At 37.3% G+C, this 72,089-nt stretch overlaps 2 protein-coding genes across 6 annotated transcripts; one reads left to right on the top strand and one right to left on the bottom strand.

The window, feature by feature from the left end:
• The first annotated feature begins 15,951 nt into the window (after positions 1–15,951).
• Positions 15,952–18,776, top strand: LOC127633348 (phenylethanolamine N-methyltransferase). The gene is made up of 3 exons (XM_052112385.1): positions 15,952–16,147; positions 16,404–16,611; positions 18,043–18,776. The coding sequence occupies exons 1-3, from the start codon at positions 15,952–15,954 to the stop codon at positions 18,479–18,481; spliced, it is 843 nt and encodes a 280-aa protein (XP_051968345.1). The 3' UTR covers positions 18,482–18,776.
• An 11,227-nt stretch (positions 18,777–30,003) lies between these two features.
• On the bottom strand, positions 30,004–47,038 carry LOC127633386 (beclin-1). 5 transcript variants are annotated; one of them, XM_052112442.1, is made up of 13 exons: positions 46,852–47,037; positions 45,741–45,900; positions 45,288–45,421; positions 45,141–45,205; positions 43,898–43,956; positions 43,700–43,790; positions 43,099–43,235; positions 39,266–39,460; positions 37,953–38,099; positions 34,236–34,385; positions 34,001–34,061; positions 33,118–33,260; positions 30,004–32,304 (listed from the first exon to the last, which is right to left on the bottom strand). In XM_052112442.1, exons 3-13 carry the CDS (start codon positions 45,412–45,414, stop codon positions 32,136–32,138), a joined length of 1,344 nt encoding a protein of 447 aa, XP_051968402.1. In that variant the 5' UTR covers positions 45,415–45,421; positions 45,741–45,900; positions 46,852–47,037; the 3' UTR covers positions 30,004–32,135. The 5 variants fall into 5 exon arrangements, with proteins under 5 accessions (XP_051968402.1, XP_051968401.1, XP_051968403.1 ...); XM_052112441.1 differs by lacking the exon at positions 45,741–45,900 and having other exon boundaries at positions 46,852–47,038; XM_052112443.1 differs by lacking the exon at positions 45,741–45,900 and having other exon boundaries at positions 45,288–45,418; positions 46,852–47,038.
• Between the last annotated feature and the right edge of the window lie 25,051 nt (positions 47,039–72,089).

The following is a 72,089-nucleotide window of genomic DNA, read 5'->3' as shown; positions in this document are numbered from 1 at the left end:
TTTGTCCTTTTATACAGGCGCACGAGGAATCACTGAAGATATGCCAATTTGCACTGCCTCATTCTGGAGGTCGGGGAAAACCGGTGATTCTTAGCCCACTACGCCACGCAGTCCCCAACCTCTCCAGACATTCTGATTGGCTGTGTTCTCTACAGCCAGATTTTCTGCTGTTAATTATATTTATTCCCACTTGTTGTCATGTGTAAGTTGAATGTCAAAATGTATATTATACCTGTTATCCTGCACATTCCTTGATACCAAAAATCTCAATTATTTCATATACAATTTGCTGCTTATTTCATTGTTACAGTGCTTATCTATTCTATTTTTAAATATAGCTTGTAAATCCTAGATTATACATCTAATACTTGATATTTGCACATTATCTGGTATCAAATATTCTACTTACCATGACTTTAGTATTGGCTTATTTCATTCCGTCAGTGCTTAACAATTCTATTATAGTTTTTAAATCCTATTTCATGCCTGATATTTGATATTGCACATTAACTAGTACCAAAAATGCTACTTTCATTCCATCACAGTGCTTAACTGTTATTCTATTGTTAAATATAGCTTGTAAATCCTTGTGCCACAGGTCAGCATTGCAGTTATAATGGTATATTCTACTCCAGAGCTTTACTCTAAATTATTACCACTTAACCTATTGTTAGAAATGACTTGTAAATATGATGTTATACCTCAATTTATTTGGTATCCTGCACTTTATTTGGTACCAAATATCCTCATTGCTTATGTTTACTGGTAATTTTTTTCATCCCAGAGCTGACCTCTTTATATTATTAACAATTATTGTAAGTGTTACAATAGTGTTTTTTTTTTTAAAAAAAAATAATTTTTTTTACCAAAATTGAATTGGAAACCTGCATGTTCTTTAGTGTGTGTGTGTATATATAATGTTTGTATTTTTCTGTTATTTATATTTCATTGATCTGACATCTTGTTTCAATGACAGTTACTGTACTTTGAAATGTGGAATTAAAACGCCAAATGGAAATGTGTCTGGTTTGATCAATCATTATTCTTGATAAACTGCATGCTATAAATATATATATAAAATATATATATATATATATATATATATATATATATATATACATATATATGCAGTAAGCGGCAGATCGCCAAAAAGCGCTTGCCTCCGACGGTCCGCCGATATAACGGCGGCGAACGGCGGATAGCCAGCGGGCCGGCCGCGGAACGAAGGCGGTAGGAAGGTGGCTGCCGCTTTTAAAAAGCGGCTGCCGCCAGCGGTGCGCCGTCAAACGTGTTTGCGATATCGCCATTCTGCCGCCGGAGCACCGCCAGCGGCCCGCCGACTTATTGCTATCTGGGTAAGCTCTGGAATTCCCTTCTGGCCGACATCAGGGAAGCAAAAACATCTTAAAACATTTTATTTTAGGATTGCTTTTACATGATCTTAATTTTATGTGCTCATTTTTATTTACATTGTGTTATTTCTCTGCTGTTATGCTTGTCTGTAAAGCGCTTTGAGAAAGCTACTTTTAAAGGCGCTATACAAAATATATATATTATTATTATTATTATTATTAAGATTGGAGATAGTTTGTTGTCTGTTGTGTCAATGGATGATGAGGCGGATTTGAAACGAGGCCTTCTGCATGGAAGACTGATCACCTCGACTCCCGTCACGTGTGTGTCATAGCACAGAGAAGAGAAGGACTTCTTCTGAGCATTACTCTGAGCCTTCCTGGACTTATCTTAGCACGAATCTTGAGGGGCAAGAGGCTACAAACCACGAGGGCCAGAGCGTGCAGCTAAAGAGGAAGTGGAGCGTGGAGCAAGAACACAGAACTCTTTATTTTTTTCAACTGGGTTTGTCCAATCTGGCCTTTTAACCCATTCTTTTTGTTCACACCCCAAACAGGCTCTAAGCCAATCAGAGGCAGATTTTCAGTCACATGGTCAATTTGTCTGTCCTACTCAAAGTTTATTTACAATCTTTGTGTAAAGGATTCTTAAAGATTCCTGCTTGAAATAGTACATTTTAACCATACATTTTATATCTTGGATACAACTGACTATATCAAAAATGTATTAACATAATTATTTATGATAATAACTTATGTACTTTATGATAATTCAAGATTATAATTATCGATTTGTCAGTTATAAAAGTGATCACAGGTCATAACATCATTTTCAGAATTATCTTGCAAGGCTAGATATTGTGTATTTAGAAGGTTAAGTCAGCGAAGTATGTGACTTTGTGTGAAATGTTCCTGGATTAAGATGAAATGTCCTGAGATACACTTGTGTACACTTGAAAAGTTCATTTGTACATTTTAAGTTATGAGCATTAGTTTGTCCTCCTAAAGAGAAGTTCAACAGTTCAGATCCAGTCTGTTCAATCTCTGTGTCTTGAACAATGATGATAGTCATGTGATACTAGAAATGTCTAATTTCTAAGTGTGTTACTAAATGAATGAAACAAAGGTACTTCTTTTTTAGCTGCTGTTTGCAGAATAATTATCAGAGAGGATGTCTTATGACTAGTTTGGAGCCTAGAAAATTGGTTATTGTCTAGAATAAAGAGACATAGAACATTGTGTTATTCATTGTAGGGAGGGTGTCGCAAGAAAACCTGCTTTAGCTCTGTGTGGAAGTTCTGAAGGTCATGCTGAGTCTGCCCCATGTCACTCTCCCATGAGTTAAGGCGCCACTCTGACCAATGGCCTTTTTGTTTTAAATCATGCTGTTTTAGCAGAATGGTTAGTCTCCTTGACCATTTTATCATCAAAAGGCAGGCCTCAACTAGACTCATTGGTGCATAGCTGAGAAGAATCTTTTAATTTATGATGTTGATGAATTCCAGGGTTAAAAGTTTGGGTTTTCTGGATTCAAGTCATATTGCATAGCAATTGTTTGTTCGTCTGCACCCGATATACTACACTCATGATCCAAAGTCAAACATCACCAGCTAACAGTTTATGGCTGATTTCTATGTTTATGTTTGTGTTTATGAAGGATTTTAAAGAAAAAAAAAGTTTTGGTTCCAAAAAGAAAGAAAAAAATCTAGTTTTAAAGAATAGATCAAAACAGATTTAAACTTTTAGTGTGTCTTTTCAATTACTTATTCCTAATTACTATAAGTGTTGAACATGTTACATTTGCCAGAATGTCTACCTCACCCAGACATTTGAACTGTTCTCAACAATAATTTATCAAAATCAGATAAATTCTTCATTTAACTTTCTTTCCGAAGAACTTAAAACACATTTTCAATTAATTTGGTATTTATTTGTACAATTTGGATTTGTTAATAATTATCAGGAATACAAAATCATGGTGAAAAATGAGAGAAAGTCATAGAAGGTTTTCCAGGGGTATTTTTAAAGTAGATTTTTGTATTGTTGTTGATTTCAAAACTTTTTTCTTAAATGATGAAGGTTTAAGTACCATTCACCTGGGGAAGGGGTAATTTTTTCCAACTTCTTCCAAAGATAGAATTTTAGAACATTACCAGGGCAATAATTCAGTTGCAATAATTGGTCCACTGGTTTGTCCAGTTATGAATGAATTATTCAGTCACACAGTTTATGCACATTTCTTCTTATCAAATAAAAAACTTATCAACCTCAAGAGAGAATATACATTTTCTATGTGCATTTTGGAGATTTTATTTGCATCTTAGTGTTTCCATCCTGCAGATTTTATGTAATGTCCTAAAAAAAGCATTGATGCATAGCTATGCATAGCTACTGATGCTCAAATGGATTGTGTCAGAATTGGAAGCAATTCCTGCTCCAGACAAATGATGAGGGCCACAGATTTCTTTGAGCACTAAGGCTAACTCATTTTAACACATTTTAATATTAACTCATTTTAGCTAACCTAGCTAATGTGATTTCTGTATTGCTCTTATTACCTTCAAATTCTCAGGTCATTAAATAATGTGAGCGTCTTCACAGCTGGAAGGCATAAATTCCACTGAACTTTAATGTTGTTTCACTTTTCTCTTTTATAGAGAGAATAATGTCTAAATTTCCAAGAAAATAATGCATGTTCTTCCATGGCCATCGCGATGAAGTAGCTGTTTGCCTTGAGAGCAGAGTACTTATGTGAGACTGGTTTTATTTGCACATGCAACAGAAGGAGGTGCTCCAGACTCAAGTGACTCATGAGAGAGAACCCGAAGAGAATGTGCATCTCTCAATCTAAATAAACAACTGTCTGTATCACTTTATGTCAGGAAAATTCACTACTTCTTTTGACAAATATTAATTTTTTTAATCCTGACAGTAATCCCAATTTTAAGAATATGTAACTGTAATCTGATTCCGATGATTTTGTGATGTAACATTAATGGCTTACAGTTCCTTAATTTTGTATCCTGATTACCTAACGCCATTACAAGTAATCTGTTACTCCCCAAGCCTGTTTACATTTGTTTGTTTCCAAGTTTTGAAGAATGTACGCCTACGTCCTGGCATCTTTAACCGAGCTGCAGCATTGTATTCTCCTTTGAATACACGGCAGTTCTTGCAGATGATCAAACACTTGCGGATCAGATCTTCGGAAAGCTTCAACCATTTTCTGAACAAGTAGATAAGAAACTTGCCTGTTTTCTCACTGTCTTTCACCATTTTCTGACACCAAGTTGAATGATGAAGTCTCTTTAGGCTGGATTTTTTTACGTTGTCCGTTTACTAGCAAACTTGAACTTGACAGAACAGCATCAAATGGAACGCATTACAACTCGCCATCTACATCCAGGAATTCCATAGCATCATAGATGGAGTGCGACAGAATGGAATAGAATTTAGGGGTCTAAAATTCATTTTTTAAAGTTGATCTATGCAGTCATAAAAAAATGCAACACTGATGGTGTGAGATAATGAAGAAACATTGAGACCTACCGAGACCATTGTATAGGAAAAGTATCCATGGGGCTCTTATACATCCATACATTCATTGCCTGTAATTGTTTATGCTGTATCGTGTGAAAGATATACCAGAAGAGGAGACAGGAGATAAATGCTATGACAACTAAAGTCTATTTGTGATGCAGCACTGTGTGATCCCTAACTTCCCTGTTTACTGGCAGCTCATTGCTTTTTGAGATAAAGTAGCCCTCATGGCAATGGAGATCTAAGGATAAGGAGCTGAGTTCCAGAAACACAGCACATGTTCTGGAAATTGTTAGCTCATAATTAAATCAAACATCACTGGCTTTATGAAAAAGAGGCAATATTGCAACATAATCCTTTTAACACATGTTTGAGTTAAAGATTTTTTTAGGAAATTCATACAGTATATGAACTTCTCATAAGTTATTTTGTAATCTTAAATATTATTAAACTTAATTTGATTACTATCAAATGTTATGGCAGATCTTTTTTTTTATTATTTATTAAGGACTGAATACTTTAGAACTTTTAAGAATTTTTGTTAATGTTACTAAGGTTTATATATATATATATATATATATATATATATATATATATATATATATATATATATATATATATATATATATATGGAAGAGGATTAGGACCAAGCAATAATAAAAAAATAAAACCATCTCGAGATTAAAGTCATTATAATGCGAGATTAAACTCGTTACATTTCGAGAAAAAAGTCGAAATACAATCTTGAGAATAAACTCATTAAATATCGAGATTAAAGTCATTATAATGCGAGATTAAACTCGTTAAATTCCGAGAAAAAAAGTCGAAATACAATCTTGAGAATAAACTCATTAAATATCGAGAATAAAGTCATTATAATGCGAGATTCAACTTAACAAGTTTTTTCTCGAAACACAACGACTTTATTCTCGAAATTTAACGAGTTTAATCTCGCATTATAATGTCTTTAATCTCGAGATGGCTATATTTTTTTAATTATTGCTTGGCACTAATCCTCTTCTGTATATATATATATATATATATATAGATAGATAGATAGATAGATAGATAGATAGATAGATAGATAGATAGATAGATAGATAGATAGATAGATAGATAGATAGTGATAATATTTAAATAATTAATAAAAGTAATTTAAATGTTTTTCTGAAAAAAACAGAAAAACATATATAAATACCTTAGTAACATTAACAAACATTACTTTATAGAATGAATATAATTAATTTACATAATTTTTTTTTTAAATATCATGAATTGTTTACATCTGAAATGTACATGAATAGAGCTATTAAGCCAATTTGTTGGTGAACCCGGAGGGCTAATTCACCATGGGTACCCTCGGGAATTTCCTTTAAGAACTTTCCTTGCAGGTTTGTTCTACAACATATATTACACACATGATCTCGAACATTAATTTTGAAGCTGCCATCTGCTTCAATTTTGCTTCAAAATTCACATTTGAGCTATGTCTGTGTAATTTATGTTGTGATATAATATGTGTAAAAATGAATGTTGTTTTTGAATAATCGAGTTCTTTAAGATCTGGCACGTTCTACAAAAAGTGTATAAGCCTAACCTTTTTGAAAGCCTTCCCAACCTTAGAGGTCCTGAATATACCAATTAAAATCAATTGTCATTGTAAAATGAATGTCATGACATAATCTGTTGATATTCCATTAATTGTAGTAAAATATTTTAAATAATGTAATTATTGCAATTAAAATTTTTATTGATTCATCTATTAGAAAAGAACAGCAAAACACATATATATACAGAATCAATATTTAATCCTAACTAGCCCAAACCTTGAGAAGCCAAAATATTGCACATAAAACTCTGAATCCTCAATCAGAACTCTTGTAACTTTACACCTCCCTAAAAGACATGGGTTGTGTCTCCATCTTCCGATTGACATCGTCAGCTGGTGGGTCTGTCTTTAAGACCAAGCCTATGCAATCACCTAAGGTGAACCCTTGCATCTCTTGATACTGATTTGATGTTATTTTAGAATCCTAGCCCACACTCCCTCCTCCAATACCAAGTTTAGATCTTTCTCCCATAATCTCTTAAGAGAAGCTGAAGTTCCGTCCCCCAGATTCTGAATTAGCAGGGAGTAATACACTGAGGCCTCATGCCCTTTTCCAAAAGCAGTAATCACCTCTCCCATAGTATCTGCCGCTTTAGGGGGGTGTAAACCACTCCCAAATCAGTAAAGAGCAGGTGGCGCAACTGTAAATACTTATAGAACTGAGTCATCATTCGCCACTGACCACATGATATTGATGAAACACCTAATGTTGTCATAAGAGCTGCGGAACGTAATAAACCTCACCTGATCTATATGTATAAAAGATGTCATAAATTTACTTAATCGGTTAGCCAAAATGTTTTAAACATTTTTTACATCAAGCTGGATCAGGGAAATTGGACAGTAACTCTTATACTCGCTTGGATCTTTGTCCTTTTTAAGAATCAGTCTGATCCGGGCTTGAGCCATGGTTGGCAGAAGCTTTCCATTCTTTAAAAATTCCATATAAACTTCTAAAAAAAGTGGAGACAATTCTGTAGCATAAGATCTAACAAATTCAGTGGCAAACCGTCTGGCGCCGGAACCTGAAGGCAAGGCCTTAATTACCTCAACAAGCTCCTCCAAGGTTATTTCAGAATCAAGAGAATTTTTTTGCTCAATCGTCAATTTAGGGATCTAATGGTTCCACAAAATTTCTAATATCTTTATCAGTAGACAAAGACGTGGAACTATAAAGATCAATATAGAATTTTTTTAAGCATTATTAATATCAATGGCTGAGGTAAATATATCACCACCAGTAGATTTCACTGAGGTAATGGTAGAAAAAGACTCTCTCTGTTTTATATATCTTGCCAGAAGCTTCCCTGCTTTGTTCCCCAACTCAAAGTATTACTGTCTTGCCTTGAACAACCAAAACTCCATCAGACAGCATTTTTAATATTCCCTTCCATCTCCACGAGTTCACGTGCTTTGGATTCTTTGGTGAATGAGGCATACTGTATCATCTGACCCCTAAGAACCACCTTAACTCACACAGAGGATACTGAGGACCAATTGGATTATATAAACATTGATTTCAGCCTTTAACATTTGTTGGAAATCAGGAATTTGCAGAAGGGATACATTAAAGCACCAACTATATGATTTCTTTTTCACTGTATGTGGCAACACCTCTGAACTAACCAGGGTGTGATCTGAGACTAAAATGTTTCCAGTTGAGTAATCAACAACAGATGAAATTAGGGATTTAGATATCAAGAAAAAAATTATTCTAGAATAAATCTTATGAACTGATGAGAAAATGTATAGTCCTACCAGATGGGTTCATAAGTAGCCAGATATCTGTAAAACCAAGATTTTTACACATCCTGTGAAGTGTCAGTGTTGCTCTAGGTGGCTCACTCACTTTTGCGTCACTATGATCAAGGATTGAGTCCATCAATAAAAAAGACTCCTCCCAAGTTTATATCATCAGGGGTACCAGCAGTTTGCAACATTCTTTCAGGATCTATAAAAAAGCCCTGATCATCAGCGTTAGGTGCATAAATATTAGCCAAAATCAACATTTGCCCCTGAATGTCTGTTAAAATAATAATGACTCTTCCTATTTTATCTGTAATCTGTTTAAGGAATTTGAATTGTAGGTGTTTATTTATCAGTATAATGACTCCCCTGGTGTTACTTGAACCAACACTAAAGAAAACAAGTCCACCCCATATCTTCCCAAATTATTCAGCTTCCTGTGGGAAAGATGTGTTTCATGAAGAAACACTATATCGTATTTCTTACGCTTAACCCTCTGGGGTCGACCGGTGCGCCGGCGCGTCCTGCTGGATATTTTCGTCATTACAGCAGAAACAACTTAAAATACTCCGTCATTTTTGGGTATACAGATAAGTGCTGCCGCGTCCTGCTGGAAATTTTCATCATTACAGCGGAAACAACTTAAAATACTCCGTCATTTTTGGGTATACAGATAAGTGTAAGACATCATTAGAAACCACAAAGGGTCTACTTGTATTTGTGTACACTCACAATAACAACAAAATCTTGTGGTTTTGTAAAATAAAGAAAATAAAAATGGTGAGTTTTCACACAAACATAAAACATATGTCTAAAAAAGCTTAAAATGTCTACTTATAAATAAAACAATTCAAATTTAAAACAAATATTCTCCTGCAATGTAATCTGTTTGAAAAATAGCGATGTACAGTTTCTTATGGCTTAACTCATTAAAGCTAATGTACCAGCAGACCAGTAGCACGCCCCCGACGGTGAGGTTTAATGTAAACACAACACAACTCAACTTTTCTGCGTGTTTGTAATGATACACAGGCGATCAAACTCCTGAATATTAAGGATGAGTTAACATTTTCCTCAGAAGAAGAGCGGGACTCTGATGAACATTTGTATTTTGAAGAGAGACTTGATCCAGCCGAGGATACAATTTCAGATGAGTAATCTGTTTAGTTTTTATTAGTTGACATGCTATTTTATATAAACATGTACATATTTTACTAGTGGGACTGTTTCCAGACTTGCCAGCCAGGATTCGGAGTATTTACATTTGAAATATGCCCTAATAAGCAAGTTTTAGTTACATTTAAATGATGTTTCGGCTAAAGCAGGTATTTAAATTGTATGCTGTATATGATATGCAATATGATATAAAAATAATATGAATGTTTAGATTATATTTTAACTAGCATTTATGCTCCCTCATTATCATCAACAAAGCTTGTGCTTGCAAATATCTGTTCAGGTGTAAATGAGTAAAATGCACTTTAAATATGCCCATATTAGAAAATCAGCATATTATAATGATTGCTGAAGGATCATGTGACACTGAAGACTGCAGTAATGATGCTGAAAATTCAGCTTTGATCACAAATTGCATTTTACAATATATTATAATAGAAAACTGTTCATTTAAATTGTAAAAAGAGTTCACACAATGTTTTTACTGTATTTTGGATCAAATAAATGCAGTCTTGGTGAGCAGAAGAGACTTCTTTTAAACGGTAGTGTAGGTCTAAAATTATGTAAAGTCTTTATGTAAAAACAATGTATAGTCAGATTACTTCTTTTAACTTAAAACTTGATTTTGATCATTAAGTCTCCTCACATTCATTCTCTTTCTGTCACATTCCTCAGTGATAGGCCCAGGGGTGGCGTCTTTTGTCTCTTCAGGTGTAAATTACCTCAATATTCATGATCGCTCATGCCTCCTTGCATATTACCTTTCAACACTAAAATTGTCTTACAAAAGTTCAATTACTATATTGTTTAGTATGAATGAGTGATCAGGATGGTTTTCACATAATTTTGTAGCAAAAACTCTAGGCTACAAGATCCAGTTCTCAAAAGTCTTGTGGACAAATGTTTATTATGTGTTATATGGCCTTATTTCAATTACTGAAAAATTTAGTTTTTTCAAAAACCATGCATAAATGTTATTTTCTCAAAAATACAAACATGTACACACATGTTGCACACATATTATTTTAGCCCAGTTTGTGCTGAATACAGTGTTATCAGAATTTATCCATTAATATGTTTTTAAGCAACTGAAAAAAAGCACATGTCAAGGCATGTCAAAACTTCTCCAGGGCTCAAAACACCCTCAGGCCCCAGAGGGTTAAGAAAAGAAATAACCTTCCTTCTTTTTATGGGGTTGCCCCAACCCATTCATATTCCATGTGGAGAGAGATAATCCACTCATATTAACATATGACATATTAATATAATAAAAAACAAATTGTGTGTCAAAAGCAAGATTATACAGACCGCATTCCCCATTATGCAACAAACAAAACCAGAACAACAAAAACAGAAAAAAAGACAAATGTGCGCATTAACCCCGCGCACAACAGCGCCAACCGGCATCAATCCCTCTAAACTCATAAGGTCCATGTACGCATACAAGAGTCCCTGCGACAACTTTGCTGTCAAGTCTGGTGCTTCTGCACAAATTTTGTGAGGCAAAATTACATAACAGAAAATACTTTGGAAAACAGACCCCAGCCAACAAGCAGAATAAACACAAAGAACATGTAGATTAATTTACTGTCTTGAAGGTGTGTTCCTCTGCAAAACAAACTCCAGCTAATATAAAGCTGTTCAGTTTCCTCGGACAGGCAGACAATTGTTCAGTGAGCCAAATGTTGAGTGCAGCAGATGACAGCATCGTTCTAATGTCCCTTAAAAATACTCCACACAAACAAACACCAGCCAACAGTAAGCACAAAGAACAATCAGATTTATCCACAGCTGACCCGAAGCAGTTTTATTAAACAAAACAAACTCCAGCTGCTATGCGGAGCCAGCACATAAAGAAACAAAACAGGCATCCCGGTTCCTTGGATGATTAAGAGTCAAATTCACTCGGAGTCCTCATAAAAAAAATACACCATGACTTACTCAGTCCGTCAACTTTATAAAAGACATCCTTTATATGAGCATGTAGATATTTTGTGGTCATCCATAGTGTCCATTGTCAATCTGCCTGGGAACTTCAGTGTAAAAGTGATCTTCCGTCAATGCAAAAGTTTCTTCGAGTGTCATGCCACAAAACATACTCCAGCCACTAGACCGGAGTCAACGCAGAAAGACACAAAAAATGGCGTCCATCTTCCTTAGACATTTGAGACACTGAACAGCGAGTCAGTCCATTCACATAAGAACCACCCAATGGTTTACTCTCCCATAGGTTGTATAAAAGGCCAGTGCCTTTTTGGGGCATAAAAATACTTTGCTGCCAGCCTTGGTGTCTGTTCTCAGTTTGGTCGGAAATATCAGTGCAAAAGCAATCTTCCGTTGATATAAGAGTTTCTTACATTGAACCGATCGCGTTTCTCTCTTGTCGAATTTGCAAAATCTGATCGAGAATATCACCTCGCGTAACACAAGATCTTTATCGGATGATATCAGAAATTTGGCCAGAATTTATCAGGGCCTGTTTCCCTCAGTAGATCCGCGAGCCGGGACTCTGTGAACTCGCTCGATTTCCAGTTTATGGCCTGTTATGTCGAGCAGACTCCTGAAGAGCTCATCCAGGAATTTCCCCATATCTCTGCACTCTTCATGCTAAGGAATTCCGACAATATTGTTATATTGTTCCTTCGGTTCCTATTGTCGAGATCTTCCAGTTTTTAAAATGTATTCCAAGTCTGTTTTGGACATGGACGGATTAGCGGATAATTCCCTTTCCGATGACTCCTGATAATCGATTGGTTTCACAACATCTGCCACTCTTGTGACCAACTCAGAGAGTTTTGTTTCCATCACCATAATCGATGGACATATTACAGCTAGATCCTCCAAGTCAACAACAACTTTCGTCAGCATCACCGAGATTTTGGACAGCTGATGCTGGATTTCTTCTCCCGATGTGCTTCCCAAATCGAGTCCTTGTCTCGCAGGGGCCTCATCTGGAGTACATAAGTGTCTTTTAATCTCTCTAGAGTTTGATGATTTTGGCATCTTTGCTTTACCTCAAAGAGCAAATATGTAACTGGGTGTATCGGATCTCAACGGTTATAACATGAAAATATATATTTTTTAAAAACCTGCAAAGTGCACAGAGCTAGCCGCACATACATCTGCTTCTTGCATGGTGTCACGTGACCAAATTATTTAATTATTAATTTAAAGGAATAGTTCACCCAAAAATGAAAATTATCTCATGATTTACTCACAATTTTTTAAAACAAGATGATACAAAAGCACTATAATTACAAACCATAAAATAGGAACAGAGTACCAGACTAAAGTTTTTAATCCCTGAAAATATTCCCCCACTATATTATATATATATAAATATATTATTTTTGTTGTTGTTGTTAGGTAACTATTAATTATAATGATAACTATAAAACCAGCAATGATAATGACAATAATATTAAATATAATGGAATCTGAGTAAATATTAATTATGAATTTGATTAAATTCAGTACAACAGCAAGGTTTGGCAAACCTCAGAAAGCAATTCACAAAACCAACAACATTACAAACTTTATTCAAAGTTTAATTACATTTTTTTTTAAATCTTTCTCTATGTCTCAAGGGGCTGGGTGCTCTGACATGGCAATTTGTGAGTGCCTTCTCCCGTGCAACGAACATTGCGTGGACTGTACAACGTTTCTGCTAAATAAAATTGTTTTTTTACACATCTCAAGGCAGTGCCGAATTGAAACGTGCACTGTGCAGCATTAAAAGAGAGTGAAATATTATGTGATATATTAAATGATAGTGTCATAAAATGCAAATGTGAGATGAAAAACACAATTTCTGAAGTAACCACATCATTTTGTGGTGCTTCTATGACACTTTTTGCTCACATTTCGACTTGTGACTTGAGTGAAAGGGGATAAAATTAATTGTTGTTTTAGCACATCTAGTGTTCATTCCACCAGGAAATTGCCATGTTACATACAATAGGCCACATAAAAATCATTTTGTTATTACTGTAGTTATTGTAACACGATTTTAAGACCAGGTTGCGAATGCCACTGGGGGAGAAATATGACAGTCATCAGAAACAGTAAAAAGGTGATTTAACAAACCAAACAAATTTAACAACATCCTCCCTCAAACAATCTCCTCTCTTGATATCATTCTAGCTAGGAAAAAAAGTTACTTTTTACTTTTTTAATACTTAAGTACAATTTAATGTGAATACTTTTTTACTTTGACTAAAGCATTTTTTTGGCTTGAACTTTTAATTGAGAAAAAGTTTCACTCTGTATCCATACTTTCACTTGAGTATAATTTCTGAGTACTTTTTACACCCCTGATTAGATAACAGTGTAATGTACAGTATATCAAATTATTGTTACTGAATTTACCTGTGTGTTTTATGTTATATTTGCTATCATTAATATTGGTAAGTGTTGGGTCAGGGGATCTAAAATAACAATATGATTATATAATGTAACTACACTTACACTGGCACTCAAAAGTTTGGAATAATTTACAGATTTTGCTTTTATGGAAAGAAATTGGTATAATTATTCACCAAAGTGAGTCACAATGTATAGTCGGGACATTAATAACATTACTATTTAAATTTGCAGCAATGACAGTATTGCAGACCCTTGGCATTCTAGCTGTCAGTTTGTTGACACTCAGGTGACATTTCACCCCACACTTCCTGTAGCACTTGCCATAGATGTGTCTGTCTTGTCGGGCACTTCTCACACACCTTACAGTCTAGCTGATCCCACAAATGCTCAATGGGGTTAAGATCCATAACACACTTTTCCAATTATCTGTTGTCCAATGTCTGTGTTTCTTTGCCCAGTCTTACCTTTTCTTTTTGTTTTTGTTTCAAAAGTGGCTTTTTCTTTGCAATTCTTCCCATAAGGCCTGCACCCCTGAGTCTTCTCTTTACTGTTGTACATGAAACTGGTGTTGAGCGGGTAGAAGTCAATGAAGCTGTCAGCTGAGGACATGTGAGACATCTATTTCTCAAACTAGAGACTCCTATGTATTTATCCTCTTGTTTAGTTGTACATCTGGTCTTCCACATCTCTTTCTGTCCTTGTTAGAGCCAGTTGTTCTTAGTCTTTGAACAACTGTTGCACGTTTGTATGAAATCTTCAGGGGTTTTTTGGGCAAATTCAAGCATTGTATAGCCTTCATTCCTCAAAACAATGATTGACTGATGCGTTTCTAGAGAAAGCTTTTTCTTTATTGGCATTTTGGACCTAATATTGACCTTAAGACATGCCAGTCTATTCATACTGTGGCAACTCAAAAACAAACACAAAGACAATGTTAAGCTTCATTTAACAAGCCAAATAGCTTTCAGTTGTGTATGATATCATGGCAAGTGATTTTCTAGTACCAAATTCGTATTTTAGCATGATTACTCAAGGACAAGGTGATGGAGTGATGCCTACTAGAAATGGGGCTTGTCTAGATTTGATCAAAAATGTCTTTTTTCAAATAGTGACTTGCTGTTTTTTTAACATCAGTTATGTCCTGACTACACTTTATGATCAGTTGAATACCACTTTGGTGAATTAAAGTACCAATTTCCTTCAGAAACCGCTAAATCTGTACATTATTCCAAACTGTTGGCTGCCAGTGTGTATGTATTTATGCGTATAATAAAACATTATACAATAATATCTGAAGATTTAGTGACGCCTGGGCTTACTTGCTGCATGCTTCGAAAAACAGACGCTAGAGGGTGTTCTCTAGATTGACGTGCTGTGCTCTTGCACAAGCTGTATTTGACAAACTGGGATTGAGAATGTTGTTACCACATAATTTCCTCCCATTTACTGCATTGTAAATGTAAGATTTACAATGTTTATTGCTAGAAACTACAAATGTTTGCAAATCAGGGTTTTAAACTCTATTTAAATATACATTTTAAATAAAAATTTAATATTTAAATATGTTCCAGATTTTGTTGCAACAGTGTTGCAAAAATAGCAGACCTCATATAAAATAAATATAAAATAAAATTTAATATTTAGCATTTAATATTTAGTTTGACCTTCTGAGGTTGACTATTAACATTTTATAAGGTTAACCAACTTTAACTGATGATTGGTTGGAGAGAAAATAAAGAAGGCTTTAGTCTTTGTTTCTGGTCCTATTTTGTGTTTTCTTTGTCTGATTCACCAGTACACCCTTTAGTGTCATGATAATAGTGAGGATGCAAAGCTAATGACCAATAAAGAGAGTTTATTTGTGTTGGACTGAGTTAGGCTTTTGTTCAGATGAACGTGATAACATTTAAGGAAAACGTGAAGCAGTGGGTTGACTGAGATGTCATCAGTGCCTGAGGTCATCACAGAAGCTCTGAGTGCTCTCAGGTGGACAGAAAGACACTATCACCATCTGTAAAGATAACAATGAGCTACCCCTGAGCACACACACAAACAGATGCACAGACACTAGATTAAGCTGAACTTGTACAAAAGAACCTATGTAACCTGCAACCCACAAGTATAAATATGGTCTTGAGCGAAAACAGGATGAGGACAGCTAGAATGGAGGCGCACAAAGAAAGACCCAAGACTGAGCTGGACGGGTTGAAGAGGATAGCTGTTATGGAGGCATGCTACCAGCACTTCGATCCTGCAGCATATCTGCAATATAACTACACTCCACCCCGAGCAGACTTTGAGCGCAGTGACAGCATTGTGCCATGGAAACTCCACTGTCTGCACAGAGCCTTTACTGAAGGTGAGCATGAATGTGTATAAGAGAGCGAGAGAGAGCACATTTGTATCTGCTGAAGGAAACAGCAGTGCTAGTAAGGTAAAAGAATAAAGATTTAGGAAAGTTTAAGCTTTGGCTCTGTGTAAATGAGAAACCACTTATTGTGAAACTCAGCATGTGTCTTGTTTTCTATGTATGAGAGTCAACACATGACAATGTCTTTGCTGTGTAAAAGGCCAGGTATTCTACAGTCCACATAAATATAGTCTCTCTTTCACAGATGATATAAGAGGAGATGTTTTAGTGGATGTGGGGTCTGGTCCCACCCTGTACCAAGTCATGAGTGGCTGTGAAAGGTTTGAGCGTGTCCTCCTGTCCGACTTCCTGGAGGTCAATCGAAGAGAGCTGCAGAACTGGCTACATGAGGGCAAGAGCAGTCTGGACTGGACAGATTACTTCAGATATGTGTGTGAACTGGAGGGACGCAGGTGAGATTCATTATTTTTTACTGATTTGTTCAGATCCATAATAAAATACTGTTGACAGGGGAATTGAGAGTACAGAGAAATGTTGACCAGCAGAAGATTTAAGCAAATGTAAACAGTGTGTGTGTGTGTTTATTTCTGTTTTTTAATCTATTGTTAGCGTTGAGGACATCTACATGCTAGTATACTCAAAAAGTGTAATAACTTTAGAAAATATATGGTTAAAATGTACAATCTCTCTCTTTCTGGAAAATGGACTCAACATTTTCATGACATCATCTCAACTGCAAATCTGCAAGTCCACATAGTACATCATCTGGAACTGGGCTGTGGTTTTTCCAGTCTGTGAAATAAAAGGCTTTTTGGCTATTTAGAGAAAAGAACAAGCCATTTGAAATGCCCTGCCCCAACTACATTAAACACAGGAAAGATGTTTTTATCCTGAAATTGCTGGATTTATAAAGAAATTAGTTTTTACTTGAAATACAAAAAATTTATATCAGAAATGTTGCTTGTCAAACCATTTCATGCAGTGTGTGTAATGTCCCTTAATCGGCACAAAATCGAATTGAAAAAATAATAGGTGTGTTAGACTTGAACTGAATCTCGATTTAACGATCGGTGAGATTTGGCGTTTGAAGTCAGGGGAGGAGTTGTCATGTCGGATCCTTGCACTTCACGTTGCGTTCAGAACCTACACCAGTCACAGAAGATCGCACGATGTTTGCTTTCTTTATTGCAGATGAAGTGGGATTCAGATAGACAGATGTTTGAATTTGACATAAAATAACCAGAAACATTGTTCATTTGAAAAGGTTATGTGCTGGTTAATACAGTGCCTGCTGGTGTGCAAGGAGAAAGTCCAATAAAAGCCTTTATTATTTTAATACTAATTAAGGAGTCAATAATTGTAAAAACAAAATTATGACATTTCTAATTTTTTCCCAATTTCTTTTCAACATGACATGTTGTTGGTGCAGGCAAAACATCGCCTGACCATCAGTCGCTTTCATGTCAATCCAAACTCAGTTTGGTCTGTTATCATGAATAAAATCTCCACAGAGGTACCTCTTCAAAAAAAGCTTTGATATCTGATTATTGCATATCTGATGTCATTTATTCTCATTTATTCATTTGGCAGACGCTTTTATCCAAAGCGACTTACAAAAGAGGAGGAACATCAGCGAAACATCTTAGGGAGACAGTGGTACAAAAAGTGCCATATTACAAAGTTTCACTATCATCATAATAGTATACAAAACAGATTTAAGTGCAACAAGAAATGTACAGTAAACAAACAGCACCTGATCTAGCAATGAATACCACTATAACAATGTTAAAAACTATGAAATAAACACACTTACACACAACTGCAGACTCCTGTAGATAGATCACTTCTCCTGATGTGTTCTAGATCTTTTATATTTTCTGCAGTTCATCAGCGTGGGCAGAGAAAGCAGCACGTCTTCGCTCCGTTGTGTCTGATGTTCTGCCCATCGATGTCCACCTGTCCTGCCCATTATCACCAGGGTCCCTGCCTCAGTGTGGAGCAGACTGCCTAGTATCGTCTTTCTGTCTGGAGAGCGTAAGTCCTGACTTGCCTTCCTTCACCCGAGCCCTGGGTCACATCTCTAGCCTGCTTAAGAAAGGGGGTCACCTGCTGCTCATCGGTGCCCTGGGAGAGAGCTTCTACATGGGTGCGCCGGGGCTGTGCATCCCTGTTGTTCCTCTGGATGAGGTTCAAGTGTGTGCCAGCCTGAAGGCCAGTGGATATGAGCTGCTGCAGCTGTGCTTTTACCACCTACCACCTGACATGAAGGTGGGAGTCGATGACGTGACTGGTGTGTTCTTTGCAAAAGCAAAGAAAGCTTAAGCATTAGGTTAAAGGGTTAGTTCACCCATGTCATTTTGTGTCATCACTGTTTCTGTGCCATGGAGGAAAGAAAGTCATTAAGATTTGGAAGAAGTAATTGATGACAGATTTTTCGTTATTGGGTGAACTATACCTTTGAGTTGAAAGGAGGCTGATTAAGATAATACACTCTTTATAATTCTCTAGTATCATGCATTAAATGGAAACAAAATTAAAGAGCAAATCAAACTATGGATAAGACATTAAGTGAATGTACAACGATTTTGTACGTTTTGATACCACTCATTAAAATAAGTTGATTCAAAAATGAAAATTGTGTCATTATTAATTGACCCCAATGTCACTCCAAACCCATTTTTCTGTGGAACACAAAAGGAAAATATTTTTTGTAATATTAAAGTCTTCACACAACTTTTTGCCATGTAATGAAACTGAATAGTGTAAAATATGTAAAAGTAGCCAATATGAATCATGCACTGTGTTCCAAGACCTGTCAGTCAAAAGTCATTACAACTATAGAACAATACAAATTAAAATGGTAAATTATGTAGAGGAAATGTTAAGCAAATCAAAACTCTTATATTTGAGCTTTAAAGCACACTCTGGGAATTCTCTCAACCAACTTTATGAAGTGCCACCTGGGATGCTTTTTAACAGCATTAAACGAGTTCCCATGCACACTTCAACTCATCCCTTTAAAAAAAAGAAGACTAAATCAACCAGTCAATTATGTCAAACTAAGTTCTTTCTCCTACAGATAGATATATATATTTGTAGTTAATTTAGTGTTAATAAATTTGACTCCGTTCTTTCGTACAGTTTGTTTCAATAACAAATTATTCAGCGGTTCCTAACTTGATCATCATTATTTGTTCCTAGATGTCCTCCTGTGGAATTTTAGATGCTTTAATGTTTTAATTAAATAAAAGTTTGTGGCCAATCATTGCTGTACGTTATTTTTCTTCCAAAAGTATTAATGAGGTTGTTCATTGTAATATCATGTGTTAAAATTCAGTTTGTTATTGCTAATTAAGATTAGTGTTCATCCCAAAGAAGTTCCTCACTTTTACATTAAACACTTTCCTTGCACATTGAAAATATGACCGTGTCAGTTGAGAACTGACATGCTGCCTGCTGAAAGCACCCCAAACAGACAGTAATGCAGCAATGCAGAAATAATTTGTGCATGATTCTGTGTTGTATGTGGTGAAAAAGTAATTGGCTATTTATCATTGCAAACATGTAATTGCAGGTTCACCATTCTATTCTCAGAAAAGGCACATATCAGGACCTTTCGAGTACTGTGCTAACATCTTTGCTGACGCAGGATTTAATAAGAAGATAACACTGTAAAACATATTTTTTCAGGTAATCCAAGTGTGCTTTACATAGTAACATTAAATTAACTGGGTTTATTCAATTATGAAAAAGAAGGGTCATTTCTAGTGTCCCAATAATTCAAATCGCTTAAAGAACAAAGTAAACTATGCTTTTTTTGTGAGGGTTAGGTTTGCATGAAAACTACTGACCAACTAGAAGACCCTAGCAACCAATTCAAGTACACTAGCAATGCGTAGCAACCAATTAGATGAACTTAGCAACCACTTAATTGAATATTCAGTGTTCAATACAAGTTAAGCTTAATCAACAGCATTTGCGGCATAATATTAATAACCAAAAAATATTATTTTGACTCGTCCCTTCTTTTCTTAAAAAAAAAAATGCAAAAATCTGGGTTTCTGTAGTGATTCAATTGATGCAGTGAATAGCATTGGAAGTGAATGGGGCCAATCCATTAATGTTACAATACTCACTGTTTCAAAAGTATAGTCACAAGATGTTAACAATATATTTGTTAAAATTGCTTTAGTGTGCTAAAAATCGCTCAACCTTTTTTGTGTAAAGTTATAGCCAATTAACAACTTCATTGCCATGATGATGTAATGTCAACAAACCCTAAAACAAATGTAAAAATTATGATTTTACAGCTCAAATAATACACCTGAGTGTAGAATAAAGAAGAACTTTTCCGTGATTGTGCTGGGGCCTTTAGTAATGAACTGTTTGGTCTATCTGACTTTCTGTCTGTCTGACATTCTGTCCATCTATCTGACTTCTCTGTCTGTCTGAAATTCTTTCTGACTGTAAGGTCTGTATAACATTGACTTCAAGCTTTCAAGCAACTCTTTTCAATGTTCATATTTTCATCATTGTCTTGAACTATCTAGTTTTAAATTAAATGTTTCTCTAATGCTTTTGTTTATTTCACAAAAACATTATATATTCCTAACACTGCTTTATAAATTGTGTTGCTTTATTTTTACAGAAGTGCTTGGCATGGGGTGAATAGTTTGTAGGAAGCCGCAGTGTGTCTTTGATTTTATAGAAGACATGAATAAATACCCTGTAGCATGATTTGTTTGTCAATTTCTTAATGATATGATTCAGTTTTACTAATTATGTATTGCTAAATCGCACTCAGTTGCAAACAAACATGTCTTAAAGGGTTAGTTCACCAAAAAGGAAAATTCTCTTATCATTTACTCACCCTCATGACATCTCAGATGTGTTTGACTGACTTTCTTCTTTTCAATGTGCAAGGAAAGTGTTTTATGTAAAAGTGAGGAACTTATTTGGGATGAACACTAATCTCAGTCAGCAATAACAAACTGAACACATGATATTACAATAAACAACCTCATTAATACTTTTGGAAGAAAAATAACATACAGCAATGATTGGCCACAAACTTATTTCATTAGAGGACATCTAGGAACAAATAATGATGTAATTACATGTCAAGTTAGGAACCGCTGAATAATTTGTTATTGGAACTACGGTATAGCGGCAGCCAGTAACCGCTAAGAGGCTGAGTAGAGGGAATAAAAGTTGACGCGTTTCCACTGCAGATCCAGATGGTTTATTGTAACATTGAAACAAACATGATGGATGTTGACAGTAAAGTAAGCAAAAAAGCAATGAAATGAAATTAAGCTAAATGAAATGAAAACGGAAAGTGAGCGTCCCAGCAACTCACCCCCTTCCTACATTCTAACCAAACGCAAACTAACAGGTAATATGCACCTACAACAAGTGACGTAACAAACTGAAAGTAAAAATTTCAAAATAAAAGACATCAACCCAAACCTGGCACCTACACTCCAGCCCCTGATTATTACACCCCAAAACTGTAATAATCATAACAATTACAATCACGCAAATTATACATCACTGCTTAATTTTTTGCATATATAGAAATCGCTAAATCTTATTTCATAAATAATGTATACACAAATATGTGTAAAATGTCCAATTCTTCAATGTGCGAACAGTGTCCGTAATCAACTGAAGTAAACATGTCAATCAAACAGTCTTTAGTCAAAGTCTTCGGTAAGTCATTTGAGAGCTCTCATAAGTCAGTCAGTCAATTAGTCATTCGGTCATAGAATAGTTAGAAGTCCTCCGGTCCAAGAAGGCAAACTTTAGTAATGGGTCTGGTCAAGCAGGAACTCTTGGTCTTGATTCTTACTTGACGTGTCAATCCCCTTTTATCCTGTGTGATCTGAATAATCTTGCCCATAATCCATGAGCTCCTTGGGGCAGTATCATCCACTACAAGCACAATATCTCCCACTTGAAAACTGCATTTCTTCACCAGCCACTTCTGGCGTTCTTGTAGTTGAAGTAGGTACTCCCCGATCCATCTCTTCCAAAATAGATCCGCCATATATTGGATCTGTCGCCAACGTCGTCGTGAATATAGATCATCCCTTTTAAACAGTCCAGGTGGTAAAGACGGCTGTATTTTCAAGAGGAGAAGATGGTTGGGAGTTAGGGCTTCCAAATCATTAACATCCAGAGATGCTCTGGATATTGGACGATTATTAAGGATTGATTCAACTTCACAAAGGAGTGTGTAAAGACCCTCCTCATCTAAATTTTGTCCTCTAAGGATAGAATTTAAAATCTTCCTTACTGATCTTATAATCCGTTCCCAAATTCCGCCAAAGTGCGAACCAGCCGGGGGATTAAAGTTCCACTTAAATTCCTTTTTGAAGCAGAAATGAATTGATCTGATTATGATTCCAGTTTTTTATAGCCTCCTGCAGTTCACGTTGGGCACCAACAAAGTTTGTACCATTGTCTGAACGGATCTCGACAACTTGTCCTCGACGTGCAGTAAATCTTAATGCATGGATGAAAGAGTCTGTATCAAGTGAATTTGCTATTTCAAGGTGAACAGCTCTTACAGTCAAACATGTGAATATCACTCCATAATGTTTTACAACGCTCCTTCCCCGTTTTACTTCAAAGGGACCGAAGCGGTCCACTCCAACATGCGTAAATGGTGGTTTGTCAGGTGTGACTATCTTGTGGCAAATCTGCCATCTGCTGATGACCCAGGATTCCATGCAGATGTCTGCAGACCACACACTTGGGACAAAATTCTTCTTATAGCCGTGCTAGCACCAGGGATCCAATATCTCTGCCACAAATTAGCCAACATATAATTCCGTCAACAATGTCCAATGTCATGATGAATTTGCCGCAGAATCAAATCTGAAATATGTAGATCCTTGGCCAGTATTACCAGATGCTTAACTTCTTCAGGCATCATAGCCTTGTCCAGACGCCCACCAACTCTGATGACATCGGAGTGAAGCACAGGGTTAAGTCTATAGAGTTCACTATTCCGTTTTACCAATCCATCTTTCTGCAGACTAGCCAGTTCTTCAGAATCTCTCTTCCTTTGGCAAAGACGGATAATCTCCAATTCAGCTCTTTCCAGCTCGTCTGAAGACAACAATTTAGCAGGCACATTGGATCTGAATTTTCGTATCTCTTTCTTAACAACAGTCTCTCGTTGCAATTTGTCCATATCAGAGTAAGCAGTCATCAACCTTTTCCTTTCCTTGCTGAGATCAATTAGAATATTCCTGAATCGAAAGATCCAAGCTACGCCTTTTTTCAATCGCATCCATGAAGAGTAGTAATTAAAGTATGGCATAAACTCATACTCTTGTTGAACTTGCACAGCATTCACCAGAACACTCTTTTTCACTTCTGGGCCACAAGACGACATCTCACCTACATCAGAAGGATCCATGGGCCACAACTCTTGTGGTTGAACAAGAAATGGAGGACCAGAAATCCATATCTGGTTCTTTATGAATGAATCAACCTGTAGACCTCTGGATGCTAGGTCAGCTGGATTGTTTGAAGAATTCACATACCTCCATTGTCTGATTTCAGAAACACTTAGAATTTCAGCAACTCGGTTGGCTACAAAGCATTTGAATCTAGAAGTCTCATTTTGGATGTAATTGAGGACAGAGATGCTGTCGGTCCAAAATACAGAATCCTGAAGTTTCATCTTCAGCTCTTTCTTCCACAACTTGTCCATGCGACCAGCAAGTGTGGCAGCAGTGAGCTCCAGACGAGGGATAGTGATAGGTTTTAAAGGGGTCACTCTTGCCTTACTCATTAAAAGAAAGGAATGGGCATGTTGTTGATCATTGTGAAGTAGTAAATACGACACCATTCCATAACCCTGCTCACTGGCGTCCGAAAAGTGATGCAATTGGACAGATATAGCTTCTCCAAAGTTTTCAGGCTTTAAACACCTACGGACCTCGAATTTCTCCAATTCATGAAGTTTCTCCAACCAACTCGTCCATCACTGAATGTACACTGTTGGAATAGTGCTGTCCCATCCAATTTTTTCTCGACACAGATCTTGAAGTATCATTTTGGCACGTAGAATCACAGGAGACAGAAAGCCAAGCGGGTCATAGATGGAACTAATGATAGAAAGAATTCCTCTTCGAGTAAGAGGCCTATACTTGATGGTCACCTTGAATTTGAAGACATCAGACTCAGCACACCACTGCACACCCAATGCTCTTTCCAAAGGTAGCATGTCATGTTCCAAATCCAAGTTCTTAACTTTCTTATCTATGTCTTCCTCAGGGATGGCATTTAACACAGTGCGGCTGTTACTTATCCATTTGGTTAATCGGAATCCACCTTTAGCGCACATTTCTGTGAGCTTCTGGTACAATAGAACAGCTTCTGAATCTGTAGGCACAGATACAAGACAGTCATCTACATAGAAGTTGTTAAGGACAATGTCCATGGTCTTGGCATCATACAGATCCTTATGGTCCTCTGCACACTTTCTCAATGCATAGCTAGAGCAACTTGGATATGACGTAACTCCAAACAAATGCACATCCATTCTGTATTCTTCCAGATTCGCATCAATGTTTCCTCCAGGCCACCAAAGAAACCTTAAGAGATCACAATCATAAGGATTTACCTTAACCTGATGAAACATCGATTCTATGTCAGCCATCATGGCAACATACTCCATTCTGAATCGCACAAGAACACTCACCAGCGGACTTGTTAAATCTGGACCTTGCAAAAGATGCTCATTCAATGATGTTCCTTGATATGATGCTCCGCAATCAAATACCACGCTTATCTTTTGCTTTTTTAGGATGATACACACCATGGTGAGGTATGTACCATAAACGTCCATCAAGTCGTTCCAGTTCAGCTGTGGGAACCTCTTCAGCATGGCCTTTGGCGATGACACTCTCCATAAAGGTAGTATAATCAGCATGAAAGGAAGCATTTCTTTGAAGTCTTCTTTGAAGATTCAGAGCACGTTGTTCCACGATTGCTCTATTCCTTGGCATGACTACCCTTTTGTTTTTAAGTGGAAGACCAATACAATAATGCCCATTGGTCAGTCTTGCTGACTGTGAAACAAAATCCATGAATTGATGATCTTCCTTTGACAATCCTTGCAGTTCCTCTTCGACACATTCAGGAAAGTCACTCTTGAACTGTTGCTCCCATAACTCATCCAGTTTCATAACTGTGATCCTATTAACAGTCATGTGAGAATGTTCCTTAACAGCATACTCTTTTCTGTCGCTTGATTGGTCCATTAACTGCCCATCCAAACATGGTCTTAAATGGCGTATGGGCCACTGTCTTGACAGCGAATAATCTGCCATGGCTCCAAAGCCTCTAGCACATTAGCACTAATCAACAACTCCACATCAGCATCAATTGAAGGCAAACATATGACTTAAATGAGGCCAACAAGCAAGATCGTTTTGTGCGGCGATGTTGGTTTTACTTATAGGCATGGTCTTCTGAGTGTATACTTCTGGTAAAGCACAGTAATGCTCTTGATTCAATCCTGACACTTCCAGATCCTTCAGAACATAACAGCAAATGGATTTGTCCTGACTCACGGTTCTCATTAGAATGTTAACTTTCTTTGCTGAGAGATTGAGTTTGGACATCAAACTCTCTGTGCAGAAAGATGCAGAGCTCCCAGAGTCCAGAAAAGCATAGGTGGTCACAACTTTGCTTCCTTTCTTTGATTTCACACATACAGGAACAATAGACAATGCACAATTCTCTTTACCAGCCCCAGTAAGGGCACTGGACTGCAGCGAGACCAAAGCACTTCCCACTGTTGACTTGGACTCATCTTTATACTGAATGCCCTTATTCTCTGATGGAAAAATATGAAGAAGACTTGGGTGTTTGAGTTGACATATCTTACATATGCTTCTCTCTTTACAATCACGGCTGAAATGTCCTGTACATAAGCAACCGAAACAAATCCCCTTTTTCTTCAGAAAATTCATCTTTTCTGCATGAGATCTTTCAACAAGCCTTTTACAGAAGTCCAATGCATGTGCTCCTTCACAGAAGAGACAGGTTTTATTCACAGCCTTCCCACTACAATCAGAGCCGGCTCCAGGCTGCGCTCAGCAGGGGGGCATTTATTTTCAATGGGTGGGCACTAGGTATGGGGACTTTTTTTCAGATATCAGATATCCTATATTTATTATTGCTACTGCCTTTCTGTTAGCTATTACCATGAAGTGATGCAACCCATACAATAAACACATAAACCATTACACATTGTTGCAAGACGTGCAACTCTTAAGAAATTTGATTAAATAAGGGTTAAATAGGCCTATAAAAAAAACTGCAAGACCGACTCTGACCACAGCTTTATTATAGCTATGAACATACACATAGTGTCATACACACTGACAGGACAATAGTTCTCCACGGCGGGAGTGACATTTCAGGACAACGGACAGCGTAAAAAAAAACTGAACTAAATAGGCCTACTAAACTAGTCTCATCACAACAACATAACGTGACAACACAATATATTGAACTTTGACAGTACATAATGCCAGTTAGATAAATACACTAACAACCGGTCAGCATGAAACTTTAAATTTAACTTACAGTTAGAAAAGCTGAAGACGCCGCTTGTGAGCTGATTGGAACTTCCTGAGAACAGCGTCCTTCCATGTACCACAACACTTTTTTGTCAAGTCCTTCTCGAATGCAAGTTGAACTAGTCTGGCCTTTCTTGTGTGAAGCGTGCTGCTTCTGTGTTCTGAAAACACATTTTTGAGCGTGGAGAACGAATTTTCGCAGGTCGCGGTAGAAGCACCAAATACCAAAGCCAGTTGGAGTGCCGTCAACACAGTGGGCATCGCCTTAAGCGTTTTGTAATGTTTGGACAACAGTCCCTGAACTGTCCATTTCTCCTCTGAGTCGTCTTCCATTTGGGACTGGAGAAATCGACGTGCGACGCAGAACTCCGACTCCACTATCTCCACTCCTACTAAATCCATAATGTGTGCTAGCTTGGGAAGCTACGATGTTAGCGGCCACGGAGTCACAAATGTTAGCCGGGCTGTCGTTGTCTTGCTGTATGGGGTCAGCAGAATCGTTAATCGGCATGGAACTTGAAGGAGAAACTGTGGTTTTGAACCATTTCCTAATGTCCATTTTTGGAGAGTTTTGAATGCAGCGCCAACTGAAAATCATTTCATTCATGTATTAACGATTTAACGTGCGTGATTGGGGGGGCGGCAGGGGGGTTCCTCACAGCGCCACACTGGTTTTATGTTGGCTTTATTATATTTTCAGATAATGAGCAGTTTGTAGACATATATTTTTATTATTTCTCACTGAAATGTGAATTAAATTAAACTGATATTTTTTTGTAAATTATATCATAATTCAATTTGGGGGGGGGGGGGCATAAAAGACATTTGGGGGGGCATTGCCCCCTAATTCCCCCCCATACCACCGGCGCTGACTACAATCCTTTGCACCAGTTGCAGTGACTGTGGTGGCAAAACTACTTCTAGGTTTAAAATGAGGCAATTTGGTATTCAGGTTTCTACCTCCACTAGGCAGAACATCTTGAATGCTTCCGAATACCGGATCTGTGACTATTTTCACCTGTCTTTCTATGAAGTCCACAATATCAGAAAAGCAAGCTGGATGGTTACGTCTTTCCTGTAAATCATATGCTACAATTCTCCATCTTTCTCTGAGCTTATAAGGAATTTCTGCAAGAACAATTTGCATATTAGAGGCAAGATTTAACTCATTCATGTAACAAATATTTTGCATAGCATTGCAGCAACTCCTAAGAAATATGCTGTAGTCCTGCAGAGCCTTAGCATCCTCAGATCTTATCATTTGCCATGAGAGTGCTCTTTTCATGTAAGCTGAGGCTATCCTTACCTCATTGCCGAAATGCTCCTTAAGCAAAGCTTTAGCATTTATATACCCTTGCGAAGGAATCATCAATTGACAGCTTCTAACAAGCTCCTTAGGTTGCCCTCTAGTGTACTGTTCCAAAAAATGCAAGCAATCTGCATGGCTACTTGCTTTCTTTTCCACCACCTCTTCGAATGTTCGTATAAAGTTGTGATGACGCAATGGATCTCCATCAAAGAATGGGACCTCCCTTGGTGGAAGTGAAGATAAGTTGTGTTGCTGAACTAATAGGGCAGCAATTTCATTTTGCTTGTCAATAAGCTTAATGATATTTCCTCCTTCCAAACCATCCTGTAAACTCGATCCATGTGCACCCTGCAGTCCAGGTCCATGTCCACCATCATGACTGATGCTGGGTAACGTAGAATGTGTCAACCTTGTGTTAGAATTTACAATCTGTTGCTGCTGTTGACCTGACTGAGTTGGAAAACGCATTGGATTCTCTGGTGCGGCTTGAGCCTGTGTATAAGATACAGGTGGATGTAGTGGCACTGAATGTGAACTTGAAGGTAAAAATTATTCCAAATTAGGGTTAAGAGAACTGGTTCCAGTATTTCTCACCCTTAATGCACTGGCATCAGAAGAATTCGTCCAATCACTTTGTTCTGATCTCACGTCGCTATACACTTTCAACTTGGCCATGGATACAGCAATTTTAGTGTCCAGTTCCAGTTGTTCTTTTCTCCTCCTCAAATCCTCCTCTTCCTTCTCCAATATATGTTTCCGTGATAACATTTTTTGATGTGCCAACAAGGCTTCCATTTCGGCCTTAACCTTAAGATGAGCAGATACAATGGGAGATCGACTGGTTCGGGATCCATGAGTTGTCTTTTTCCTACCCATGTTGGAGACACTATCAGTTGGCTGTATTTGATTCTGCACATCCCCTTCATCCATATCATAGTTCTGATATTTACTTGGAACATTCATATTATGAGACGATGAAACTGGTTCAGCTGAAGATGGAATATTAGAATCATATTCATATAGAACACAGTTGAGGTTCAGCAAAATTATCCATTGCTCTTGAATCATGAATGACAGAAAGTGCATAACGCTGAGTAGAATTTGATTCTGTTATTTGAGCATTTTGCCTCAGATTCTTAGCTTCATTCAACCATCGTTCAACATCTTCCACAAATCCATCATTGTGCTTAGAAACTGTATCAAACTGTATCATGTTTTGTTTGTTTTGTTCATCAGGAGGAAGAAAGGGAAGTACTTTGTGCAACACAGAAGCATCATCTTGCAAACATTTCAAAGATCCCACCATTGAAGACACTTGCAAAGCATTTTCCTCACATTCCATGAGATCTTTCATTGATAAAAATCAAGCTCTTCATTTGATTCACCTTAGCCTTGCGATCCTTTTGCAATGCCTCAATTTTAAGCACCAAGGCTTTTGCTGTAAGCTTGGGCTCTCTTTTGCTACTCACAGCAGCGTGCGCAGCCTCATCTGCGTCCATTTCTCACACAACGCAATCCTAGTAATCCAAACAGCACCGTATTCAACGCCCAGATCAAGCTAACAATTTCATGAATGGGCGCAGCACACTTCATTCCACAACCGCATTCCATTCAATAAGCGGCACACAAACACTGCACGGCCGGCGACAAAAGCGTCTTCTCATCCAATATAAAATATGCTGCAGCCAAACATAGCAAAACCGCTCACATACCTCTTCTGCCGTCAGGATACAGAAGCGCGATCTCAATTCAGTGTGCGCGTCAGCATTTCACATGCGTTGTGCGAACAAATCCTTTCCAATCCACGATGCAAAATCCAACAGTAGCCTTTTCTGTTGACTAAATATAGCGGCAGCCAGTAACCGCTAAGAGGCTGAGTAGAGGGAATAAAAGTTGACGCGTTTCCACTGCAGTTCATGGTTTATTGTAACATTGAAACGAACATGATGGATGTTGACAGTAAAGTAAGCAAAAATGCAATGAAATGAAATGAAATGAAATGAAATGAAATTAAGCTAAGCTAAATGAAATGAAAACGGTCAACAGAAAGTGAGCGTCCCAGCAACTCACCCCCTTCCTACATACTAAGCACACGCAAACTAACAGGTAATATGCACCTACAACAAGTGACGTAACAAATTGAAAGTAAAAATTTCAAAATAAAAGACATCAACCCAAACCTGGCACCTACATATGGTACTGTGCAAAAAGTCTTAGGCACATAAGATATTTCACAAAAACATTTGTCTTAAGATGGTTATTTATGTCTTCAGCTTTAGTGTGTCAATAGGAAATATACATTTTATACTCCCAAACATTCCTTATGCAAATAGAAAAGAATAGAAGAACAGGGAGCCCTGCAACAGATCGCATTGCCCTCACAGAGCCTCATACAGAACATCGGGTCAGACTGGGATTACACAAAGAAACAGAAGTCATTGAGACAGCCTAAATAAATAAAATTTCTCCAAGAAGCTTGGAACATCCTATCTGCCAACAACCAAGAAAAACTGTGTCCAGATGTAAGTAGGATAATTAGGGCTGTTCTGAATGCAAAAGTGTTCACACCAAATATTGATTTAGCTTTTTTCTGTTTACTGGAATTTGTGTAACGTTAATTGATTAATGAAAACGTCATGGTTACTGTTGTAACCTCTGTTCCCTGATGGAGGGAACGAGGCATGTCGAATGTAGTGACTCAAGGGGTCTTTTCTTGAGAGCCTCACATACCTCTGAACTTGAGAAAAGGCCAATGAGAAATTGGCAGACAGAATATGCATGTTCCGCCCCCAGACGGAATTTATATGGTATTAATGGAAGTGGGTGTGCATCTGTCAGTCAGGTTTTTGCACTGAGGAGCCGAGAATAAGGTACGGCCATTTACAGTGGTAGATCTAGTGTCGAACAGGTGACATGACTATCATGGGAGCAAGCCGGCCAGCCTGGCAATCTTAACGCTATGAAATGCTTTCATAGGCGTTCAAAGGTGATTTTTTCCGTTCCTATTCTTTCATGAAAAGACCCTGCGGAGACCACATCATGCCCAGACCTGGGGGGAGGTAACATGTGGCCAATACATCACATGGGTTGTCAAGCCACACGTGGAAGTGGAGCGGTGGCAGGTCCTACCTGGTGAGGGAGGAGCTCTACAAACGCAGCGACCGGGGGAAGAGGGGGACTGTACCGCTGAAAATATATCCCAGGGAGTTGCCTGAAGGGGGAATTAGGCCTGTGGAGCCCTACCCCAGTATAGAGCACTTGAGGCTCATACTGGGTCTGGTCACAAATTCCTCCACTGAATTTGCAGGCCAGAAGGCTAGGGAGGAAGAACAATTTGCAACCTAAATGGGAGAATTTCTCCATATTTGTGTTTCCTATAAGGAAAAGCTTAACAATACAAAGTCTGAAAAATAAAAGGCGATAGCGTTTTAGTTTGCTATGTTAGCTCATTGTGCCTAGAGCCAGTTTAGAGCTAATCAAATAATAAACTTCAATGAAGATATTACAAAAATCTTGAAAGATTTCCTAAAATAATTAGCTGCTATAGAGAAAAAATATTAACCAGAAGTTCCCTTTTGGTTTGTTTTATTATTCTAACACCTAACCAATAATCTGGTATCTGTGACTGAAAGAGTAACTACAAAGTCTTTTCAGCTCTGGACAGCTCTTCATGGTTGCGTGAAAATCGTCAACACAGATCTAAGCACATGACAGCATGTGTGAATTACTGAGATACAAATGCAGGTTCATTTCATATTTCATAATAAATGGCACATAACAGAGTGGACTTGTGAACTTTACAAGTTGCCTGAAATGCTTTTTAATTCAACAACATTAAGTGAATACAACAAATAAATCCTTCTAAATTACTACTTGCGTTTAATAGATAAATATAGTCCTTTTACTGTTGCATTGTGATTGAAGATTTGAGTTCACAAAAAAAGTCCATTATCATACTAATACTGCAACATCAGTGAAGACTCCATCATGAGTGAAGACTCCATCACTCAATTTCATGTGGTTTCTTGGTAAAGTGGGTCAGATTTCAGTGTAGTTTTATTTAGCGGCTGTAGAACTGAGAGGAAACCCAAGCCAGACCCCATTTGAGGTTGGTGAGCATAAACTTGAGGGCTTTGGTCCACTGCTCTTCTGAGTTAAACTGAGTCTTAATAGAGTAAGATCCTCCACTTCCACCAGTGTCCTCAATCTTGCCTTTGTCCACGTCCATTCTAAAAAACAAAAACAATCTCAGTGCCGGAGAAAAAGCAATTGAAAACACTTTTCTTACAATAAAAATTCAGAGTGCAGTAGAGTTGGTAGAGTTACAGATGCTGGTAGACTGATATATATGCAAGGAATGACTGTCTGATAACCTCAAAACAGCCAAATATTGGCTGCTTAATTGGCATACTTGATGTAGGGCAGGGCTCTGGAAGTAACGGCCCACAGGAAAATCCCTTTTAATGCAAGTCAGACCACTCAGCGGCCAACTTTGGAACCCTTCCCCACAATTTTTTTCAGTTTGTTGATTTAGCCTTAGTGTTTTCATGCTGTTCTACTAAAGGATTATTAAACAGTACAGTTTTTTTTTTTTTAGCAGTTTTTCCCAGCTGATGTAAAATTTCTCCAAAACTAAGGTCAATATTATATAAGAATTAACACTGCAATCTAAACAATAGTAAATTTTTCCTAAACAGATGGTACATTTTTAACAGATTTAAATAATTTTTTGAAAACACTACACACTGAAAACCCAGAGTAAACAAACAATGAATAAGAAGAGTTGATGCAGTCAAGTGTCCATTGCTGTCTAGCTGGTAGTTGGCAGTAGGTCATTTTCTGCCCCCTCGATATCAACCAATATTGTTTGACTGCTAGTATTTTCATGTTGAAGCACAAGTACGTGGCAAATAAAACAAAATCCCCACTTTTTGACAAACTGTCGAAAAGTGGCCCAAATGATTAGACTTTGCCCTTTAATATGTCTGAGTCCTCAGGTATGATGACGATTTACTTAAACGAGGTCCTCTGTACGTTCTCACCTGTATGGCAGACAGAAGCCTGTGTCACCCTTCTCCACCTCCTCTTTAAACTGCTGGACGCAGTCGAGAAAGGCCACCATAGCATGGTCAAATTTATTATCCCAGAAAAAGCGCAGACCACCTGAGCAATACAGCGGCATCTCCTACAACGGCAAACAGCAGCAGAAATTAACAAATGTGAATGTGGACTGCAGCTTCTTCAAAGTGTCCTTTACAGAGCGCAACATTGCCCACCCACTATTTTAGCCGCCTGGGTTCCTGGGTTCATAATATCCTTCATAAAAGGCCAAGCCAACCTACCAGTTTTGAGGTGAATCACAATTTTACAAACTTTGATTTGAAGGGAAATTATTTGAAAAGCGTACAAAAAGTACAAAAGTCTGTACTTCGCATCTTTAATGAGTGCATGAACTACAATACCATGAAGCACAGAAAACAATATTTTAATATTTGCAAAGATACAAGTAGTTTAAGAGTGTAATGATATAGACTGGATTGTGTCCTTCCTAGTACATCATGCAAGTGGGTGGTACCTGCAGCACTTGTTTGGTGAGCTTTGTTTGCTATTGATTGAATTCTTGTAAGTAATGTTCTTCATTTTTATTTAAAGTCTAAAAATGTCCCCTTAAAGATGTACCAAGTAATTTTTCCCACTGTAAAAAGGATATACCCCTAGAGCAATTAATATTACTTCTTCTACTAAATGACATTCACTCGCAAGACTCTTTTCAGTGTTCTAGAAAAATGATCATCTACACTAAAGTGCCTCCCCCTTAAAGTTGAAATCAAATAACCAGCTGGGTACTACTCTCAAAAAAATTCTTATTGCACCTTTGAACGATTTCACATTGAAAATGTTTTGAGTTGACTGAATTGAACCAACCTTAGACTTATCTGTGAGAGATTCCAAATAGGAATGATTTCCATATGGAACTAGACGATATCTACAAAGAGGACATGAAGCATTTGAGACGGGATCTTAAGAATTTACACTTGTAAAATATGTTGTTTCATTCGAACTTCGAACATAAACCAATAATTTATAAAGTCCACTGTTAATAATATATTTTTTTTTAATAAAACCCTGTACAATTGTAAATAAGGTTTTGTCCACGAACCTCTGAAAGCGTAACCCCATCTTGTTTGCAAGAGCGTGCAGTAGAAGGACAGTTTGACCCCAGGCAGCATTAATCTCATTCCACTCCACCGGTACACTGGGTAATCGGCCCAGCCTGAAGTTATTTATCGTTCCAAACTGCCCACTGTGCCTTAGGAAGGTGAAGGAAAAAAAAGCACTGATTGTATTGAACATGAATAATCTTACATCAAATGGTCTAAGCAGAATCCAACTGATAACGCCTAATGACGAAATCGCTAAACTGTTGAGCCACTTTTGTGCGTGGTATTTGAGGGCAAATATTCACTAACCAACGCTATCTAAAGATACGTCCTCTCACTTTCAACTGCTTTTATTTTCAGCAAACTTAACATGTGTAAATATTTGTATGAACATAAAAGGATTCAACAACTAAGACATAAACTGAACAAGTTTATCAGAAATTAAATAATGTGTCCCTGATCAGGGGACGGGTCAAAAACAGTCAGTATCTGGTGTGGCCACCAGCTGCATTAAATACTGCTGTGCATCTCTTCCTCATGGACTGCACTGTTCTTTCTGTGAGATGTTACCACACTCTTCCACCAAGGCACTTGCAAGTTCCCGGACATTTCTGGGGGAATGGCCCTAGCCCTCACCCGCTGATCTAACAGGTCCCAGACGTGCTCAATGGAATTGAGATCCGGGCTCTTCGCTGGTAATAGCAGAACACTGACATTCCTGTCTTGCAGGAAATCACGCACAGAACTAGCAGTATGGCTGGTGGCATTGTCATGCTGGAGGGTCATGTCTGGATGAGCCTGTAAGAAGTGTACCACATGAGGGAGGAGAATGTCTTCCCTGTAAATCACAGATTTGAGATGGCCAGCAATGACAACAGGCTTAGTCCGATGATGCAAAGACACAACTCCCCAGACCATGATGGACCTTCCACCTCCAAATCGATCCCGCTCCAGAGTACAGGTCTCTGTGTAACGCTCATTTCCTTTGATGATAATAGTCCGATCATCAACCCTGGTGAGACAAAACCGCGACTCATCAGTGAAGAGCACTTTTTGCCAGTTTTGTCTGGTCCAGCGAAGGTGGGTTTGTGCCCATAGGCGACATTGTTGCCGGTGATGTCTGATAAGGACCTGCCTTACAACAGGCCTACAAGCCCTCAGTCCAGCCTCTCTCAGCCTATTGTGGACAGTCTGAGCACTGATGGAGGGATTGTGCATTCCTGGTGTAACTCAGGCAGTTGTTGTTGCCATCCTGTACCTGTCCCGCAGGTGTGATATTCAGATGTACCGATCCTGTGCAGGTGTTTTTACACATGATCTGCCACTGCGAGGACGATCAGCTGTCCCTGCTGTCTCCCTGTAGCACTGTCTTAGGTTTCTCACAGTACAGACATTGCAGTTTATTGCCCTGGCCACATCTGCAGTCCTCATGCCTCCATGCAGCAAGCCTAAGCAGGAACACTGGGCATCTTTCTTTTAGTGTTTTTCAGAGTCAGTAGAAAGGTCTCTTTAGTGTCCTAAGTTTTTATAACTGTGACCTTAATTATCTACTGTCTGTAAGCTGTTAGTGTCTTAATGACCGTTCCACAGGTGCATGTTCATTAATTGTTTATGGTTCATTGAACAAGCATGAACAACATTGTTTAAACCCATTACAATAAAGATCTGTAAAGTTATTTGGATTTTCACAAAATTATCTTTAAAATAAGGTGTCCTAAAAGTGTCCTTTTTTTACTGAGTTTAGTTTAAGCAGACACAATCCGATCTAAAATAGCACGGTGTCTTGAGTGTTTAAAAAAGTAATTGTCATTCCTTTCTGTGCAAACACACCTCCTTTCTATGTAAATTGGGCTCATTGTGTATTGCACTTCTTTCATAAAACTCAGGCGTAAAACTGCATTTTATTAAAAAGTGATGTTTGTGTACTGTACATTTTCTATTGATCATGACAGTAGTAATTCATTAATTAATGATCAAATTAAAGAAGATTGTTACATCCTGGAATATATCCAGATCTGAGGTGTAGTCAAGTACACTTTTGGCATGTTTAAGATATGATTCAGGTGTCTGGGTAGGGTTGCACCAGCTGTGTGTATGTTCTCACGTAAGTTAGGACGTAAAGTTCACACTAAGTGCTTAGTAACTACTAGTTAGTTTGTAACCAAGTCAGTGCTTAACTTGGTTGCACCAACTGTTCTTAAGGCAAGATTTAACTAGTAGGTCGTAAACTCTCCGTAAAGTAATGTGTAGTCGCAAAATATGACGTTTACATTAATTGATCCAATAAGCAGCCTTGAAATTTGTACACACCTTGTTTGCTCACGTAACAGTCAGCTGTAATAAATTCAATCCCTATTAAAATACAATACGTAATAAAACAAGATTTCATTACTGGTATATTTAGCCTATACCCTGTATTTTAGATCAAATAAGTGCAGCCTTGGTGAGCAGAAGAGACTTCTTTTAAACGGTAGTGTAGGTATAAAATTAAGTAAAGTCTTTATGTAAAGAAAATGTATAGTCAGATTACTTCTTTTAACTTAAAACTTGAGTTTGATCATTCTCTTTCTGTCACATTCCTCAGTGATAGGCCCAGGGGAGGGGTCTTTGTCTCCTCAGGTGTGAATTACAATCAATATTCATGATAGTGTACGCCTCCTCGCATATGACCTTTCTAACACTAAAACTGTCTTACAAAAGTTAAATTACTATATTGTTTAGTATGAATGAGTGATCAGGATGGTTTTCTCATAATTTTGTAGCAAAATCTCTAGGCTACAAGATCCAGTTCTCAAAAGTCTTGTGGACAAATGTTTTGTATGTGTTAAATGGCTTTATTTCAATTACTTAAATTATTTGTTTTTTCAAAAACCATGCATAAACGTTATTTTCTCAAAAATACAAACATGTACAAACGTTGCTCACATATTATTGTAGCCAAGTTTGTGCTGAATACAGTGTTATCTTTACTTTAGCCATTAATATGTTTTTCAGCAACTGAAAAAAGCACAAATGTCAAGGCATGTCAAAACTTCTCCAGGGCCCAAAACACCCTCAGACCCCAGAGGGTTAATATCTTATATATATATAATATATGTTGAAACTTGACACTGTACACAGGAAAGTGCTCCGTTAGATAGAATTCATGCTTTAGTAGAATGTTTTTTACATAATGTTTTCTCCCGTAAATGTAAACGAGTGCATCATATACATGAGAGAACTGAAGCCTGTCAACCAAAACAAGAGCACATTGATGTAATTGAGTCAGTCTGCTTTTTTATTCCATCCGTTACGCCTGGTCGGAGGCTTCCATAAATATTTAGTTTATACGTATTGTTATGTCCTAAATAAGTTTATTGGTGCAACGATCAAATATTTAGTAGTGCATAAATTGTGACTTAGTGCCCATTTACGCCACAACTAGGCTAAGTTGTAATGTACGTATAGCTGGTGCAACCGGCCCCTGGATCACAGTGATGCGGTACAGCCTGGCAGGGTGTGCCAAATACTGTGGTCTGCTTCATCCTCCGCTATAGCTCGGCTTCAATACAGGACATTTCGTTTCCAAGTACTAATTTTTGACAATATACAGGACATCCTGGCTAAAACAGGACAGTTGTCAACCATAACAACAACAAACATCGCAAAGCCTATGAGTTGTTTGCCCTGCAGCCTGTTTATTGTTAACCATCACTGCTGAGTCAGTGTTGACTAACCAGATGTGAAAGGTGGCGTTGAAAACATTGGTCTTCTTGAGTCTGTCCAGCTGAATCTGACAGTATCGCATCTGATTATCTACACTCTTAATATCATCATCCAACTCCAACTGCTGCCGCTTGAACTCACAGTACTCCTTCTGATATCTGAGAGAGAGAGAGAGAGAGAGAGCAACAGAGAGAGGGAAAGAGAGATTGTGGCATGTTTCTTTTTACCCGTAAACTCAATACTTGGAAACTGAAAAAACTGGAAAAGTAGGAATCAAATTGTCCTTGATCTTTTAAGATAAGTGTTCATTGTACTATGAAAACATGCTGTGAAGTTTAGAACTCAAAACTTCCTGCCCAATCTAAAAATTAAGCTACATTTCCATGTCTTCAATGCCTATTGGGTGTTTTGAAACTTGGGTCATCCAGTCACAGTAAGGTAGTAAGGAAGTAGAACAGATACTGTTACTCCTAAACATCAGAAGATACAATTAACCCATTTGACACTTCGCAGATAACAATTAAAAAGACTAATACGTGTTAAAAGTTTGCCAAATGTCCTGGCTCACAACATTACAAATAAGTAGCTAACATTAATATTTAGGTGAGACTGGGGCATGTTGTCACACTATATGGGATACATTTTCACAGTGGAATCACAATGTCATTACACCTGTGAAATAGGTTTCATGTGAACAGTTGGAGGGGGGTGGGGGAGCATGTTCTCCAGTCACCCCCATCACCACCACCAAAACCAAATCTATGCCTATACTTGCTGTAAACAGCAAATCGTGGTCTTTTCAACCAAATTTAAAAATGAAAATAATTATGAGGCACAATTTAACATGATTCATGAAACCACAAAAATTTATAAATATACTGTATGTCACTCACAGCACTTGTAACAATCTGTTCCCGAAAAATACAGTATGTGAGAACATGCTCTTACCTGACATTTATGAAAAATACTTTTGTTCTAAGGACACATTTAAACTTTCAGCAAAAATGTGCTATCATTATATAGTTTGCCCCTTTCTTAATGTATGCCAATGTGGTTTGAGTATTACACGTTAACCCATGAGCTATTGTAGAAATATGATTCACTTTGGAGTCTAAAATTCACAAAGAAATATTCTAATTTAAGAGGTTTTTGAACTAGCTATTTGAAACCTAAACCTGTGATAGAGAAAACTCACATTTGCGCAATTGGACTTTTCATTTCAAATCTTATCGTTACTGAGATATAGCCCTTGTGACAACTAGCTCTAGTCTCCCCTATAACAAAATCCCTGATCATGACATGTTCATCAGTACTTGATACGCACTGCAGTTCTTCAGTGTCCAGTTGTTGGCTGTGGCTCCGACCCTCTGCCAGATCTTTAGCAACAGCTTCACGCTGCACCTCGATACTCTCCAGCTCCTGGATGAGAGATTCTTCCTCTTGTTTCAGCTGGTGTAGTTCATTTAACAGACTGACTTCCTCTTCCTCTGGCAGCTGAGACAGCAGTTCTAAACAGTTCCTGACAATCACAGTCAATACAGTCACACGCTACAGCAAATTAATTTCAAAATACAAGCTAAAATGTTGTATGTTAGCGCTAGAGAATGAAATGTGTTCTTGCTTGAATCGATGCACAAATGTCTGATAGGGGATGGAGCTAGACATTGATTTGGCTGAATGGGGTTGATTTCAGGGTACATGAACATTCGTAAGCAATATGTCGATATCCTGTGTGATCGAATATACGGTCAAATAGGATTTGCAACTGACTACAACGAAGCGTAATGAACTTGAAAGGTTTTTGAGCAAGTACACTCGCTAACTGGAGATGGAAAGTGTAAAAAGGATATAACAAAAAACAAGGAGAGTATACAAGCAGGGTCCAAAAGGTATTTTAATGTTAAGAAACTGAAAACAGAGTTTTCACACTGAAACGTATTAGTGTGAACGTGGCCTTAATGTCTAGAAAAGTTCCTTTTCAGATTATTCACTTATTACAACAAAACTCTATGTGTATTGAGTAGCTTTATCTACATGTTTTTATATTAACAAACAGTCACTAACTGACAAGTCTCACAAGCCTTGAAGGTGCATTCAGTAATTCTTTCCACATTAAAAAAGTTGAACTCCCAAAGACATGAATTGTAATATTGCAATATATGTATAAAATCATGAGCACTCACATGAGATGAGGACTCTAGTCATATTAGTAACTTTATAAAAGCGGTTTTATTCTACATGGGCCAGGGGTGCCCTCATGGGAGCTGCCATGTTAGAATTACATGACCATCTGAATACTACTTGCTTAATCTCTGTAACCATCTTGTTTTTGGACACTTTCACTCTTGGATTAAATTAACTATGGCTGAGAATAGTGAATTTCTACAATGGCATCTGTAACTGAAAACTACTGATTTTGAATGATGCTGCATCCAAGCCACTAGGTGTCACTGTATGTCCAGGATGGCAAAGACAAATGTTACTGAGTGCACCTTTAAGTACATTAAGTACAGAAACAGGTCTTGGTTTAACTTGAGTCAATTAATTCAGTCACCACTCCGACTGATTCATTAGTCTTTTTGATTCAAAAGAGCCAGAGTAATTATTGGGGAATTGGACAACACTGGTCACACTTTATGCTTCGTTCTGGAGATTCAGTAGTGTGTTGCGGCGCCCATGAATAGCATTGTACCAAACAATGTCTGATTGTTTTAGATTTTTCTGTCCACATTACTAGAAGAATTACTTTTTACACACTTTGTATACGTTAACGAACCAGACTTCATGAAAATCCTCTTAAGAACATCTTAAAGGAATATTCCAGGTTCAATACAAGTTAAGCTCAATAGACAGCATTTGTTGCATAATGTTGATTGCCACAGTAATACATTTTCTCTTGTTCCTCCTTTTTTTTCCCTCCCCAATTTAGAATGCCCAATTTCCAATGCACTCTAAGTCCTCATAATGGCATAGTGACTTGCCTACATCAGGGTGGCGGAGGATGAATCTCAGCTGCCTCTGCATTTGAGACCATAAAACCCTGCATCTTATCACATGGCTTGTTGAGCATGTCATTGCGGAGATATAGCGCATGGAGGCTTCACGCCATCCACAACGGCATCCACGAACAACTCACTATGCGCCCCACCGAGAGCGAACCACATTATAGTGACCACGAGAAGGTTACCCCATGTTACTCTACCCTCCCTAGCAACTGGGCCAATTCGGTTGCTTAGGAGACCCGGCTGGTGTCACTCAGCATGCCATGGGATTCGAACTAGCGAACTCCAGGGGTGGTAGCCAGCATATTTACCACGGAGATACCCCAGGCCCCCTGTTCCTCCTTTTCTTTAAAAAAAAAAAAAAAAAAAGCAAAAATCGAGCTTACAGTGAGGCAAATACTCTATAATGGAAGTGAATGGGGCCAATTATTTTATGTTAAAATACACACTGTTTCAAAAGTATAGCCATAAGACAAAGGATATGCGTGTTAAAATTATTTTAGTGTGATAAAATCACTTAATAACCTTTTCTGTGTAAAGTTGTAGCCAATTTTACAACTTTGTGGCCATGTATTCTCATCAAACTCAAAAAACCCTAAAAATTACGATTTAAACAACTTCACAGCTAAAACAAAAATACACAAATTTTAACAGAAGAATTAATGTAAATGCTTTTATAAAATTATAAGCTTCACATTTCTGCCTTTAAACCCTCCAAAAATGTACCCCCATTGACTTCCATTTTAAACGCCTCACAGTGATCTCGATTGTTTTTGTTTTTTCAGAAAAGGAGTCGAAATAAAAAAAAATTATAATCTACATTATGCCACAAATGCTGTCGATTGAGTTTTACTTGTATTGAACCCGGAACTTTCCATAATTGTTTTTAAGAATAAAATGACACGATTTGACATTGTCTGATTATACTAGCTTGCCCATGAGGTTATCTTGTCTAATACAGCACATTCAATATTTTAACACTGGTAAATCATAACGATAAATATATCTATCTATTATCCTTTATTTTAAGTAGCAAGCACCTCACAATCTTTTTATTTTTGAAGTGCGTGAGATGTGTTAGTTTAATGACATTAACCATCATAATTTGATGCAAAATTAAACTACGATTAATTTTAATATTGTGGAAAGCAGTTTTTATGAAACAACCACAGTTTCTTTCTGAGCAGATTGTTTTTGTAGGAAATAGACACCTATATGCCACCAGGCAGGCATTGGGCGGTGACATAAAACTTTCGCTTCCCAAGACAAATTTTCTGAAACGCACATCACTTTATAGAGCAATATCTATTTGGAATCGACTCTCTGTCTCATCACGCAGAATTCAGAACAAATATAAATTTAAGAGGACGGTAACCCAGGAATGGCAAATGACCTCATGAAAGCTGGAAATTGTCATGTTATTGCACTTGGTAATATTTTGTATGTAATTGCAATGTTTGAATTCTTTTTGATTGTAATTTGTGTTGTTATTGCTTTGTATAATTTTACGGTGTGAATATTTTAAAGAGGACCCCAGGAAGATTAGCTGCCATTAAATTGGCCGCAAATGGGGATCCTAATAAAAATGAAATAAAAATGAAAAAAATGCACTACAGTAAAAACGACAGTCTCAGCTTTCAAATGATATAATTATTATTTTTCTATATGGACTCAACTCAGTCAATTATTTAAACGTTACCTTTTGTGATTTAAAAATTGTGATGTTTCCTAACATTCCTAAAATGTTATTCACAACTATTTTTACACAATCCGTAAAAACTGAGAAGAAAATGGTAGTTAAGAAAAATTTTCTTCTTAAGAACGTTTCATGAAACTGGCCCCTGGTTCTGAAAAACAAATGGTTCTTGGTCCCCAACCCTATTACTTCAATCATTAATGGAGAATTTGGGGGTTTTGGATAGTGAATAAAATCTTTTCCATCTTTGGGTAAACTATTCCTTTAAGGCATGATTTTTTGTTTTGTTTAGCTGCTTTAAAACAATGTGAAAAGTGTTATAAAAATAAAAATTACTTGCCTTAAAATACTATGTCAAACATTTCTATTAGGAAAAAGTTAAATAATTTTATTTCATAAAATTTTAACTGACTTTACCAGTTCCAGTTCACTGCTGTTGTGAGTGTGTAATATACTAACTTGTAATTCTGGCACTCGTTCTCAGTGACATTGAGTTGTGTATCCAGATGATCCAGGAGTGTGTCAGTGCATTCCTCACACAGTGGATGATCGACATCTGTCTGACCAGATATGATGTCAAACAGATCACTTGTCACCTATACAAAACACACACATATACAGGAGTCTGAATCAATCAGACAACTCACTTCATACTGAATCGGCACAGATGACTCACTCGCACACTGACCTGCAGGTAATTTTGTCCAGCTCAAAATGAGCTGAGAATTGGTTAATAACCACAGAAATATCAGCAAGAGCGTTTTGTTAAAATTGCATTTTAATTACAAAACATAATAATGTTATGTTGGGGAAAAAACAGTATTACCATATTGCGTGGTGGGGAGGGGGTCAGTTTAGGTCTCTAAAACATGCTTGTGTGTAGGATACAGCACCTTTTAATTACTTTACTTAGAAACAAACGAAAGTGTTAATGGTAGTTAAAGTGTTAGTAATTGGGAAAGAAAGTGTTGGTTTAGTAGTTTAACTTTTTCCCATCAAGAACATTAACGTAAATGTAAACTGTGTACTATAGTGTTGCTCTGTATTAATGAGTCCATACCTTCAGTCTGCGGCTCAAGTTCTCCATAGTGCCTCCATCTGAAGTTTCTCCAATAAGAGTGAAACTGTTTGTGCTTTCAGTTGACATCATCCTACAGCCCATTAATACAACACCATATATTTATGACATTTACCTTCATTTCAGTGTCACAATGATGTCACGACAGTGTAAAAACAGAGGTCATCAGGCTGATTATACCTTGCAGGTGGGATGTATTTTCTGGCGATGCCATCCTGTTTACTCTCCACAAAGGTCTCCTAAAAGAACAAACACATATAGGCTACTTTTGCAGCTAATTATTTGCAATATAACACTATTTAGTTTTCATTTTGTAAATTAAACCTAGATTTTTTTAAAGTTTGCACTTGCCACCACAATGCTAGGGTGTTCCATGTGGCTGCTATGGTGTTCTGGATGGATGTTAGGGGGTTGCTTACTGGCCCAAGTCGAAAAGTCTGATAATGACTCAAATTTGTTGTTGAATGCACTTAATTTGCTTTAAATTCACCGCATTACTAGTAATGCTTTAAATAATGACGGAGGTTGATTTGAGATGCAATTTCTCAAAGTTTACCACGCTGATAGTAACTACACGCAAATGCACTGCACTGTGCTGTCAGCACATTTCAAAACATTGCATCTCACAATTCATCTCTTTTAAAGCACTAAAGCTAAAAATGGAACATCCTGTCCCATTTGTAGGATGTGTACCTTTACATGACTTCTGTCTGCATGTTTATCTGCATTAGTATGCATATTGCCACCTATTGGTCTATTGTACAAATATGATTTATTTATTAATTTCCTTTATCCCTCCCTCCTTCCCTTTTCTTTCTTTCTCCTCCCAGCCTAAAAGGTGGCGATATGCACAAAGAGCACGTATCGCAAAAAACAGAAGATTTCTCCTGAACATGCATTGGAGGGAATTTTAAAATATATTTACAGTATAAAAAAATGAATAAGGACTTAAATATTGTTCTGTTTCATACCTACACATATCATAGAAATAGATTAAAACACTGAATTACTTTTATAATAACTGTATGTGCTTTTGGAGCTTAAGAAGTTTGGACTCATCAGAGCTGAGATCTTCTAAAAATCTAAAAATTCTAAAAAAAATAATTCTGTGGAAAATTCAGCAGAAGAAAGTCATACATCTGAGAAAGTTAATTATTGGGTGAATTAACCCTTTAAGGGATTTTAGCAGGGTTTTGGGTTCTGTACCATGCAAATTATTACTATTTGGATGTAAATGTGATCCTCCTCTTCATGTGATTTCATTTCAATGACAGTTAAGGTCATAATAGTTTTCAAATAACCACATCTGGGCCAGAATATGAATTGGATAGAAGGTCTATGCAAGTCTGAAGATCAGAGAAGGTCTATTTTTGTTTTCTTTTAAGAAAAAGAATACACTGAACAAAATGAGTAGTCAACTCACCTCAGGGATGCTGCTCCCCTCACTGCTGTCTGACTGTTTACTGGCTGTTACTGTCACTAATGGAGCTGTATGAGATCAAAGAGAGTCAATCTGGAGTACCTGTTGAATGAACTTCATGTAATATGCTGTATGTGCTAATGATCGTACCGGTGAGCTCATGGATGGTCACTCTGTCTAACACGTTGAAGGATGTGTCGAGCTTCAGTGGCTGACTGCAGCGCTGACACACAAAACTCACCTGCATGGTGCTGCACGAGGACTTCAAACCCTCCATGCTGCTGCTGAACAGAACAGATCATGCAGTCAATTCCATGGTAATACCTTGGTATTCTTTGACATACTTTGGTCTATCACGAAACCTTACCAGTGTTGGGTATAATAAGAGTACAAAATAATTAATTAATAAAATTACTTTTATGGCAAAAAAGTAGTGTAATTCATTACATTTAAAATTCTTGTAATCAGATTACAGTTACTGACTTTAAATTAATCTAATTACTTTTAAGTACATTATTAGCATTACACATGTTTTTGTTTCCCCAATTTGGCATGCCCAACTCCCACTTCTTACTAGGTCCTCGTGGTGTTGCAGTTACTCACCTCAATCTGGGTGGCGGAGGAGAAGTCTCAATTGCCCGTTTCTGACGCAGTCAATCCACGCATTTTATCATGTGGCTCGTTGTGCATAAAACCGCTGAGACTCACAGCATGTGGAGTCTCATGCTATTCTCCACGATCCACGCACAATTTACCACAGGCCCTATTGAGAGTGAGAACCACTAATCGCGACCACGAGGATGTTACCCCAAGTGACTCTACCCTCCCTAGCAACCGGGCCAATTTGGTTGCTTAGGAGACCAGGTTGGAGTCACTCAACACACCCTGGATTTGAACTCATAACTCCAGGGGTGGTAGTCAATAATCACTGAGCTACCCAGGCCCCCTGTTACACATGTTTTTGAAATAATATTATTTATGTCAAATTATTTTAAAGCATGAATTATAGACCTGTAATGAGTGAGGTCTATAATATAATGAGTAATGTGAGGGAGAAATGTGAGGTGCTGAGTGTATTATGTAAAACAATGAACGAGGAAAAAATAGATATTATTTTGAATTTGTTGAAAGGAAAAGTGTTTTAGAAATGTAACTTAAAATTAAAGTAATTAGTAATGTGATTACCCGTCCACTAAAGTAATTAATAATCAGATTTTTTTTGGGAGAAAATTAGTAATTTGCAGTGGATTACTATTTTTGAGTAACTTATCCAACACCGAACCTTACAAAAATGGTAATACCACTATAGTGAATATATACCATGGTAATTACATGATATTCTAGGGTACTTCTAAGAATAGAAAGCTTCATGTCCAAAAACAAAACTATGGTACAGGGTCCCCACGCATTTTGAGCAATTAATTTCCATGGATTTTGTGCTCTTGTACTATTTTCTAAAATCAGCTTCAACTGTAGGGCAAATATAGACAGCTCCGTTAATTCATTCAAAATAAAGTCAGCGTTCTTCTTTTGTCGCTTTACTTTATGAAAGACTGATGATTATGATTTGGCCCAATTGTCTGCATCGACACAACTAGAAAAGTGTACCGTTAACAACAACGATATGACACAAAACTTACAATAATTAAAACAGACTGGAGAAAACTATTAATGTTGCAATTATAATTTGATGTTAGGTATGATAATAACGCACCTTTCAGAGGCCGATTGCAGATAGCGAGCATTTATTTCCTGTTTTCTGTTTACAGAGGAAATGACGTTTTACGAAAGGGTTGTCCTGTTTGCCTTGATTGGACGAAGCATATTCCAAAGTACATATAGCCTATTTATTTATCTTATGATATCACAATGTACCTTCATCTGCGGGGGGAACAATCAGAAGATAGAGTACGGACGGAGTGTGACCGTGACTATGATGAAGCCCTGAAACATGAATATCAATTGCGTTACATGCCATTCGACACCTGATTGGCTGAAAGGCAGTGCTTTATTAGTAAGTAGGTGCTACAGTAGTTTGTTTTAGTTTTTTTTCATTTGCATTATTAACAATCTGTCGTATATTAAAACACAGAAAATAGAAAGCAAATACACGATACAGCAATATGAAATAAATTAACAAAATGGAAAATTATTCATATAATAAAATTAATTATATATATAAAAAAGTCTTTGCTAAAGATTTTTGCTAGTTTTCTACAATAATTAGGAGGTGAAAGACCTATTCCTCGTTTTCTGATAAATTATTTGACTGTAAATGTTTTGTTTTGTTGTTATATTAAAATGTATATAATATAAATGTGTTTTTCGCTTACACTATGGTTATATAAGATGATCGCATTTACTGGATAGTTTCTATGAGTCATTTTGTAAATTAGCTCCTTTATTTTGATAAAAATAAAAAAAATTATAACATTTATATGTTAATATTGAAATGTTTTTCCATGATAACTAATGGGGCTTAAGTCACTTTGTTTTACATTGAGAGCTGGAACCAAAGTATCAAAGAATGGAGAGGCCTTTACAATTAGTGTCAATAGCTGAAGTTAATAACCCAATGGGGATTGCATTAGTTACCTTTTTTTCATTCTTTTTCACTCACACACACACACAAATATTCGGCCACCAAACACTGGGCGATTACAGCCTCTGCATCACGAACGCGGCCCCCCGCCTTCTCATGCCCTGCTGCACCACACAAACCACATCCCCGTCCAACAGTGTCGCCCCTAGAAAATTTTAATAGGGGTGGCCAGTGGAGGCCACAGCAAAATCTTGGAGTGGCACCAAAAACAAAACAAAAATTCAGTGTAATGTGTGTTATACTTGTTTACATTTGTTTCTGGTTAATGTAACAATATGACTTTAAAGCTGCAGTCCGTAACTTTTTTTGGTTAAACATCAAAAACATTATAAACATTTTCCAAAATCAATTTGTCGCGTGTGAAAATGCAGCCGTGTCGAATCGTCTGTAGCCTCTTCTTACAACAGCTGGAATGTAATTAAACTTGGCATTTTGATGGCGGTTTGTAATCCAGCAAGTTCAAAACAACTGGTGTGTTGATTGATACACTTCAAAACATTAGATTCTTCTGCGCTGAGGAGCCGTGCCGATGCACAACCCAAGTAAGAAGATAACTCTGCAAATAACTGCAATTTCATGGTTCAGAGAGAGATGAAGACAAAGAGGTAAAACATACAGACTGTAGCTTTAATTGGCAATTAATTATTCTTTACATAGTATAGTTCTTGTCCTTAAAAATAATTATACATCAGCAAATATGTGCAAACCAAATAAAATGACAATATTTAGTTTAAAAACACTTTAAAACATTTTCCACATACCTTTATTGTACACAAATATAGCATACTAACTGAACAAAATGCATTAATATATAGACAATGTACATTTTAACAGAGCCTACTCACAACCAATTCATATCCCTGTTTTATTAGGCCACAATCTTATCAATACAGCTTTATTCTCCAATTGCCATGTCTTTTTGCATACACATCCACAAAATCATCAAGATTTATGGCCCTTGCCCTTCTTGAATCTGTACTTAACACCCCCAAATTGCTCAAGCGTTCGTCACTCATTGTATTTCTCAAAACAGTCTTGATCAACTTTAAGCACAGAAAAACTGTGCTCACAAGCTGCAGTGCTCACCGTTAATGCAAGAGCAATTTTGCAAATTTAAATATCTCATGGAAAATCTCCTTATACGGCTCAAGGAAGACTGTGAGGTCTACTAAATTGGATGGCACTTCCTCACAGCTGGTTTGCTTCCTTTCAAGAACTCGTTTAAGTTGAGGAATTTCATATTCTAGATCCTTAGTGCTACAGTTGTATTGTGAGGTAAATGGAAACGATACATTTTTCTCACAAAACGTGGGACTTCCAGGATTCAAGGCCTGTATCCCTTCCATTATGACACAATTCTCTTTAGAAAACCTTCTCTTAATCTCAGAGAGAAGTACATCAACGATTGGAATGAAGGAGCCTGTCCTAAATGATTCCTTATCTGTGCTGACCTGTCTCTGAGCTATTGGTGTGGAAATGTAATACCCTTCAAGCCTAGAGCTTGGTGTGACCAGACATCCTGAAGATACAACATTGACACTGCATTGCTCGGCGAGAGTCATTGTGTTGTCCCAAATTTCATTGAAGACAGAGTCCTCTCGATATCCATTCAATGTGTCAACAAGCGAATCAACAAGGGTAACAGCTATGCCCAAATTCAGCTGTGAGGACTGTAAAATGTCAGACAGATGCTTGATCTCAACAAAAATGTTGGTGAGTGTAATAAGGAGGCAAATTAACTTGAGATCTATTTGTGCTAAAAGACCTCTTGCTTCAACAGCTCTGTCAGCATTTATGTCTTCAGAGATTTATGATGAGTAGATGTATGATGGCTGGCAGTCTATCCTTTACTGTTTTGCATGCGTTATGCCTACATGCCCACCGTGTCTCTATCAACCTTTGTAATTCTCTTGTCACCCCTTGATACATGTCTTTCTGAACCTCTATCCACCTTTGGTGTACATAGGATCCTGACATAAAAACATACATTTTTTGCAACAGAGCAAAGAAACAGCTGGTTTCAGAAAGGCATTTCACACTGTCAACCAATACCAGATTTAAGCAGTGTGCATTACAGTGTATATAGAAGGATAATGGGGCCTCTGATTTAATGCGTGCCTGCACACCTGTGTTTTTGCCGCTCATGACGGAGGCCCCATCATATGCTTGCCCTACTAAATTGTTTCTGTAGTCAAGGCCATACTTCTGCATTATCTGTATGATTTTCTGAGAAAGTGCTGTAGGCGTTCCGCAGCTTCAAATGAAAGAAAACTTTCTAATATAGAGCCATTATAATAATACCTTATTACAAAGGACATCTGCTCCTTCTTACTGATGTCTTTGGTCTCATCAACCATAATGCTGAAGGCCTCACTTTGAGTAACTTTGTTGAGGTTCACACCATTTCAGCCAGGTAATCAATCATTTCATTTTGTGTTCTGTGGCCAAGGTATGTTGCATTTCTTTGACTAGTCATTTTCTTCTTGACTATGTTATCATGCTTAGCAAGTAACTCCATAATAGAGAGAAAATGCCCTTTGTTCTCACCCTCTGTTTCATTATTTGCTCTCTGAGCTATAGTTTGCGTTGCTGTTAGAAGCAGGGTTTCCGCAATTGTTTTAATGTACTCTCTATTTTCCTTTACTAGTTTTTCATATTCTGCACTTAAAGAGGCAGAGAGAGAACATTTGCTTTCTGGCAATTTTTCATAGTCTTTCCAGGCTAACATAGCATTGGTATGCGATTCTGATTTTGCATGGCTAGCAAATCCTCCATTGCTAAAGGTTGCTTTCTTCCAGTGCCTGAATCCTTCAGATGTAAATGCTGAATAACGTGAAGAAGGGAGACTGAAGTGCCGGCAGGCATAGCAGAAGGCAGCATCTTTACTTTGAGAATATTCCATCCATGTATGGGTACTGTACCACTCTTTCATGAAGCCCCATCTTCGATCGCCTATGAGGGTCCGAGGGAAAACCTTCAGAAGTGGCTGTCTGGGTCTCTCGGCTCTTGACTGGGATATATCTATAAATCAAGAAGAGAACACAAAGCTTGATTTTAAATGAACTACTACAACAACTACTATTAACATGATAGAATTCACACGGACGGGCCCTTAAATGTACACAATAAAAGTATGCGATAAACAAAACTGCTGTGTGTTACATTGGTACACATGCCACATATCTTTGGAAAGCTAAATTTCTTGATTTTCTATTGATATAAACCATTTTAAGATACAGTCACAACAGCAGGTACAATTTATATCTTTGACAGACCACCAACATATAAACAACCAATAACAAAATTTAGGCAACTCACCTAGGCAACTCATCATAGTATTCCACTGATCCATAACTTCCCGACAAAAACGTTGTTTCATTGTCAAATGTCCAAATGATCAAATCAAGTAAAATGTTTAGTCCAAATCACATTATTACATCAATAAATATCCACAGACTCTTGTTGCATCATTTCAAAGCACCTGGCAGCTGTACCTAAACTTTCACATATTATCGGTAATAACTTCAGTTCAGATGTAAACATTTCCTATATCCAGTATCAAAATGGAAGCACGCACTCTGACCTTTCGATTGACACCTCATTTGACCCAATAGGAGCTTCCATGTCCTGGCCAAAGCCTTCAATACCCAACCACAGTCTGTGTCGAATGTAAGGGCATACCCACTTCCCTTTGTTTACTGATCAAACCAATTACATCGAAGAGTGGAAATGACTGACGCATCGTATAGCCAATGAAATTCTGAAAACAGTGATATGCAGCTTTAGTGGGAAGATTAGAGCACGGTTCTGTAATGTGTGTGCGCAAAATTGCCTTGCCATTACCCAGTTTTTTGTGCGTCTGTGCGTAAAAATATTGGAGAGCTGTTTTGGAACTGTTTACACATTTGGCGATTTAAATATGGGTGATTACCAGGATGTGATATAAGAAGGCATTTACTGTGGAAATGATGAGTTTGGAGATGACATTTCTGAAAACAATACGGATAATTCGGAGGCAGAGGAAATGTTTATGGAGAGATGAGACATTGCTCTGGACAAGTAAGTGTTTTCTTGTGTTTTATAACATATATATACTGTATATTCCGCATAAATAAGCTTTAGTTTGAATAATGAATACACATTTTGTAATTGCCCTTTGTTGTGCGTTTCCTCAGTGAGTGTTTGAACCGTTTGTGCGTGTTTTTTGTATTTATTTGTGCGTGTGTGAGGTTTTAGTTCATTGTTTGTTTCAGATCTATTGACATGCTATATAGATGTTTTGTATATTTACTGTAAATATGTATTTATATATGTATTTATATATATATATATATATATATATATATATATATAAAATGGACGTGAAATATATATATAAATAAATCAATAAATATAAGTTGAAAATAAGAATATATGTTGTGTTTGAGAGTCTATTTGTTACAATGCGGGGAGGTGGGGGAGGGTAGGCCCATCTATTTGTTACAATGCTGAATTCATGGGGGAGGTGTAGGCCCATCTATTTGTTCCATAGTACATTGGCAAAGTATACAGTATTTACAGTAAACATACATACAATAATACATATTTACACAGTCGAAAAGAAAAACTAATTCTATATATATATATATATATATATATATATATATATATATATATATATAGAGAGAGAGAGAGAGAGAGAGAGAGAGAGAGAGAGAGAGAGAGAGAGAGAGAGAGAGAGAGAGAGAGAGAGAATACAGAAAAGATGGAAAAGTTGTGTCTAGCTTTGTAAATTACATTTATTTATTCTCACTGAATCAGATAGCGATTGGGAGCCGGATGCGGGCCACATAAAGTGGAGCAGCAGGACAGCACCTCATCAAGAGAGGAGGGCTTTCAGAGAGACCCTTGCTGAGGAGCTGGCAGAGTTGGGGTCTCACTCCACAGCCAGACCCGTATCTCCTGCTCCACGAAGAGCACATCACAGGCCGTTGCACATCACCAAATCTTGCACCGCTGGTTGTCTGAAGTGCAGGCAGTGTCATGCAAAGACTCCAGTGAAGTACTCTTCCTGTGATGTGCCTTTGTGCTTTGTACACAAATGTGACTGCTACAATGACTGGCATGTTGCTAGAAACATGTACAATTTTATAATGGTTTGTAAATACTTTGTGTAAAAATTCATGTAAATAGTTTGTTGTGTATTTTTTATATAAACAAATTGTCCACCATAGCACTAGTTTTGACTCTTTTATATGCACAACATTTAGTTTCAAGAAGGGAAAAGGCACTCTAATGTGTTTATGCATCAGTTACTCTGTGTCAGCAAAACTAATAGTGGATCTGGATATGGAATATGATAGCTCTAAGTGTCATCTTTCATTAGAGCCCAAAATTATGACTGTACGTTGAAGCGTTCAAAAGTAGTAGCCTTTTTGTCCTAGGTTACCAAAGGGTCCTTTTGGAGTATCCAAAAGGCACTTTTGTAAAACGCCTGGGTGTACCCTTAGAAAAACATGTGTAAAATATTCATTTTTTATGGTATTGTTATAACATTTGAACTTGGACTAGGTAAGGCTTCATGCTGTGATCCCATTGTGTTCTCAAGCTAATAGATACAAGTTATAGTCATCTGCAGGCATCTGTATGCAAAAAAAAATTTCAGGCGGAAAAACAAACTTCTATTTCATTGTGTTCAAACTTCTATTACTCACAATCAGTAGCACTTACAGTAATTCTGACTGCTGGGGAAAAAAAACTTCAGAGTGTCCCCTTTCAAATGTGACCAAAACCATGCATGTACTCCAAACGGTTCAAGAACAGCTTTAAATTTACTTTGGGTATGCCTTGATTAGGCGTTTTAGGCTAATTTTACAGGATTGGGAAGAGGCTAATAACAACAATAATATAATAATAGCCCCTCTCCACAGTAATTATTAATAGCATTTGAAATTTAGGTCTGTAGACATTTCTGTTTAGACTCTTCCAACTCTACTACTAGCTTAAATAACATCAGAATTTGAATATCATGACTCATAATTCAATTTAAATAATACAACTTTAACAACTTAAAGACAGTATTTTTTTTTATATATGAAATGCCATTTATTTTATGAATTAACGATATTAATACAGATACTTATGTCTATGAAATTGCTTTTTTAAAACATTAATGACAGACATTCAACATTACAGTATAATTGAAATCTATATCAATTTCAACATTTATTAGGCTATGGAAAATAACAACTTTTCGGAAAACAATCTTCACATAACCCATTAGAATAAATGTTGTATTTACCTGTGGCCTTCCTACCTGTCTAACAGATAGGAAATATATAGAAATTGAATAAAGTTATCAAACATTCTGCCCTGCATAAATAAATTATATATAGATTAATTATTAAAGCTACAATTTTCTGATACCTTTGTTATTTTATTAACATTAATAACAGACATCACAGCAACTGGTTTATTAGGCTACTGTGACTTTAAGATCTGCCGCTGCCTAACATGGCATCTTATTTTCTCACAACTCTTTACGTTCATTTAAGATGTTATTTAACTCGTTTAAGACCGGTCTTATGAGAATACTCAACAAAACCGACATTTTGACATAATTATGTGTGTTATTGTTCGTTCAAGTGCGAAAGAGAACTCGATTGTTGTGTGTGTGTGTCACATCAGGACATAGCATCCATTTCATTAACAAGGGTAACCTAAACAATCTTGTCTATTTAACTTCACCTGCTGACCCAGGACCCATCACTGATTCTGCCTGTTCCTCGCTGTGCTCTGCAAGATCCCCTGTAGCAGCCTCTGCCTGCTTGCTGCTCTGCCTCACTTTGACTTAGGTAAAGTTAGTTTTATATTCGCACATTCGCACATTCGCGTTAAAGAACTTTTTCAATTAAATAGTCAATAAAGCTATTTTTTTTTTTTTTTTTCAGATTCGAAGCAGCTACATGATATTGACAACAAAGGTTGTGAACTACAACATTTTTTACAATCGATCAAAATGGGCAAGTATATTTTTAAGCATATACTTTAGAGATGAATATTCAATGTGTGTCGTAACCAAGATAGGGACCGTCTAAAAAGTTAATATTGTTTTTCATCGTGTGCAAACAGACAACTACATTTTAGCCAACTGCAGATGTAGCCTACTGGCAAATATCTCTCACATTATGTGTTCTGATGCTATAGAATGTCCTTTAGTAACAAAACATGCATTATAATGATGGTGTTTAAAAAGGTGTTTATGAAATAATAATGAATGAATCTGTACATGAACTGTAATTTGGTACAATCCAGACTGTAGAAAGGAAAATCATGTTTAATCTCCTGAACATAGTTAATTGCTTCATTTTACAACCGTTTATATTTATTTATTTATTTGAGGAAAAAAGAATGAAAAAGAACTGTGTAAGTGTGGTGGTTTTAATAATGGCATATGATTTATTTAAAAAGGTTTTGAAAAGCATCGAGAGGACTGCTACAAAGCAAGTTGGATCATCTTGTCTGGACTCTACAGAACATACAACAGCCCATGTCTTGCTGTTTTATTCACCTCTGTTTTTCTGTTTTTATCTGTGATAAAGAGTGTGTAACAGTGTTCTCCAGGTGTTGAATAAAAAGAATGGCTAAACTCTATTTTATGTTTTCCTGTTGTATGTATGACATCTGTGTTTAACATGGAACTCTAACAATAACACAATTCATGTACATTGATTGATGTTTACAGTCCTGCAGAAATATTACTGTCCGTGGTACTGAATCCATCAGATTATTGACAAGTACTCAGAAAACATGACCGCAAACATGATGTTTATTTTGGGTGTGGATTTTGGAATAAACTGCTGCTTCAATGTAAATGTAATAAGTGACTTATGAAGGTATTCATCAATATTTTTCTTTCTAAATATCACATGAGTTGAATGACTTCTCAAGGCTTGTGAGATTTTACTTTGTTATAGAAGTTACCAGTGTAATTACTGAAATGTTCTTTTCATGTATTCTTTAATGTCTGTATCTGATATCTGAATGCAGTAACAGTGCTTGCTAATTTCAGAAATGAATCTGGAATCAGCAATGTTGAGATATTTTGTTGATATTAAGTCATTGAAGGAAAATTATATTGTCTGTTATATAAAGGGAATTATGGGGCGGAGATAATTTGCCAGGACAAGTGGGGTGAGGCATACACACATTGTCTGGTACCCTAAAAGTGTCAGTCAGAAAGTTGTTTATTTTATGTTCATCTTAATACAATACACAATACAGAACTGCACAACATGTCCCTTCTGCAAGAGGTTTAGCTAAGAGAACATTCATTTGTCACTTTATTCTGAGACATTCAAGCATTTGTGGTCTGTCTATGGACACTTACAGACTTCTAAATCAGTCAGCTACATTTGAGGCATACAAATTAATAAAAGAAAAGCAGCAAGCATACATTTCAAATGATAATAATGGTAAACACATCTAAATGATACTAATGAGAAACACATCAACCTAATAGTAATGTTTCTTACAATATGATTGATTAGATTTGGTTAAATGATATTTAATATACAAATGATTAAATGATAAAGCATAAGCAAAATTGATAAAACATAAGCAAGAAAATATATATACGTATGTATTTTTTCTGCTTCATCAAATACATACATATTTTTTACAATTTAAACACACTTTTAGCATGAGCTCCTCTAACTGAATAGCTTACAAACACAAACCACAAATCCATGGTTCCTCTTTTGGTGGCAGATTAATTTCGAGGCACTGGACATGAAACCGCCTCTGGCATAATTCACATTGAACCTGGAAGAAAAATAGGACATTGTTAGATTTATTCAGAAACTGTTGTAATTATGAAATGTATTTGTGAAAACTCATTTTCTCTTCAATTTCTTTTCACTTTCAACAAATAGGCAATAATGACATAAAGAATACCCAGGTGCAGAGCTCCTCTGTTTGGTCCTTTTGGCCTTTTTTTTTCTTAGTGTCTTTTTGTCCTCATACAGAGCAATACTCATCTCTCGACACTGCAATTATGATAATGTAGATAATTATACTCCATCACTCTGTCTCTGGAAATAAACTGTTCTTTCAAAATAGTTTGCCAATACCTGATGCCTGCATTTTTCCTGATGTGGCACATCTCCTCTTTGCTGGGTATTATGTTGATGCTCTCAGGAATTTTTGGAAAGTGTTCCACCATGTAACCCGGACACACACACACAAGATGAGACAGTCACAATGTCGGATGAAAACTGCTTTATTTGCAAAAAGCAGGCAACAGTACAAAAAGGGGCAAGTCAAGTGAAGAATGGTCAAGGGGGAATTGTAGGGTCAAAAGCCGGGGAATCAAAGAGAGTAAAGGGGACAAATCCGGGAGAGTAGTCGAGGGGAGCGAGGGTCAAAGCCGGGGTAAACAGGATGTATACAAGATGGGACTAGAGGGAGCAAAAGACAGGGGAACAAGAGGAATAGGGGGGCTGGCAAGCTAAGAGGGAATCAAAGAGGAGTCAAAACTAGGCGAGACTAGCGAGGGGCAAAACACGGGAATCTAAATACAATAACCAACCCCCAACAAACGAAAGGATAGTGAGTTATATAGGGCGAGTGCAGGTGTGAACAATGACAGGTGATGAGGCGAGTGCAGGTGAAACTAATGTGTGGAGATAGGAAGCGCGTGAGTGCAAGTGGTCATAATGTTCAGGCTAATGAGCTGGAAGCGAGCACGCTCATGGAGTGCATGTGTGTCAGAGGGGAGATAGTTTACGAGCGAGAGCTCGTAATAGAAAAACCGGGCGTGGAAGCCTGAGGGAAGAAAAAGAGCGTACGAGCTCAAGGGGGCGGAGCGAGGGAGCGGGAAGCGAGCACGCTCGCGGAGTGTATGTGTGCGTGCTCGAGGAAGCGGAGATGGGGCAGAGGAAAGGGGTTCGTGACACACCACCTGCTTGGCCATCTAGAAGGAGCGCGGAGAACATTACTAGTCTCATATGGGAAAATGTGAGAACAGTGTTTATGTAAAGTAGTTTTCCCTCCATTTACCTGCATCACAAAGACACCACAGCTGAAAGCATCCTCCTGGAACGAATGATGTATTGTCCCAGGCTTCCACATAGTGTCCACCCAGTCTTTTCTTCCATGCTGGTTTCCTCTCTTCCTGAAATATTCCCTGTTGTAGGAAAAATACAGTGTGTGGGGTTGTGGTGGTCTTCAGCAACATCCATATGCTAATATTCCAATATTAGTGTTGTAGATCGAAAAAGGTTACAGATTTTTTAAACAACATAACATACACAAATTTTTTTGCATGCTTGTGTGGCAAGTTTCATTTCATTACTACCACGTTGAGGGTCAAGTATGAAAATGGTGTTAGTTGTAGCATGTAGATACTAAATATAAAAAAAAATAATAATAATTAGTCATTCAATTAAATGTCTGTGAAAAGGTCAAACATTTATGTATGGGTGTATCAATGTTTATCTGTAATAGTCATACAACACAATAATTGTATTTTTTACTTATAATATATTTTTACTTACCACAAACCTCCAGTGCACGTGTCTGATATTTACAACAGAGATGACCCCATCATATTTCTCAAAGTTGACCTATATATCAGAAATGTAAATAAATGTATTTGTGTACTGTAAAATACATGTACATATAAAAATGCAGAATCATAAGTAGTTGCACTCACTTTTTTCAAACCTCGTTGTATGACCTGGTGTTCTGGGCCATTTAAAATGACACCTGTGGTGTAATGGCTTAGCTAGTAGATATTTGCACCCTTTGCATTAAGTACAGCTCTTAAATAGCACTCGATCATCTGGGAAAAAAAAAGATAAATCATTGCAATTATTCAATTTATTTAAATTAGTACGTACATTGAGAAAAAAACATTTAGTATCTGGCATTTACGTTTTCTTAGGTACAACATTTTTTAGTTTATAAATGTATATATAGTACAATTTTGTATTTACTAGATATTTTTGTTATGATATGTGTACCTCTCCAAATAACCAGTCATGCGGCTTCAGTGTTAGGAACTCCTCGTGATGTAACAGGAACTCCAGATTCTGATCTTCAGACTTCACAATGGCTACAACCAGTTCATTGTGCGGTTTTGTCCATAACATGTCAATCTGTGAATGTTACACACTTCATATAGTCAATAATAAGTTAGCTGAATATATGCAATAAATAGTTTCATTTGTTGTACTAACTTAATTACCTCTTCCTCTACAGGGAGTGCCTCTGCAGGAAGCTGCATTGGCTCAGGACTTGACTGTTTGTGGCTTTTTGGCTTATCTTTGTGGATCCTTCTTTTCTTTTTTTGTGGAACAGGCATTCTCTGAGGAACAGAAAAGAATTTGGATTTGGTGTTTGGGAAACGTTCTTCCTTCTTCTTCATCCAAGTTTCTTTACACTGATCAAGGTTCAGAGGTGGCTCAGGCTGGAGCAACAGCTTTTGAGGAAGGTTATACAGAATGATGTGCTCTGTATATCTTGTTTGCAGAGACTGATGCATTTTTCTTATGAAGATTCCTGGTTTGACATTTTGTTCTTTATGCATTATGGAATGTTTGACAATTCCAAACCACCTTTCTATGTGACAATTGGTATCTCTTGTTTTTGGTAGTGTCAATGTTGTCACCAAATCCTGTTCACAAGATTCATACCTACCGGTAGTCAGGTCTCCCAACAGCAAGCCACTCCAAAGAGGAAAAATAGCAAGGTAGGTATCAAAGAGGACAGTGAGGATGCCCGGACAAAAGTATGGGTTGTCCTCTTTGGCCAAACATGTCTCATCACCTTCCTCTTCTTCCTTCACCTCTTTCATGATCTGCTGGAAGAAAGCAGTGAATGGTGATCAGCCAATGATGATCTTGCATGTCTTCTATCTTCACTTTCACACATTTCCCAGTCTTCAGATTGGGAAGTTTCTTCCAGTGTATCCTCTTTGGATCTTGAAATGACACTCTCCAAAACACACAGACTTTCTTTGACAAGGTTTGTGTTTTGTGGGGTTGTGAGCAGGCCACAAAATGCACGGAACACAATTCTTGATTCAGTCATGTTGTTGGCATTTTGGAGTCTTGCGAAAGCATACGTGGCAAAGTCTCTCAGTCCTTTGTCATCTGTTTGCCTAGAGATTGCCTGTCTGACAGCTTTCAAAATGTGTGCAGAGCAAATGTGCAAGACAGTATATGACTTCATTTCATCCCATGATGTTTTCCCAATGCAGAACTTGTATGCTCTGTCGAGGTAAGAGCTGATGTGCTCTTTGTTGAAAGCAAGCATTACACTTTGTATTAAAGCCCAGCTGTAATCAGTCTCGACCTGGTGAACATTTATTTGTGTGTATTTTGACAAATGCAATGTAAATTGCATGAGCCAGAATGTGATTGGTGGTATTGAGTGATTGTTGGAGAGCATTTAGCGTTCCCCTGGAAGAACGAGTGCATAGCACAGCACACGCTTCGGCTGTTCCGGTATTTTTGACACAACTCCTCCAGTGGCATCAAGATAGAGGGACACAGGAGACTTACTTCGCAAATGATGCACAAGAATGCTGATGCCAAGCTCGGTGTACGAATGAACAATGAACGGATTCATACTGAAAAGCTGTACGTAGCCTGGTACCGTGAAGTATTTTGTGTCACATTCCTTGAGCAATGTCTGCATTAAGTATATTTCCATCATGACATTGGAGTGAATGGACTCCTTTTTCCTCATTTCTGAGCCTATAACTTTCAACACTTTTTTTATTGAGAGATTCCGTCATGTTCCCAGCCATGAGCTGCTCGTTTGGTGTTGATTGTATAGTGCGCTGTAAAAATACTGACTGGGTCCATGCTTTGGGGCCTTTGCTATTTTCCCTCTTTTTAGTTTGGTTGCTGGCCTAGCCTTTTTCTCTGAAAGTTTGTGGTGTATATCTCTAGTTTGTTGGACTAACATTTTCACATCACATTTTCCCAGTGCAGCAGGATTATTTTGCATTGTGAAAGTGTATTTGGCTGGGCAAGTTGAAAATGTGCAGACTGCCTTTATATGTAAATATGGAAGGTTTTTTTTTCTGCTCCAGGGAGTCTTGGCATGTTGATATTTAAATGAGAGAGTACAACATGGATTTTGTTCTTTAAAGCTGTCATACACATGGTCTGTCCAAGGTGGTCTTAATTTTGAGGACCATATTCGTGGCTTGATCCCATTCCACGTTTTTCTTTTCATAGAGATAACAAATTGTTTTGGTACCTCTGGACATTGTCTCTGAACATTTACTCCAGGCTCTCCTTCCTGTACCTTTGTGGGTTCAGGTGTACTCTTTAGACCCTCCGAGTCAGTATCTGGCTCTTGGTAAATAGGTTGTGAGTCGAAGTCTGTCTCTCTTTTCAAAATCTCTGTGTCAAACTGGGTTTCCACATCTGCCACTTCTGTATCTGTGGTAGATCACTTTAATCAATTAATACATTTTTCCAATACAATAAATGTTTTGTTATGTGCACAAAGAACAAATATATATATATATATATATATATATATATATATATATATATATATATATATATATATATATATATATATATAGTTATTAATTTCTTATTTTCAATTATTTTTTAGAATTGTATTATTATTATTATTATTATTATTATTATTATTATTATTATTATTATACTTTTAAATTAAAAGCAATAATTTTACTGAATCTCAATTTAAAAAAAAAGGCAATAATATAAAATAACCACATTTTTATTTAAAGTAACACAAAAATGAAACAGAAAATATCCCTATATTAAAATAAGTGGGGCGTCATAGTTGCAGTTTATATTTTTGGACTTTTTTCTCTTTCGGACAAAAATTCAGTGTATCCCTATTAGGACCAAACAGAACCTTGTTATTTGTCATATTTCATTTCTATATTTAATTACAGTTTTTTATTCGCTTGGGTACTATTTTCACAAGGTGAACATTTTCAAAACTCTTAGTACAAATATCCAAACTGATCACACTTGTAACACAGCTAGTCATTCTTTCAAAACCTGATCTCATGCTTTCATTACAGTTATACACTTTTCAGTCCACATAATCATTGTTTCAAACACAAGATTATTGTAATATGTCATGAGGACGTTTGGTTTAATCCCCGAAACAGTATGATCTTCTTTCAATGTAGTACTTTTAACAATCACTTCATTCAACAGCAAACAACGCAAGATACATGCTTCAAATCACCATTGTTGCTGAATTAATTACAATACAGTAATACAGGCTACAGTTGCCACATTAGAAGTAATTGAATCCATAATGTTTGTTATATTATCCAGTGTGTTATCAAAAGGTGTGATGAAGTACAGCCATGAGGTTCTGTGCTAACAGAGTTTGCTGGTAATACAGTGAATGATTTCACTCTTTGACCAAATCTATACAGTAGTGGACCTTTACAGATGAAGGTTGAGTTACAATAATGTAACTACCATTTTTACAGTATCACATGGCATACATACTGTAATGTAAAATGCATTTTATTCCATCTGTCTCCCTTCCACTGATGCATCTCTGATCAATCTGATGTTTTCATTGAGTGTTTCCTCTCCCTTACACTCAATTCTGCTTTACAGTGTTTGCACAAATGACAAATTTATCCGTATCTCTCTCTCTCTCTCTCTATCACACACACACACACACACACACATGCTTGTGCACACACTTTGAACATTGTGGTGGTTAATATCTATAAATCACTTATGTAAAAATAATTCATTTGGTTATCCATATCGAAAAATTGCAAACAAGTTCTATAGAAACTGTGTATTGAATCAATATCTATAGAAATGCATAGGTGTACCAAATGATTCATTGATTAACCATTAAGATGTAATGCTACTGTAAGGATGACAGGAAGCAAGACTCCGAGACACGGTAAGCCTTTTAATTTGCCTTTCTAGACACACAGTATTTACAATGTCTCTGTATTCGAACGCTGAGTTCGTTGTCGATCTCGCTCCCCCCTGCTCTGCGGCTGCTGGCTTTATATCCGCTCTCCTCGCTCTACTGCAATTAGAGACAGGTGTTAGACATAATTTAGCCCAGGTGTGAGCGCCCTTATGTGGCGCTTGACCACGCCCCCGCTGCCACATAAGATCATTTGGATTAAATAATAGACAAATGTAGTAAACTAAACAAGAAGAGATGCAAATCAAAAGTTTGATAGTAAGAGCTTTCTGAAAGACAGTGACTGTGAATGAAACATTTATGTAGATGAAACACTTATTTGTGTTGTGAAAAGGATACTTTGTGATTTTGTGAATTGTACTTACACAATTGAAAACATGATGAAATGTTTGAAAAAAATGCACTTTTGATGATCTGTTGTGATATTAGCACTAAGAGTTTGGAAAATGTACATCTTGAGAAAATAGTACCAAAGCGAATAAAAACTTTTAATACTTTTGTTATCTTAAACAAATAATATAAAATATTGAAATAAATAAGCACACTGTAAAAGCTTCTTATTTATTTTAGTATTGTGATTTAATTATTTTACCTTGATCTGCAGGTTGGATTTCTTCAGTCCCATTGGTATGATGTTCTGCAGCCAGATGTACTTGTTCTCTCAGGCCTCTGCGGTTATGATTCCAGACGACCCATAACCAATGGCGATTTTTCTGTGTGTCTTCATTAAGTAAATCTATGGCAAGTTGGGACCATATCTCTGAGGAATATTCTGTGTTCCTCAAAATGATTCAAAATATCAGCTTTCTGCAGCGTCTTTATCATAGAATCAATCCCTCCAGCCTGTGACCATAGATCTGATCTTACAGGTGTGGTGCCTTTTTTATGCCTCCCCATTCTACAGTGTGAGAGATTCAATACTGTCCTTCTCTCTGTCTCACAGACTCATTGTTCCTGACTTCATCTGACCAGCAGATGATTACAAACTTTCTTATGGGAAAGTTTGGAGATGGACAACATTTTTACCCTATCGCTACTTGTGATAAGATAAAACAAAGTTCACATCGAGGCCTGTGGTAACTTTCCATTGTTATTCATACTTTCTTTGGGGGGGAATTAAAGTCGTTATTTCTGGGAAAGACAGGCACACACAGCCAGTGTATTGTGAGCTGAACACGCAGTGACACGGGCTGGACTTGAATGACCCAGATCAATTAAGGCCACTAGGAGCAATATGGAGCTACACCGATGACCATGGCATCCTATGAGACTTCCTGGACACTGCGGTCTGAGAGCTACGACATGCGTACTGGTTGTTCTGTCATTATTGATTGTTTTACTGCTCACTCCAAAAAAAGGCATTGATCCTGAGCCTGTGAGGGTGATGATGAATGGTACTGCTTCAGTTAACCATACTTTGCGACCGAGACGAGTACGAGAAACAGCAGATGATTTTTTAGCAAGCTTATCTGAGTCCTGGATGGACCATCCCAGCCCTCCTCATCCATATGCTACGAACCTGTGGTGGAGACTAACCAACCATACAGCAAAGAAAAGTGGGTTTCCGAACTGCTACGTGTGCACACAGTTTGCGCACAGTACCGCTGGAGCGGACTTGTGGCCGCACCAAGATCACAACACATCAACCTTCATGGCTACATTGGCTGTGGCAGCAACTTTATATAACGACAATACTATCCTCTTTTTAAACAACAAGGAATGGACAACAATGAAGGTGACAAAAAGAGTGTTTGGCAAGGCAGCAACTGTTCGGAACATACCAACTAATCTCACATGTTACAGCAGAGTTTCAGGAACTTATGCTTTAGGGGAAACACCAAAGAGTAAATGCAACGTAATCTACAAAGAGAACGACACTAATCCTATCGCACAATGACGTTGTTATAGATGCTTATTTGAACCTAATATTGCCGCTGGGAGTTCGACACAAGCTGTAATGCTTTCGAATACTTGAAATCACACAAAGCCATACGTGATGCATGTAAGGCTGCTTGTGCAACTGCATGTACCAGATGAAGAGGGCACAGGAGTACTAGAAAATGTATACTGGCAGTGTGGGTATACAATCTATGTGTCTCTGCCTATAAACTGGACAGGAACATGTGCTCTAGTTCAACTGCACGGAGGAGCAATGGTCATACAGCACCAACCACATGAAGTTATTTTAAAGGGAAATAATGCACTTGCCACAACATAACTTTGTGACAATGTTTAGAAAAATATATGAGTGATTTTTAAACAAAACTGTCTGCTTATACAGATTCTATCTTTCAGTGCTATTTGCTTTGTGTATTTAAATGTTCAATTGGAAAACACTGAACTGTTCTTATTCTTGCATTTTTCTTTTCTTATTCTTGCTTTGTTATTAGGGCCACCAAAATGAAGACGTCAAGCTTTTGGGGAAAACCTTGTTCATTTAAATGTATAACCTGTTTGCATACTGTTTTTGCTTTTTGTGCTTTGTTCTATAGTAAATGAACGAATTTTTGAGTCTGTATCGTTCATATGTCGTTGAAAAAGTCCCTAAAATAGTTTTGGGCCAATGAGGACAACTTAAATTAGACCACTTAATGTCCTCCCATATTATTAAAAATGTTGCAGTTATGTAACAGTCACGTATTTGTGTTAGCTGGGTGAGACCCTCTGAAAGCATCAAAAGGAAAATATAAATAATTCTAAATAAAATGTTATTGACACTAAATTGTTTTTAACCTCACCATGTCCAGTATTCAGAATGCAAAACATTTATTCACAAATGTTCTATTTTTTGCCAAGCGGAGCCAACCAGTCCTGTGCATGTATGCCAATAAACCATGTGCGCCAAACAGAAGAAACTGAGAAGTCATACTAAAAATGTCTAGCAAGCAAGCGATAGCTAAACCAGAGTGTATCACTCACACACTTTGGGTTCACATCGAAGTCAAGCCAAGGCATAATACTCTATTCTAACTTAAAGGTGGGGTATGTGATTTTCTTTTTTGACCATTTTTTCAAAATAACTTGAAATCCTATTCCTAACCCACTTACTGGCTGTAAATTAGAAGCACTGAAATGAAAATTAAGCAATTTAATCATCTGTGGAACGGGCAGGACTCGAAAAACTCCAGCCAATCATTTTCAAGACCATCTAGAATCATTGGACAGAAAATGTGTCAATCAAACGGTCGTACCATGCCCCCCCCCCCACCACCCTGGCGCGCGTGTCCCGTTCGTGCACATACTGAAAGCTCGTGACCCAGTAACAGGAAGCGATTGTATTTATGTATGGAGAATAGAGCTTTTATAGTGCTAGTGGGGTTGTTCCACATTTCTATGAATCCTGTTTTGAATAGAAGACCGCTGTACAGACGCCAGGGCTGGCTATGTTCTTTTTTTTTTTTACAGTTATGAGAAAATCAGCTCTACACCTTTCAAGAGTGGTATGCGAACCCCTCTTCCTGCTGTCAACAATTTGCTCTGAAAAATTGTCTGACAGGTGAATGCACTGTTTGACTAGTGAGTCTAGAACACTGTTAGAACACTGCGCATCTGAGTTTTCGCTCGTGCATGATTGCGCGTCCATGTTTTTCGAATGGGTGGAGTCAGGGCCAGCGTTGGAGGAGAGAAGGTAGGACCTTAGAGTTGTGTATTTTCAAAATCTGCCGGTGTTGTGCCTAATTCCGACTGCCCGGCTAAAGTCTACCCCCCTCAGCGTGCACGCGCACAGTACCGCTGTGCTTCCACTAGATGGCAGTAAAATGTGAGAATTTCGTCTTCCCCCAAGCCATCCGAAAGATCAGTTTGGATAAGTTATACATTTTCCAGTAGATGGCAGCACAGACTCTGAAATTTAATTCAAAGGATTTCAAACGTCATTGCCCTATGTCCTTTTGATCATTATGGAAATAGTGTTTCTACACAACAAGTCGATTCTAGGTCTCTTTTGTCTGCTATTTGGACGTTAAATCACTAGCCTACTGGTAGAAAGTTCTGTAATTGGCTCTTGGTGGAAATAAATAATATAGACTATTTTTATTTCTACTGCACCTTTCAGATTTTAAGCACATTTTTTTAACAAATGAATAAGAGATCTACATAAATTAATAACATAAACAACATAAACATACAAGAATATCATATATAGATATAGATATACACACTGTGTACTGACACAAGCAACACTGTTTGTCTCATAACATATTCTATTTACTTAAAAAGTTTTTCTTCTTGGTTGTTTTTAAAATGTTTTAGCATACAGTAAGTGCACACACAAATCCCATGTCAGCCCAAATAATAATGCAATTTCTTTATATTATTTGAGCAGGCAAGACATAGAAACACAACAAAAGGAAAAAAGAGCATTTAACATGCACAATTAGAAAACAAACATGACAAAAAAATAAATATCTTTTTTAAAAATCATAAAGAAATTAAACCCACCTAGATTCTACCTCCCTCATTATTCTGCATGGATGACCAAATAGTCAAATAGGTACAGTGCATTGACACAAGAGAAACTCTTATGTCTCAGAACACTTTTGATTCCATTGACCTAAACACCTATATTATTCAGGGGGGTATTATCTAGGCAGCACTATTGTTTACATCTCTGCCTAGATTCTACCTCCCTCATTATTCTGCATGGATGCTCAAAAAGTCATACAAATAGGTACAGTGCATTGACACAAGAGGCACTTTATGTCTCATAACACTTTTGATTCTATTGACTTAAACACCTATATAATTCAGGGGGGTATTATCTAGGCAGCACTATTGTATACACCTCTGCCTAGATTCTACCTCCCTCATTATTCTGCATAGATGCTCAAAAAGTCATACAAATAGGTACAGTGCATTGACACAAGAGGCACTTTATGTCTCATAACACTATTGATTCCATTGACTTAAACTCCTATATAATTCAGGGGGGTATTATCTAGGCAGCAATACTGTTTACACCTCTGCCTAGATTCTACCTCCCTCATTATTCTGCATGGATGCTCAAAAAGTCATACAAATAGGTAAAATGCATTGACACAAGAGGCACTTTATGTCTCATAACACTTTTGATTCTATTGACTTAAACACCTATATCAGGGTTTCCGTTGTCCGGTAATTACCGGACATTGGCCGGTAAAAAAATTAAATGTCCGACAAAATTAAATCTCTCCGGTCAAATTGTCCGATTAAAATTGCCTAATAATCCCGTCCCCCTAACACAATCTGAATTTGAGAATAAGCCTAAAATGTATAAAGCAAAAATACACCGATCTCTTGCTATGTTATAAAGGAACAGGCTCTATCGTTTGAAAGTTATGAAACAACATCGCATGCTGCATTTCAAATAAAGCGCACGCCTAAAACGGCTGCAATATAGACCTAAACAACGAACGATTGAGTGAGACGTTTCAAATATGGCCAGGCCCAGGCAGACTAGCTTTAAAAGCTTTTTTCAGAGGCCAGACGCGACGGACGATGGTGAATCAGGAACATCTCATTATAGATCAGTGCTTCTAATCCGCGCATTCGTGCAGTTTTTTTTCTCTATCATCAAAACTGAATAGCCTATGTTCATCAGTGCATGGTTACAGTCTATATCAAGCAGGGACACGTTTGTGTGCATTTTATTTTGTGATTTCACCGGAATTAATAGAGAGTCTCCGCAACGGCGATAGATTGAAACGCGTCGTCCTAGTGAAGATTGCGCAACTCGCGCAGCGCGTCGTCCATGCAACTGATAGCAGCAGACACGAGCGCTCAGCTTGATTTCAAAAACAACAGATTTTAGCGCTAGATCTCTTATTTAATAACGGACTAAATGAATGATCTGCTAGTTAACTGGAGATGTTTTATTTATTTGTATTAGGTACATCCGTGCCTCAATGTTTCAAAAAGTGAATGTGTGTGAAACCACAGTAAAAAACAATTGGCGTTGATTGACGCCAATCGGACGTTCATGTTTTTTTTTTCGTCTATTTGAAAGTTAAGCTAATAATAATAATAAGTTGCATTCTATACGGCCTGATTGTGTCATTTTTTAAGTTACATAGACTGCCTCCAGTTTTCCTCAACTTGACTAATTAAGAGGCGATATATTTGACCGGCATATCATCAAAATGTCCGTAAAACGAAACCTCTGCCGGTCACTTTGACCGGCACCATTTTTTTCTAGCGGAAACTCTGACCTATATAATTCAGGGGGGTATTATTTAGGCAGGGCAATTTTTACACCTCTGCCTAGATTCTACCTCCCTCATTATTCTGCATGGATGCTCAAAAAGTCAAACAAATAGGTAAATGCATTGACACAAGAGGCACATTATGTCTCATAACACTTTTGATTCTATTGACTTAAACACCTATATAATTCAGGGGGGTATTATTTAGGCAGGGCAATTTTTACACCTCTGCCTAGATTCTACCTCCCTCATTATTCTGCATGGATGCTCAAAAAGTCAAACAAATAGGTAAATGCATTGACACAAGAGGCACTTTATGTCTCATAACACTTTTGATTCTATTGACTTAAACACCTATATAATACAGGGGTATTATTTATGCAGGGCAATTTTTACACCTCTGCCTAGATTCTACCTCCCTCATTATTCTGCATGGATGCTCAAAAGTCATACAAATAGGTAAAATGCATTGACACAAGAGGCACTTTATGTCTCATAACACTTTTGATTCTATTGACTTAAACACCTATACTATTCAGGGGGGTATTATCTAGGCAGCACTATTGTTTACACCTCTGCCTGGATTCTAACTCCCTCATTATTCTGCATGGATGCTCAAAAAGTCAAACAAATAGGTAAAATGCATTGACACAAGAGGCACTTTATGTCTCATAACACTTTTGATTCTATTGACTTAAACACCTATATAATTCAGGGGGGTATTATTTAGGCAGGGCAATTGTTACACCTCTGCCTAGATTCTACCTCCCTCATTATTCTGCATGGATGCTCAAAAGTCATACAAATAGGTAAAATGCATTGACACAAGAGGCACTCTATGTCTCATAACACTATTGATTCCATTGACTTAAACACCTATATTATTCAGGGGGGTATTATCTAGGCAGCACTATTGTATACACCTCTGCCTAGATTCTACCTCCCTCATTATTCTGCATGGATGCTCAAAAAGTCATACAAATAAGAGGCACTCTATGTCTCATAACACTATTGATTCCATTGACTTAAACACCTATATTATTCAGGGGAGTATTATCTAGGCAGCACTATTGTATACACCTCTGCCTAGATTCTACCTCCCTCATTATTCTGCATGGATGCTCAAAAAGTCAAACAAATAGGTAAAATGCATTGACACAAGAGGCACTTTATGTCTCATAACACTTTTGATTCTATTGACTTAAACACCTATATAATTCAGGGGGGTATTATTTAAGCAGGGCAATTTTTACACCTCTGCCTAGATTCTACCTCCCTCATTATTCTGCATGGATGCTCAAAAAGTCATACAAATAGGTAAAATGCATTGACACAAGAGGCACTTTATGTCTCATAACACTTTTGATTCTATTGACTTAAACACCTATATAATTCAGGGGTATTATTTAGGCAGGGCAATTTTACACCTCTGCCTAGATTCTACCTCCCGCATTATTCTGCATGGATGCTCAAAAAGTCATACAAATAGGTTAAATGCATTGACACAAGAGGCACTTTATGTCTCATAACACTTTTGATTCTATTGACTTAAACACCTATATAATACAGGGGGGTATTATTTAGGCAGGGCAATTTTTACACCTCTGCCTAGATTCTACCTCCCTCATTATTCTGCATGGATGCTCAAAAAGTCATACAAATAGGTAAAATGCATTGACACAAGAGGCAGTTTATGTCTCATAACACTTTTGATTCTATTGACTTAAACACCTATATAATACAGGGGGGTATTATTTAGGCAGGGCAATTTTTAAACCTCTGCCTAGATTCTACCTCCCTCATTATTCTGCATGGATGCTCAAAAAGTCATACAAATTGGTAAAATGCATTGACACAAGAGGCACTTTATGTCTCATAACACTTTTGATTCTATTGACTTAAACACCTATATAATACAGGGGGGTATTATTTAGGCAGGGCAATTTTTACACCTCTGCCTAGATTCTACCTCCCTCATTATTCTGCATGGATGCTCAAAAGTCATACAAATAGGTAAAATGCATTGACACAAGAGGCACTTTATGTCTCATAACACTTTTGATTCTATTGACTTAAACACCTATACTATTCAGGGGGGGTATTATCTAGGCAGCACTATTGTTTACACCTCTGCCTAGATTCTACCTCCCTCATTATTCTGCATGGATGCTCAAAAAGTCATACAAATAGGTAAAATGCATTGACACAAGAGGCACTTTATGTCTCATAACACTTTTGATTCTATTGACTTAAACACCTATATAATACAGGGGGGTATTATTTAGGCAGGGCAATTTTTACACCTCTGCCTAGATTCTACCTCCCTCATTATTCTGCATGGATGCTCAAAAAGTCATACAAATAGGTAAAATGCATTGACACAAGAGGCACTCTATGTCTCATAACACTATTGATTCTATTGACTTAAACACCTATATAATACAGGGGGGTATTATTTAGGCAGGGCAATTTTACACCTCTGCCTAGATTCTACCTCCCTCATTATTCTGCATGGATGCTCAAAAGTCATACAAATAGGTAAAATGCATTGACACAAGAGGCACTTTATGTCTCATAACACTTTTGATTCTATTGACTTAAACACCTATATAATTCAGGGGGTATTATTTAGGCAGGGCAATTTTACACCTCTGCCTAGATTCTACCTCCCTCATTATTCTGCATGGATGCTCAAAAAGTCATACAAATAGGTTAAATGCATTGACACAAGAGGCACTTTATGTCTCATAACACTTTTGATTCTATTGACTTAAACACCTATATAATACAGGGGGGTATTATTTAGGCAGGGCAATTTTTACACCTCTGCCTAGATTCTACCTCCCTCACTATTCTGCATGGATGCTCAAAAAGTCATACAAATAGGTAAAATGCATTGACACAAGAGGCACTTTATGTCTCATAACACTTTTGATTCTATTGACTTAAACACCTATATAATTCAGGGGGGTATTATTTAGGCAGGGCAATTTTTACACCTCTGCCTAGATTCTACCTCCCGCATTATTCTGCATGGATGCTCAAAAAGTCATACAAATAGGTAAAATGCATTGACACAAGAGGCACTTTATGTCTCATAACACTTTTGATTCTATTGACTTAAACACCTATATTATTCAGGGGGTATTATCTAGGCAGCACTATTGTTTACACCTCTGCCTAGATTCTACCTCCCTCATTATTCTGCATGGATGCTCAAAA

The sequence above is a fragment of the Xyrauchen texanus genome, chromosome 40 (genome assembly GCF_025860055.1).
Source record: "Xyrauchen texanus isolate HMW12.3.18 chromosome 40, RBS_HiC_50CHRs, whole genome shotgun sequence".
In the NCBI taxonomy this organism is placed as follows: Eukaryota; Metazoa; Chordata; class Actinopteri; order Cypriniformes; family Catostomidae; genus Xyrauchen; species Xyrauchen texanus.
The sequence above is the reverse complement of the archived record's forward strand: the minus strand, read 5'-3'. Positions and strand labels throughout refer to the sequence as shown.

What these genes read in the sequence shown, in the direction of transcription:
- LOC127633386 (XM_052112441.1), bottom strand. Translation starts at nt 45,414, where the DNA reads ATGGAGGGTTTGAAGTCCTCGTGCAGCACCATGCAGGTGAGTTTTGTG. An exon ending in ATGGGGTTACGCTTTCAGAG is followed by an intron (nt 34,062 to 34,235) that starts GTTCGTGGACAA and finishes TCCTCTTTGTAG; the next exon opens with ATATCGTCTAGTTCCATATG. An exon ending in CTCTCACAGATAAGTCTAAG is followed by an intron (nt 33,261 to 34,000) that starts GTTGGTTCAATT and finishes TTGCCGTTGTAG; the next exon opens with GAGATGCCGCTGTATTGCTC.
- LOC127633348 (XM_052112385.1), top strand. Translation starts at nt 15,952, where the DNA reads ATGGAGGCGCACAAAGAAAGACCCAAGACTGAGCTGGACGGGTTGAAG. An exon ending in GCACAGAGCCTTTACTGAAG is followed by an intron (nt 16,148 to 16,403) that starts GTGAGCATGAAT and finishes TCTCTTTCACAG; the next exon opens with ATGATATAAGAGGAGATGTT. An exon ending in TGTGAACTGGAGGGACGCAG is followed by an intron (nt 16,612 to 18,042) that starts GTGAGATTCATT and finishes TATTTTCTGCAG; the next exon opens with TTCATCAGCGTGGGCAGAGA.